Source organism: Typopeltis vanoorti, chromosome 17 (assembly GCF_054136105.1).
Source record: "Typopeltis vanoorti isolate ZY-2024b chromosome 17, IOZ_Tvanoo_1.0, whole genome shotgun sequence".
Lineage (NCBI taxonomy): Eukaryota > Metazoa > Arthropoda > Arachnida > Uropygi > Thelyphonidae > Typopeltis > Typopeltis vanoorti.
The window spans coordinates 76,162,836-76,234,924 of record NC_143565.1 but is presented as its reverse complement, the minus strand read 5'-3'; the positions used below and the strand labels follow the sequence as shown (position 1 = coordinate 76,234,924).

The 72,089-nt window shown below is 35.7% G+C and overlaps 1 protein-coding gene and 1 non-coding gene across 2 annotated transcripts; both read right to left on the bottom strand.

The window, feature by feature from the left end:
• Window positions 1-13,484: 13,484 nt before the first annotated feature.
• LOC150097511 (uncharacterized) lies at window positions 13,485-65,121 on the bottom strand. Its single transcript, XM_090406940.1, has 4 exons — window positions 64,932-65,121; window positions 32,732-32,938; window positions 23,867-26,321; window positions 13,485-14,315 (listed from the first exon to the last, which is right to left on the bottom strand). Exons 1-4 carry the CDS (start codon window positions 65,119-65,121, stop codon window positions 13,538-13,540), a joined length of 3,630 nt encoding a protein of 1,209 aa, XP_090263066.1. The 3' UTR covers window positions 13,485-13,537.
• TRNAN-GUU (transfer RNA asparagine (anticodon GUU)) lies at window positions 34,290-34,363 on the bottom strand. The gene has a single exon. It is a non-coding gene; the product is annotated as a tRNA-Asn (tRNA).
• Window positions 65,122-72,089: the final 6,968 nt, after the last annotated feature.

The window sequence follows — 72,089 nt, the reverse complement described above, 5'->3', positions numbered from 1 at the left end:
CTCAGTGGTAGGGCGAGCCTGTCACTGAGTGGAACCACCACTTAGTAGGACGATCCTTCGGTCACTCGTTGGGAGTGGTGTGGGGGATCGCCTAATTTTTAGAGAGGTGCTTTACTTAAATCGTTCCTGGTCTCTGAGGAGACCCAACCAGTTCGAAACAGCTGTCAGGCCAGTAAAACCTCATCAAAATGGACCAATAAAAGGCGAATATATGGACGCTTGGGTAAGCGATCATGTCTTCTAAGTTGTCCGCGCTAGGGCTACTCGTGAATGCCGGGGAGTATTAACTTGCGTGATTTCTTAAAAGAGAAACACAAGAAATTAGTATAGTTAATGAAAAGTTGTTGACGCTGAACTTAGTGGTGATATCATAAATTAACGAAATAAGTGTAGAATAATTTAAAGAATTAAATGTTTCATCATCCTAATTTTTAGTGAACTCCCAGTCTGTCCTATGAATGCCCTCCTAACACTTCACACATTTTTGTACACTTCTGAATTGTTTTAAGATAGATTTGCATCTTTTAGTGATCCACGCATGGAAGGAAGTTCATTGAGAGTAGTAAGGTGAGTTTGGTAGAGTGTTTATTAAGTATAGCTGCTAATTTTTGTGAGATATTAGCCGCATTGGGAAAAGTGGGGGTACACCTGTAAGAAATTTATGTATATGGATGGAAAAGTCTTTACATTGACAAAATAATAAGTTTAAACATGTTTGTTTGTTTCTACGATATTTTCTGGTCTTTATTTTTAAGGCGTGTATGTTTTCTGTCTTGCGAAGGGCAAATAGTACGATGTATATTCCTTGGAAAAGAAATTCCTAAACATTGAAACAACCCAAGCTATTCCTACTATGAGGATAGTCATGACAGGGAAACTTTCTTTTTGTCTTGCCACTACTGCCGCATCTCAAAAGTTAAATACACTGTGTTGACAAAAATATTTGGACACCTAGTTGTGATAAAAAAATGCGTTTTAATTACATTTCTATTATCGAGTGGGACCACTTTTGGCCTGAATGACAGCAACTACCCTTTGAGGCATGCTTCCGACCAATTTCTGATAAATCGCAACAAAAATATTCTTCCATTCCTCGCTCAAAGCTACCTCTATTGCAAATACTGATGACGGCGCTGTGGTTCTGAGCGAATTCGGTGTTCTAATTCGTCCCAAAGATGTTTGATGGAGTTGAGGTCTTGACTCTGAGCTCAGAGTCCAGACCTCAACTCTGAGACTGCCAGTCCAATACTTCAGTGTTGTTTTGTGGAAGCCAGTCTCCGACACGTAGTGCAGTACAGCATGGAACGTTGTGGTGCTGAAACATGAAGTACTTCCACAAAGCATGAAGTTGTTCAGGATATTCAGGTAGCCATCAGACATCATGGTTTTGGGCACGTTCAGCAATGGACTCTGGTCCATTGGTGGACGTGCCGCCGCTGTGACATGTTGGATGCTCGAACATTCCAAGACAGAACTCAACGATCTCGGTCAGTGAGTATCGGTGGCCTTCCAGGGCGTTTTCCCGTTGTGGTAGCACAATCATCTTTCCATCTGCGAATGACATAAGCAATGGCGGATTTCGGTATACTAAGACGGACAGAAACCACTGATGTGACACCCAACTACCATCCCGCTTTGGTAGAGCGTCAGTATACAAGAAGACCATTACAAAACGCAAGGAACCTTTTATGATTAACTCTGATTTTTTTGTTTGTTTGTTTGTTTGTTTGTTCAAACCTGATAATATTCAAGCGAAACTACTCGCTTACTAAATTCTCGTGCAAAAATGGCAATCTTGCACAGTCTTTACTCAGTGACATTTAAATTTACTCAGTATTATAAAGCCTTGGATAATATTACTGTCTAATATATACTTCTTTAGCCTTTTCCCCATCCCTTGCTGGATATAGACCTTCCGCTTACTTTCGCAAGTTCTATCTGTCTTTAGCTAATGTCCACCATCTCATGTCAAACCTTGTAGATCATCCCTCCATCTTGTCCTTTGGCGACCTTTCCTTCTCAGTATCAACTTAGTGCTTAATTTTGTCCCTATTTTGCTCTGCAGTCTACTAATATTACCAGACCATCTCTACGAGATTTACATGCTTTACAACACTTTACAACACAATATATTCTAATAGTGTCATCTCTCCAATTCTAGTATTTCTTATTCTCTTTGTTATATGGAGCATTCTTCTCTTCAAGACTCTTTGGGCCATATGCAACTTGTTTCCTGTTTTTAGTCGTTGCGCATGTCTCATTTCCATGAGTAAACGCTGAAATAATGCACATATTAAATAGTTTTCTTCTTATTATTATTTTTTTTATTATTTTATTATTTTTTTTATTAACTCGTTAAAATATACATTAGACGATAGGTAACAAGGACTATTTACATATTATAAGTCTATAAGTATATATATTACAGAGAAAGAAAACATTTTCCTTTCGGGTATACAATAGAGAATGCAATAAATGAATTCAAAATTTACAGTTCAGTTTCAGTCTGAGTTATCTTTCAGTTGAAGAGTATTGTCGTCGTCAATCCAGAAGAGTATACCAGTTGGATTCCACTCCTCTATGAATTTCGTGACAGTTCTTGTTTCTTCGAAGTACTCAAGTTCCAATAAATTCCTGCTTTTTAGTTTCCGACGGAGGATATACATGAGGGTTTGTGCAGTTTCAGTGATGGATGGGTGTTGGTTATTTCTTGTCTGTTTTAGGTAGAAGCTGTAGATGACGGCCTTAGCGCAGATGAAGAGGAAATTGCATGTTCTGTGTCTGTTTTCTTCTGTGTGGACTAAATTCCAGTAGTCTTCTTGGCCGTGTGCGTAGTTACAGGTGCTAGAGGCAGTATTCAGGGCATAGGTGATTATCACTTTGTTTGCGGGACAAATTAGATATGTGTGTGTTCCAAGGTACCTGAAACGTCACAGAATAGACACAAATCCGTTTCTCTTAGCTGAAATTTGCAGAGCTTAGAAGGAGTTGGCAAGATGTTATGCCATAGTCTCCACTGTATGTCGGATTCTGGTTTGGCACACTTCAATTTATATGGCAGATCCCACTGAAAACTGAGTGGCATGTGCAGTCTTGTAGATGAGAGAGTTAGGATGAATATAAGAAGGGCGAGGTTGGAGACACTGACACGAGGAAGTGGTATAATTTCTTGTAGTTGGATGGGAGAATTGGAAGCGAGGGTTAAGATTGTACAAGATGAAATATCGGCCCCAAGCAGTTTCTAGAAGGAATACGGATTTCCTGAGGTGTAGCGATATCTGGATAGGCTTTTATAATGGAGGCTTGCAGCTGTTGATATTGCTTTTCAGTTTTTGGGTTCTTCATTGGTAAGCTTGATATAGATAGATAGATAGATAGATAGATAGATAGATAGATAGATAGATATTCTTACAGGCCAATCTAATAGATATTCTTTATGTTGCCGACATTCTGTCTGTGTGTGTGTGTGAATTGATTCTTCTATTTATTTCTTTATCTTTTTTTCCCCCCTGAAACTAACTAATTGACCAAAGTAAATGTAGTCCATAATCTGAATAAAATTATTTGATAATTTTAGTTCGACTTCTTCTGAATTTGTCATCAATATATGCTTAGCATATGATTATTATATGATTATTAGTTTAAGGCGAAACAACTCATCGGGTCATAACAATTAAAACAAGAATATTCAGGATTTTTTTTTGTTCAAATTTTAAAATTTTCAGAAAAGTGGGTTAGTTAAAAAGCCAACATACACATATAACATAGATGGTTGTCTAAATGCACTGACTGTTGGCAGACAGTGCAGATAGTTATTTCCTGAAAATAAATTGGCTGTTCATCACTTTGAGTAATTTTTTAAGTACGAAAAACCAATCATTAATAAAATATATATTAATAAAATAAAATAAAATATATTATATAAAATATAAAATATATTAATAAAAACATATAATAATAATAATAAAAAATTCGAACTCTGAAGCCAACAATATATCGCAAAGTAACTCTCTATAAAGATTTATTATTATTATTATTATTATTATTGTAAACTTCATATTCTAGAACAACATTTTGACAATCATATGTGTAATCTAAGAGCAACAGCTCGTCCAGGTTACAATATGCATAAAATTATAAATAGTTATGTAATGCATTATCATTATATACACATATGTACATCCATATAATACACATATTATATATTTTTATAATATAATAACATAATAAAATCACAAGAGACATGCTAATATGTACAACAAAAGTTGCATAACATTAATTAAAAACAAAATAAAACAAAGTAGTTAAATAGCATTTAATTTTTTTACAGTTTACACCCGAGATAGGATCTTTTTAACAACAATATGCAAAAACCAATCATTTATATTATTACTACAGAGAATACAATGCAAAGTTTTATTTTTAATCCTTGCTCATTTGGAATGCATCAATTGTCATTGCAACGTGATTACATTCCCGATTAAAAAAAAAAAACAATAGCGTGACCTCCCCCATCAGTCATGATTTGCGTTTAGTGACACTTCCGAAAACGTGACTACCTTCTTTGGCAAACCTCATGACCTCTCTCAAGCGCTCTATGGGACTTGAGTAAAGAAACAAGTGGCACACCTCGTTGAATTCAATGCTGTGAATACTAACCAATGGATGAGATTATCGGTTGAGTTACAGGTCATCTTCCACCCACGCCCGGACATCACATATCACGTAACTACACATCACGTAAAAGGATTTACAGATAAAAGATCATAAAAAGTAGATTGTCTTATGGTATGTCTCTTCGAGATGTTTCAATTCAAGCCATGTCTTTGTATTTGAGCTAGAGAACATAAATCATTGGATGTAATTTCTAGATTCCTTTCCGCTGGGTCAATTATGGAATCCTTTCCTTTTATGGAAGCATTTTCCAGAAGATATTCTTGTTAATTTGGATGCTGTGCCTTGTTTAGCAATGTTTGTAGAAAATAGCATTTCAGATTAATATAAGAGAATCCACACAGATCCGATCCAATGAATTTGAACCATAACTTGCGATCAACGTTCTTTAAATGACGCAATTTAAAACTAAATATATGAGTTACGTTCCAAGATACCTGCTCTTCTTTACAGTGGAAACATACACTACGTTGACAAAAGTATTTAGAGACTTTACGTACGTTTTATTACGAGACTACTCTGCGTAAGTCTCGTAATAAAAGTTTGCTAATAAAAGTTGTAGAGGTTTTGCACTTAACTCGACGTCAACATGCCACGTTTGAACTGAATACTATTCTCCATTGTTTTTTGTGTGTGTGTGTGTGTGTGTGTGTGTGTGTGTGTGTGTGTGTGTGTGTGTGTGTGTGTGTGTGTGTGTGTGTGTGTGTGTGTGTGTGTGTGTGTGTGTGTGTGTGAATAAATAATAGTTCCACATTTCTATCGTTTAATTTTTTTATCATTTATACTTTAATTTTCTCTACTGACAGCATGTACGATAATTAAAATTTTATATTTTAGAAAGGATATAATATATAAATTTCTTAACTGCAAGGTTTGTCGAAGAAATAGGGTGTACTGTTGTCCATGTTTTGGCCCACGCTCTTTCTTCTATACATTATTTGCTATCTCTCGCCAACTTCAAATTTTGACCGTTGTTTTGCTGACACAGCATATTTCCTCATCAATGCTGGATACACCAGCATTGGCTAGAAAATCTGAACAGAGAGGAAACCATCCATCGTGACACAGGGAGCGATCAGAGAGAGAGAGAGAGAGAGTAAAATGGCGACTCAGTTCTAAAAGAAAGGAAGCAGATTAAAGTGATGATATCTTTTTTTTTTTTTCATTTAAACTACATGTACTCACTACTTTCAAAAGCAAGTCCTTCCAATTACGCATGCTCCTTTCTTGACTGTATTCATTCCCTTCCAACTTCCACAGATGTCCTCTGGTTCTCTCCCCACTGGCCATAAAATTAACAATTCCATCTATTGATATTCTGTATGACTGTTTCAGAAGTTTGTAGGTCTCTATCATATCACAGCTGTTTTTCTTGTTTTCTAGCGTATGCATCCACAAATTCTGTCTGTCCACATGAGCTACAGTACCTTCCACAGTCTCGGTATGACGTTTTTATACTCATCTTTACTTTCTCCATTATATCTTCATTACCACGGAAACCAGGACACCAGATTTCACATTATAGTCTAGACGAGGTTGAATCAAAGCCTTTTAAAGAGGCAAAATCACTTTCCTACACTTGCAAGCCAATGTTCGTTTTAGCATTGCAACTATCTTCTGAGTTGCATTTGCAATCTTTGCTAGAGGACCTTGAACTTCACCTTCCTATTTACTAAAATTCCAAGATCTGTAGCTTGATCAGTATCTTCTAGCATAATCCCAGCAGTATATCACACTAAAATGCATCCATTTTCATGTTTCACAATTTTATGTTTCACAATAGGCTGGAATTTTACAATTCCAGCCTATTCAAATCATTCTGCAAGTGCTGTATTTCAGTTGCATTCCTGATTGCCTACCTTTCTTTCCATCATCAGCAAACAGCCGTATGCCTCCTGTAAAATCCTTCCCAATGTCATTAACGTAAAGGTGGAATAACAATGAACCAAGGACTGATCCTTGTAGTACACCACTGGTTACTTTAAATCTTGTAGACTCACATCCTTCATATACCACTTTTTGATATGCCACTCAACTCTCCTTTTATCCAAGCTAATAGCTTATAATTTAATCCCATATCCTCCTACCTATGCAACCGCCTTCCATATCTTGTCAAAAGCCTTAGAAAAGTCTAGCAATATCATGGTGTCTTCATTCCACTTTTCTAACTCAACCATAACATTATAAAATGTGAGCAAGTTACTCAAACATGACCTTCCTCTAGTAAACCCATTTTTCATTGCAAAGTGTTGCGAAGTGTAGATTCCTGTCAACCCGTTTCTGTATGCGAGCTCTGAGCAACCTTTCCAAAATCTTCACCACTATCCGAGAGATATTGACAGGTCTATAGTTAATAAAATATCAGTCTTTGCACCACACTTGTGCAATGGGATTATCATATATTTTTTCCGCTTCTGTGAAATCTTCCCTGCGCTGAGACTCAAATTATATAGCCTGGTCAAAGGCATTGCCAGTTCAGCTGGACACTCTTTTTAGCATCCTTGCTGATACTCATCAATCCCTATTGCCGAATTCTTATTCAGTCTGTGCAACAGCGGTAGTACTTCCTTCTCCTCATGCACCCAAGTTTCTCTATCAAACCTAGAGATAGCACTGTGATCAATGTTGCATAGACCTGATGGAGAGCTTTAAGTAAAATTGGCACTCATTAGTTAAATAATCCCTTCTGCATTCACCATAGTCCCAGCTCAAAGTGCAGCCCCGGGAGAACTTTGAACCTTTTTGAACTTTTGCAGTTAATTCTAAAATACAGTCTCGAGAACTCAGTTCCAAATATTGTAATACTACTGCGAATTTTCCTCACAATTGCTGTAAGTGTTGCTAGTTGTGAGAGAAGTTTTTCTAAATAAAAATTGATTAAGAATTACCTACATTACTACGAAATAGATTTCGCCAATATCATCGACGATTTTGCTAACAGAAAGTAAGAAAAATAACATTTTAAAATGTTGGAATTAAAGTTTTACTTTATTTACTTCGTTTTGACTTTTTGTATTATTTTTGGTGTGTATTGAGAGAGGCGGCAAATTCAGGGACCCACCCGGGCGACAAAAGCTCTAGCTATTCCACTGATTCGTCCACCTTCATTCTTTCTTTTACTTACAACATAACGATACTATTCGTTTTGGGTTGTCTTTAGCTTGCGGAGCCGATTTTTTATATTCACACTTAACTTTCCATACAATATTTTCGGGCCTGAGCCTTATAATTTTCATGATTGGTATTATCTTTATCCACATGGTATTTCTTTCATATCATATTTTTCTTAAGAATCTCTTGAATACTAAGATTGCACGTTGATTTCACTCCTTCCTATTTATTTTTCGAACTCTAAGAACACATTCCTATATTAAATAATTGTGCATAAGTGTGTATGAATTAAAGGTGGATCCTTGTTAGATAATGATAGGAAAGGCAGAACTGATGAACTGAAAAGTTAGGTACCTATGATCCAACTATAATCAAACTCAAGAATTAAGCACCCTTTATTTATTTATTTAATTTTTTTCTTGAGCATTTTAAGAAACAAATGGTAAAAGATCTGAAGAAGCTTTTAATGTTAGCAAATGTAGGTTTATTTTTCCAACCTACAGAAAAATTTCATAAGAGCTACGTGCTACATGTATGGTTTATTTCGAAGACGACGCGTTTGATCATTTATGAAGATCTTAAATTCTGCTTATAGCATTCTTCTTCTATGAAAAGGATTGATTGGGTTATCTGACAATTTGTTATCGGATAGTACATCATTGTGTCGAATAAAGAACCAGGGACCGGTTATACTGGCGTCTCACTAATTGCTAGCCCCTCCAACAGCATTGTGTGGGTGGCTCTAAGTGATGAGTTGAGTTAGAAATTGATTACTTCCTGAAAATCGAGTTTATACTTGACGTTTATTTTTCTTTTGAGTGTTATTAAACTCAGAGAGAGAGAGAGAGAGAGAGAGAGTACAGAATCTCTAATTGTGTTAACCACTTCTCGAAAAAGCAATAGTTTATGCTTCTTTCCCACTGTTGTTACATTATGTTTATTTTTCAGAATATACCTCAGAAACAAAATTCCCACTCCAATATTAATAATTCCAATATTAATAATTATTATTATTAATAATTATTAATAATATATCGAGTTGTATTATTATACCTCTACTATAACCAGTAATATACCAGAAAATAATTATTATCTTTTACATCACGTAAAATATCAATAATGAATTCACAAACTGGACATAAATTAATATATATGGTTTTTCTTAGTTTCACAGCAGATTTAAAAAAAAAAAAAAAAGGAATTATTAGCTAATGAACAATACTGGGACTTCACACACAAATAGGAATTGCTTAAACAGGAATGCATTTTGTAAAAGAAGTAAATGTTAAATAAATCTGCAAAAATAATTGGAGATATCTCGATTACTTAATTTGTCTTTAATTTTGAAGTGAATAATAATTAATTTATTTTAAAATTATTAAATAATTTTAAAAGAAGTACACAAACGCCACTTAGCCCGCATTGCAAAAATATGAGATTCGGGCTAACTGACGTTTATATCACAAATGAAAATAACTACTAGATTTAATTACATTTCCCTAAAGGCATTAATTCGAAAAAAATATACACACATAGTGTAAGTATATATGTATATGTTGGATAGACAGCCTGGTTGGGCGAGTGGATAGCGCCCCCACTCTTCATTCAACAGGTTGTGGATCCAAACTCCGCATGGCATGATGAATGTCTTTAGATAGGATATGAATTTTATCCAGCTGTAATACCAACGTTTTGCTTATTTGAGGCCTGAAGTGGTTTGAAAAAAAGTTCAGTATTTAACCTCTAGAGCAAGGTTTCTATATAATATAATAATAAGTTCTTTATATATATATAATAAGTTCATAAAAATCACATAAAAAAGTTGTCACATATTGATCAAAATTAAAGATCCCTGCTTATGGCCTTGTGGAGTGCCATTAAGTGATCAAAATGTTGCGAAACTTTGCAGGAATACATTGTGCGTTATGCGGGAGCGATGTCTCGGAAAAAAAAAGTAGTTCAAAAATTCACCACCAGGGACGTTGTAAACACCAAATGCATAGAATTTGTATATCACCCAACTCGACTGGTGAAAGCAGGGTTTAAAAAGATGGACACGGGAATTTTCTCATCCTAGTTGTTAATACTGTCCACAGTGATGGCACTCGTCTTGTCTCAACGTGCTTTGCTCATGAAGCTGTACTATAAGTCCGACCACAAAAGCGAGAGCTGTCGTTGGCAGACTGCCAAGAAGAGTCCATTCATGTTGAAGGGGAGAAAGAAATAAGGTGATGTACGAATTGGTCACCAACACGCGAAATCACGTGCTTTATACGTAAAATTTTCCAACTATTATACAAGCAAAATAGTTACCACTTTAAAAACTACAATGATCATAAAAGAGAAGTTAATTTTCTGACGTGTAATAATAAACACTCATTCCAAAATACGGATTGATTACCCTATTATCAGAATGGATTCTTCTTCTTTTGAAATGCGCAGAAGTGTCGCCCTTCGACACTTCTGCACATCTGTGGGCGTACTATACCTATTTAGTTTTATGTTTAAGTATAGTACGCCCTCGTATCTGTGGGCGTACTATACCTAAACAATTGCAATGCTGTTGCTGCACTCCGCGTTGCGTCGTTTGTTCCGTCACCTGAAGAAATGTGGAGGAGGTGCACTATCTCCATGTGCTCTGCAACGAATGATTAGTCGTTTTGAATAAACAGGAGCGTTGAGAGTTAGTTAGACTTTGCAGAGGGCGCAAACCAATCAGTTCACAACAAGTGAATAAAGTTGCTACTGTTGTTGTGGAGGCAGGCCATCAGTATCAGCGTTGGTTCTTGCAGTGCACGTGCTGTATCAAGATACATGAGTGTGCTTTACTAAGCGATGCGTAAAGTAAAAATTGTCTAGAAAATTCTAAGGAAGATTCTGTATTTCTCCCTGTGGAGGAAATAAAGCTCACCTGAAATGAGCTATGAATACCCACAAATGCGGGTATGCCCTATACAAAACTCCATAAAATCCAACAAATTCCTTTGCATTCACTCAAAGTTACTGTCTGGTGCGGGTTTACAGCTTCATTTATCATTGGACAATTCTTCCTTGAGGACATTCGCCATTTGGGTACTGTGACCTGTTTAGTTACTATCGATAGGTATCGCGATATGATAAACAATTTTGTTGTGTCACAGCTACAGTAGCATCTCTGCATGGAGTCATAGTCATTTTCATGCAAGATGGTATCCCTTCACACATCAGTCGATTCGTACAGGAAGTTCTTCAAGACATTTCACTGAAGCCATCAGAATCAGGCGCGCGTTTCTCACTGCATGACCGCCTCGTTCACCTGATCTGACTCCCTGTGACTTCTGGCTCTGAGGATTTCTCAAAGGCAGGGTTTATCAGAATCATCTTGATAATTTGCCAGCGCTGAAAGACTGCATAACTCAGCTTTCGCGCAACATCAGGTCTCGATCAGCTGCATTCTGCTGTTGAACACACTGTGCAAAGGATGCAGTTTGTGGCATACCGATAAGGGCAGAACACTGAACAGTATAGCCCGTAAATGCATAATGGAAGTTAATAAAAATGTGTTATTTATGTTTGTGTCGCTTTTCTCCTCCTCTCTCTCTCTCTCTCTCTCTCTCTCTCTCTCTCTCTCTCTCTCTCTCTCTCTCTCTCTCTCTCACACACACACACACACACAGAAAAATTACTTCATCTACATTCAATACATCATACAGAGCGCTGATGGTGAATTTTGGAACTACTCCCCTCAGTTATCTCTTCCGCATGATGAACAGTGTATTCCTGATAAGTTTCACAGCATTTGGATCATTGGGTGGCGCTCCATAATGGCTTAGACAGTGACACTTTAATTTTGATCACCATATAATATAAAAGTATAAACGTTTCTTGCCTGGTTGGCTGAGTGGTTGTCCAACCGACAACCTGCGAATTTCAATCCCGCGGCGAGCATTGATGTTAGTGGTTGTCTTTAGGTGATAGGTGAGTTCATCGTCTGGTGCAAGACTACATTCCTGCTTATTGGGGCATATAGTGGACTTAAAAAAAAAATTCCATGTTTGGTTTCTTGAGTAGGATTTTCGAATTGAGTAAATAGGATATTAAAAACGAATTCTTACGTCGCCTATGGTACTAATGTACTATAGGTTGACGATCATTGTGCTGTTTAGAAAATTTTATTACACTATTCTGTCTATTAGGTGTTCATCATCGATTTACGCATCACTTTTATTTTATAGAAATGCGCTTAAAGACTGAAAATAGCGTATGAATGAAAACGAACTGTATAATTAGAACCTTTACAAAACATAAAGTAAATAAATAAAATAAATAAACATCTCTTTAAAGTTCGATGATGCTAACGTCACTAACTTCCTTTATTAACTGGTCACTTCACAACATTTTTTTAAAATAATAATTGACTTGACAGCTTCCGAAGAAGCCGCTACCTTCAAGGAAGCACATTAATGGCATTTTGATTGTCTTAAAGTGCGTCCAAGATATTACGGACCACATAAAAATGCCCATAAAAGATTACTTTCCGTTGCAAGAGAATACACAAGCTTACTCATACTTATTTATAATTAACCACTTAATAAAGGATAGTTTTAAAAATACAAGTATGCAAGCAACCATTACTTTTTATTGTTAAAGGCAATAGTGAAAACTATATTTAGCGTTACTTTCCTTTCTCTTTCAAAACGTATTGGAAGGTACACATCAGACTTATTTTTAGATACAAATTAGAAATCAGTTTTATCAACGTGTTGATTGCAATTGTGAAACTTTTTATTAAATATTTATTTATTTAACTAAGCGGACGTTGAGTGCGCTAATTATGAAATTATGTTATCATCATGATTTTTCCATATGCAGACGATAGATGGCAGTTTTGCAACAAGTTACAGAAATGCTATCATCTATCGTCTGTGAGTTCTTGACGGTGTAATATGTTTATGTATTTAAAAGAAGTATGATTTAACTTGTGTTTATCATGGAATTATTATCTAAAATCCGTCTCAAATAAACTATCAAATGAAACTTTTTTTAAAGCTTTATAATTCATTTTAATTACTGATGATTTATTTTGTAAAAGAGCCTAAATGAATGAATGGTCAATTGTTTTTCAAAGCTATTTTCTGTGTGATGATTTAAAACGTTCTTACAAGAAACAGAATAAATAAACACAATTATAATTCACTAAGAAAACAGAAAGAGTTTTATTTCATTTTTTCTCTGCCAGCTGCGTGAAGAGAATAAACCTTCACCATTCCATCCCGAACAAATGTTCTTCTGTGACACTATTTTTCTCCTCACACGCACACGCACACACACACCAACCCCATCTTTTTTTTCAAGCAACACAATACAAAACATATATATGGCATCTATTCACAATTGAAAAATATATCGTACAGGTGAAAAAAAAAACATGTTTTTTAGACGCATATTACAGAAGCACTTGGCAAAGAGCTTTATTTACACTGTCTGTTTGTCTGTCTGTCTTTTAAATCTCAATGTACAGAATTTTCATACACAGTGATGGGGTTCTGTCATAGAAGACGTTCTAGAATAACAAATGTTTTTTTAACAGACGGAGTTTAGAACGTTTCCTAAAACAGCACATTCCAGAGATATAGGTTTCACACCTTATGGCAAAACACAAGACTCAGTCCAATCAGTTGGACATCATCTAGGAGATATGTGGAATCCAGGAGAGAACAAGTTGATCTTAAATAAAATTAATGAAGGAAAAGTTTTAAATTAACATTCACGATCAGCCTCTGCTTTCAAATCCAGTACTACCCACCCATGGATATTTGGTCGGACATGGTTGGCAAGTCTTCATGTATCGAACTCCGCCTTGGTACCAGACATTACACACTGTGGGGTTATGACAAGGAGGGGGACGATCGTACTTCCTACGGCACTGCCAAGGTTCAAAATGTTTGACTCTCGACAAAGGAGTGGGATCTCTCAACCATTGTATTAACTGCCAGTTTGTTATGACATAGACGTCGTCTTTACTCAATACTTCATCAAGAAACTTCATAAAACCACGTCGGTGATGTTGGGTATTGAACCATGCGGAATGATAGAAGAGTCCAAACGGTGCTCGATTGGATTTGTAATGTCTGTTGAAATTTTTCATTAACATTTTGGCAACACCTTCATCATCAGGAGGATTGGAACAGGCATCACCCATGGAGCATCTTCCTCCTCGTAAATCTACCCACATCACCATTCCTATTTCCCACAGACCGGGAAATGACTTTGTAGGACATGGAGTGATCATGCATTCATGACTGAGACCGTAGTCTAAAGTATATGGCCAGAAAGGGGGATTGTTTTCAAAGACTGGCATGGAAGAGTCATAGGTAAAGTTGGCTTCAAAAAGCATCTCAAACATTTTGTTGCCGCCAATCTGTAGAAAAGGTGCTCGCATTCCTCTGATGTCTTGGAGTTGGACTCCGCCAACCAGATGAAGAATTTCTCTCTGTCCATTCACTTCTTTCATCCACTGATTTTTCGAGAACTTCTCCCCATAGCTGTGCCTGTAAAGATAAAAGAAACCCAATCTTAATACGCTGTGCATTGTCAACAAATTTTGTGAGAGATTTGTTACATCTCGGTTTATGATTCAAATGGCGCGCGCGCGCGTGCGTGCGTGTAATGTTTGGAGATCATTTCAAAACACAAGAATTGGCTGTCTTTTAAAAATATATCTTGGTTTGTCACTTGGAAGTTTTGGAACTTGTATTTGAAAATTAATTATAAATAAATAATTGTAAGAATTTGCAAACTTAACTGAAGCAGACATATTTAAAATAGTAGTCATTTTCACCTTCCGTAAACAGTTTCAGAATCTTTTTAGCAGATACGTTACAAATAACTTACAGTATTCTAGATTCAACAATTTATCGCCATGAATGTTATTTATAGAAAAAAAAAGGGGGGGGGGAATTTATATGGATACTTTCTGCTTGCAGTATTTTTTCAAGATTACTAGATTATACTACAATACACAAAAAATTATAATTTAAAATTCTGCAATGTTCTCCATTAAAGAACGTGTATAATTCATTAATTTAAGTGGCACACTTGATAAAAAGCATGTTTTTTTTTTAGCAAGACCAAAGAAATGTCCTCTTTTAACATATTGAGAATAAATCTCTCCCTGTCTTACAAGAGAGAGAGAGAGAGAGAGAGAGAGAGAGAGAAACACCTTTTGGAAAAAGAAAAGATCATTTAAAAGAAAACGTTAGTTCCCAGACATTTCCAATGAGAAAGATATAATATAAAACTCCTAAATTGTTTCATATTTGAGGAACTTTTTTCAAATCCATCGTTTTACCATTCACTTGCAAATAGGTCTCTTTGATATTTGAAAACACTGTTCAAAAATAAATAAAAATAAAAATAAAAATAAAATAAAATAAAATAAAATAGAAAAGAAATATATCGCTGTAAATATCTTCTCTTCGTCGACCAAATCTTTCCTGAACACTAAAGAAATAATCCTATGAGGAAATATTGTTGTAAACACTTAATGCTCAGTTGCTTTCTGTCCATAGTGTAGACAGAAACGGCTTAAGCTTTAAGGAAAATTACACCAAATGTTGCCAATCTTATTTTAATTCACCGTTTTAGGCCTATCTATTTCATGTAACTAGCAGCTAAGTCAACACAGATGTGGGTGTCATTATACATTTAAACTTATTGCCACAGATAGTTCTTTGTCTGTAATCTGGTAAACTATTGTGTTAAGAAACAGTAACTGGGTTAAAAGACAATGAATGAAATAAAAGCTTCAGAAATCGGTGAACGAAGGACTCGGAATATTTGAAATACTTGTCAGTGGTTGACAGTGCTCGCGGCTATTACAAAAAATAGATAGAATATTTACAGGATTTATTATTATTATTATTATTATTATTAAAATAATTGATGAATATTTTTGATGAATTTTGGAGAAAAGGCTTCACTACAAACAAAAAATGACAAGCATACATATACAATTTATACAGTTTTTACGCAAATTCCACCTTACAAGTGATATGAAGATGGCAACTAATCATCTGTGTCATCTTACTGAACACGCATGCGTAATGCACCGAATTCTTGAAATGATCCTTGTAAGATATATGATATAATAAATTATATAGCTGCGTATCCCGTACAATAGATAAAATATTAGTGAAAGTTGCAATTAAGACATAGACAATAGATATTATTCGCCATACTAAATTTAGGTAATAAAATATATATTAATAAACGGTTTATGATAAAGATTGATACCGTTGTCATTAGCATTAGTATTAGTAACGACTCAAAAACGAGAACTGGAATATTTCATTTCAATAAACATGCATATTCTGTATCTGTAGTTAGTCTTTCGATATACTGGATGGCCAGTGGAGATATCCACTGATAAGCGTTGGAGACTATTACAACCTTTCAAAGCAGTCCTGTTTTCTTATAGACAGACGCTCAGTCAACGTAATTTGAACGTGTAAACACATCAACGGTTTAGTTTGGCTTACTGTTTCCTCTTTCGAAGCAAGTTTTTTAAACCTTGAAATTCCATGACACTTCTTTTTTCATTCACACCTATTTTCACACCCATTTTCTATAGTTCATGTTCTTTGAAATCCGCTATTTTTGAAGGAGAAGAATAATAAAAAGTCACTTTACAAGGTATTAGTTGCCACCGAATATTGCAATATACAATTCTAAATGGCGAAATAGCCATTTGATTCTATTTTACAGACACCAACCGAAAAACTTGGGACTATCTGCATTAGTGTCATCAATTTTTTAATACAGCTCGTAAATTTCTCTGAAATAACACTGCGTCGTCTTGTGACCGAGATATACACTGCTTAGAAAGAAGTCAACGGACACCATACAGTGAGGAACAAACAGCCATCGTGTCCACCTTAATAAGATGTAGGACCTCCTTTCGCTGCATTGACCGCAGCAATCCATCGGGGCATATTTTTCACAAGCGTGCGATAGCGATTACTGGAAATTTTGGATCATTCTTCCTATAGGCATGTAATGGACTGTTGTGAGGGGGGACGTCCCTTGACCTCACTCGACGCTCCAGTTCATCTCACAGATGTTCAATAGGGTTGATATCAGGACTCTGGAGGCCAGTGAAGTGTGAGCACGTTTTCATGTTCACAACCCACGCAGTTACAGCAGCATCGTTATGACACGGTGCATTGTCCTGCTGAAAGCGACAATGATCAGTTCCGTAGAAACGCCACAAAGTAGGAAGCATTGAATTGTCCAGAATGTTCAGATAACTCTCGGAGTTCAGTGTTCATGGCACCACAGACAAAGGTCCGAGGCCAAACCAGGTAAAAGAGGACCATACTATCACACTGCCACCTCGGAATTTCATAGTTGGCGTTACCCACTCAGACGTTCACCGGGCATCCGCCACACTCAAAATCATGGGATTACATATTGCGGTCCTAACATGGAATCCCATGATTTTTTTTTTTTTTTTTTGTGCAGATTCGTATTACAGTCAATGCCCAGAATTCCGCATTCAACGGGTCGGCCGACGAATAGTGATTTTTACATATTATCCTTCGTAGCACCCTACGGTCACGTTCGGGTGAGTGTGGTGAATCGTTCATTGCGGTTAGCTCTTGCAGTAGACTCCCTGCGCTTCCATCTCAATATGGAATCAATGACTGTTGACCTGGGATGGCCCAATTTATCAACAATTTACCGAACAGATAGGGCTGCAGAATGGCGTCCTATCACGATGCCTCTTTCAAACTCGGACAGTTCCTTTCCACCATTTCGCCTGGACGCAGTTGCATTGAATTGGGAGCATCATATTTGTCCAATTTATACAGGCTACAAACACGTGACTCGTTACATGCTCAATGCACCTCCATCATGGGGATGTTCGTTGACTTTTTCCCAAGCAGTGTATAGGAACAGAAAACTGCCTAATTTTGAAAGCTCATAAAAATCGGATACATTTCTTCAAGAAGAAGTGGAAGTTGGCCTTTGGCCTTGCGAAGAGTCTATTTTTAGAAACTAATTTTTAGGTAAGTGGTTAAGGAGAAAGAAGGAACCTACTGATATATTCTTAAAACAGCTGAAGACTGTTGTGGTCTTTGGAAGAAAATGTCATACAATCTGCTCCAGAGAACAAAAGGTAAACGAAATAATAGAGAAGGACGAGAGGTTGTTCGGTAAGTTGAAATCTGAATTGTATGCAGATGCCGAATAGTAGATCCTCTTTTTTCCTTCTTTCAGGTTTAAAGAAAAGCGGGAAAATTATATTTAATGGTTCGCCAGAATATACCCATGAAATTATCTATGGAAAACGCATAAGGCAGAAACTTAACATATACAAAACACAACGATTGAAGAGTCTAGGCTTGCCAGACGTCCAGTATTTTACGTCGAATTTTGCTGTCCCGTATTGTACTTATAGGGACAGCCTAATGTCCCGTATTTTAATGAAAAGATAAAATTATAAATGTTATGTTAAGCAATTATAATTTTCAATATTCTTTTCGAATAATCCAACTTAAATTGATTTATAAGACATAAAAACTGACAATTGGAGGAAATTAATTGTGTTTACAGTTTACGGCGACGGCATGATGGCGACGGTCCCTTTCATTGGTCGCTTTTTATTTAGTATAAGCATTTTATTTATACTTCTGTACAGATATATTGCATTTGATTCTTTTCAAACAGTTCTTATTTGTACATTGTGCGGTATCGGTACAGTACGTGGATGTTATTTCAATAATTATTAAAAAATAATATCTCGCCTTTTTCGAATGTGCGATATTTGGTTAATGCATAAAATATATAAGTAAAGGTAAATTAATTTTCTTTATTAATTATACAAAGATAAATTAAATTTTGTTTCTTTCCTTAAGCCCTTAACAATGCCAAAACGAAAGTACGTTTTTAGCGAAGATTATTCGAAAGAATAGAATTTTATTGCAAAAGGAAAACATGACGACGAAGTTGAATGCAAAATCTGTAGACGAACGTTTAGTACTGCACATGGGGGTCGATCGGATATTACACAACATATTAACACTCAGAAACACAAATTGAGCTTCGAGTTCCAGTTCCAAAGGTATGGATACTTATTTTGTAAAACCAAATACCAGCAATGAAAGAAAACTTATTGCTGCCGAAATAACTATAGCATTTCATGGTATAAAGCATCATCATTCTTTTAATTTTAATGATTGCAGCAGCAAACTTGTTTCTATAATATTTCCGGACTCACCAAAATTGTCCCGTATTTGGTTTTCCAAAATGTGGCAACTTTAGAATGAGATTAGCTGCATTTGTTCAGATGTGAAGCAGTGTCTTGAGCAAAAAAAAAGAACACTAAATTTTTTGAGGATTGAGGAAGCTATGGATGTAATGTAATCCTGATCTTAAGCGGAGATCAGGTTAAATCTAAGTATTATCAAAAATAAGAGGAACTAAAGTGAGACCTTTTTTTTTTTTTCATCCCGCATACAAGTAAATTGATTAGAGAACAAATAAATACAGACAAAAATAGAATTAGTAAGCGATAGATGGCACAGTGTGTAGATGGTGGTTACCTAGTGCATTGGTTGAGGGTGGATGGTGGATTATGCAGTGTGTAGGTGGCGTAGTGTGCCAGTCCGAGATGACACCTTGGAAACGTCAAGTAAAATAATAATAATAATAACAATAATTATATTTTGTAAATATAAATGAAAATAGTTATCTGTTAAATAGTTAATAAAAAAATTACCTCTCTTCTCATCACTTGGAGGGGAGAGATGATTTCACAACGCCACACTAAATGGCAGACATTAATCATATTTTGTAATGAACAGTTCATAAAGCTGAACGTAATGACATTTGCAGTTTATATCATCAACTGAACTCCTACTCCCACGTAGCTTAAAGAAGCTTTTAATGTTCATAATTTTTAAAGAATCCTTTTTTTTTAATCAAGATGTAAACAAAGTCAGATACGCAGTTTCAGTCGTAGACATGAATAATAATGGAAACTCAAATTAATATTAATTCCCGGTAACAGTTCACCACTAAGGTTATGTCCACTATGTTTTCAAGGTATTCTGGGCGTGTTTAGTGTCACAACAAATTCCAAGTGAAAACAAGTCGACGTGACCTTCAGTAGGAGACGCTCATCTGTACTTAAAATAATAAGAATATGTGTTAGAATTTAGTGACGGATGCAAGATGTCGTACACGAGATTCGAGGCTCATTAAAATAACGGCTTTATACAAAGCGTGACTTGATGGGCCACTTACACAGGGAAGAGAAACACACATAATTAGTGTGTTGAAAGTAGGTAGCGGTTGGTGTGTTTTTCTGAGTACACGCCAAGTGCCTTCCAATTGCTGTACATGTTTGCGATATTCATTTTTTCTATTTCAAATTGATTATTTATTTTTAAAATTGCTAATTGCCTATAAAAAGAATAAATGCATAATATAAAGAACATTAATGGAACATCATTAGTATTTTATTGATGATAATTATTATCTTAAATTAATAATAAATTATATAATAATTAATACGCTTCATAAACATCTATGAAGCTAATACCCGAAACAAAGCGACCTCTAACGTGCGTCTTGAACTGTTTATAATATAAAGTGAATTGATTAATTAGAATTCACTTATCAAGGTAAATAATCTCTTATTTATTTTAAAAAATAGGATTGCATTTTTATGAAGCAAATATCATTATTCATGTAAACGGAATATTTCATTGAAAAATTCTGATTAAAAAAAAAAAAAAAAACGTTTTTGTCATTCATGGCACGTGCTCCAAATTGGGAATTAATACCTGGTGATAATTACACAGCGGTGATAATTAGCTTTTCTTTATAATTGTTCATTACAAAATATGCGACTAATTCATTTAGACGATGTGATTAAGAAAAAAAACTGACTGAATGAAGGATCTGGCTTACAAATGTTAAAGCTTGAGATAGATATACGGGCAGAAATTTGAAAGATAACAAAATTAATAAGGGAAATGTATCGCACGTACACACGTGCCATTTCCCTGATTATCTAAAAGCCTAAATAAATCATCTCGTATCAATATTGATTACATTTGACAGTGCAATTCTCATGCTTGAAGCATGAGAATTGCAGTGTCAAATGTAATCAATTTATGATTCATGGCTGTTACAGGCACAGGGAGATGTCAGGGAGACTTTTTTTTGTTTTATTTATTTTTATTTTTTAATTTAATATATTTTTAAAATTGTATCTTAAAAGAAACATTTCATTTAACGACAGTATGTGTTTATGTGTTTAAGTTTTCCGATTCTCTTTATCAAGATTCCCTACAGTCACCCTAAACCAAGAACTGTTTCAGAATCTTTGATTACTCTTATTACAAGAATTTGGGTAAATAAATTTGACCCACTTATTATTATTTTTAATTTTTTTTTTTAAGTACTGACTTTAGTTTCAATTTATAAACGGTTACTTTTTACTGAAATTAGAGCAAGAACACTAATAAAAATTCTGTTTCATACTTGGCTCACTTTCACATATGATTTGTCTTCTTTTTTTGTTTAATAAATGAATACGGAGTATTACACGCCACAGAACATTCGAAGAAAATCATTTAGTGATCTTCATCTACTCAGAACTAAAGCATAACACGATTGTTAACTTTAATTCATTAGCCGTTTTATTCTGTTCATATATTTTAAATCTAAACGAAAGAAACACTTAAAAATGATGCATTAGTTAATATTGTAAAACCATGTTTTGTTATTTCAGGGTTTCTAGAATTATAGAAATTTAGAAACTCGAATTTTCATTTCAGTTATCGCGGAAATTCATACGGTCAGCTGAAACTCTCCTAAATTTTAAGTGACTCCTAAATTTTTAAATGCTGAATTTGCTTCTAAATTTTAAATGCGTTTAAAATTTAGTGGGTAATGGACTCACAAAAGGACGCATAGATTATACTTTTATTAAGAAGAGGAAAAAACTAGCTCGGTAATCGATATACCGAAAAATAGTAACCCATTTCTGAAAATAAATAACTTGTATTTACTGTGAAGAAATGAAAAGGAAAAAAAAAATCTCGCATATACCTATTTCCGTTACATAAAACCATAAAAATAATAATTAAGCCATTTTAACCCTTTAGTAAGGTATGTGATGACAAAAGAACACGCAGAAACACTCAGAAATGTATTAATCGCGCGCGCGCACACACACACACACACAAAAAAAACGATTTCAAGCCCTATCGACACAATACTATATACTTTTTGACTAGAGAATGGGGATGGTGATAGTCTCAGGCATGTGGAGAATGGCTTACTCTTAAAGGTATTCTTTAGTAATTCTGTGTAAAAGATCATCACTAAACACGAGGCAACCTATCATATTACACACACACACACACATACACACACAGTCATAGACAGTAGCTACAGTAACAAAGCACATACAACTAACTCTTCTCCGCATACCTATCAATATATCTACCCTTATCACTAATTTCAAAAACGCTCAGTCCTTTTTAGGGAAGATGACTTGTTTTTCTTGAATCGTAATAAATGTGGAACAGAATGTAAAATAGCTTTAATTGCTGTCCGTTCGTTTAAATAAACAATAATGAACTCTGTTGGAAGTTTTCTGTATTGAGACCACATTATAATATAAATAGAGTTTAATAAAAAAAAAATAAAAATTAAAACCAGAGAAGTTTCGTGTTATAAGACACATCCATCATCAGGAGTATTGGTATATAAAAGTTTAATTTATTTTAATTTAATTTATAATGCAATGTGGTCTCAATATCGAAAACTTTCCACAGAACTGCTAAACCACAGAAACTTACGTTTGCAATTGAACTCTTTCTGCCCAGAAGGGAAACAGTGCATCTTACAACTTGGTGAAAAAGTTACATTTTTGGCTCAGGTGACATCGTTTCAAAATTCGTTTCTTCTTCTCTTTCGTATGCATAAAGTTGGTCGGCAGAAATGCATACAAACTGAACTGCAGACTCCAGTAGATAAACGTCTAACACCCAACATTCTGCGTAACTTTCAGGAGGATACCGAGATCTGGATGCACTTAGGTCATGTTCTTAGCTAAGAGGGTGTTACTCTCCAGCTGTAAATGCCATAAGATGGGGTTATGAACTAGGACGTTAATCCTTAGTAGTTCTTGTCCTGTTGATATATAGACAGTTTGAATTCTTGGATCTTTGCCAGAGATCAACCACTAGGTCATGGTCAGTTTTCATCCTTCACAATGATCGCCATTTATTTCAAATTGGCAAGCAGATGTTTCCCCATTCAATACACGGAATATATTGATTACATCAACCTTTTATCAGAAACAATGCAGCCACGAATTTTAGGGATATATATAATTAGAAAAGCTATTCGCCAAATAAGAAAAAATATTCATAATAGACAACTGAATGTTTGAAATGTAATAAGATATAAAATTAAATCTTTAAGCTTTGCAAAGGGTTATCTTCTTCAATATCCGTTCGAATAAGTTGTAAAACAGTTACAAAATCATTACAGACATTTAATTTAGCACACTTTAATAAGGAGACAGTTGTAAGCACTGAAATAATTTGGGCTCTTTATATGTTTGTTTGTTTTTTTTAAGAAAGTTCTTAATTATATTTCAATATCTTTAAACGATAATGCGTTGATGTTTTTATAAAAATAAAACTGTTCATAATAGTAACAGTACTTCTGTATACAAACGCGAATGAAATAAAAAAAAACTCACTAGTAGAAACGAACTACCTAGAAGTATACAGTTTATCAAAATATTGAAATAAGTATGGTTGGTTTAAGCTTCTTTTATTAGTGGGTAGGGAAGATATTTGCGTGACAAATGCATATAATGCTAAACTTACCATCTATAAATAATTAATATCTTTACAAATCACCTAAAAATACACAGATTTGAGGTAAAAGTGACTCCAGAAATTCAGTTCAAGAATCAAGAACTTGGGAAAGCAGAATACTGATCTAACTTCTTTATATCAATGGTATTTTTTGGAATTACGTTTTATAATGTTAGTAAACAAATACTTACGTAATTGAATGAGAAGCCATTTCGTGTCCTTGAGAATATAACGTTTGTACTTGTCCATAATCAGTCCATTCATGGGAGACATAGAAAGTACCAAGAATAGGGCAGCCATTAGGATTTTTTCTACCAGTATGGAAAAGTTCATTGTAGAGATCAAAGTTCAAATCATTAACGGCATCATCAAAAGTGAGTAGAAGAACTTGTGGGATTTCTTTAGCATCTAATCCTAAGGGAACTTCTGTACCACCACAGCGACAATCAGGAAGTTTACATTTCTTTACATCGCATCTTGTCGCTGGGGAAAGAGGTTGAGGTGTGGGATACTGAGATAAAGGTCTTGAAGGAAGGGTAGCAGGAGTAGTAGCCACATAGTTGGGTTGTCTACCAGAAGAAGTTGAAGGATTTTGTTGTTGCTGGGGTTTTCTAGTACGTGTTCTCACAGATGGCGCAGCTGTCGTGGTAGTGGTAGTAGTCGCAACGGGAACGAATACAGGAGGTTGAGTTGTGGGTTTACGTTGCCTTGGAGTTCCTCTACTTCTAGTTATTTGAGGTGATTGCTTTGTTGTGGTTTCGTAATCATCCCCAAAGTAATCGGGATAACGACGAGGGGCGTCATAGTTTCTGAGCGTCTTTCGTAGATTAGAGTCAAATGATCGTGGAGATTCAGTGGAAACAGTATCTTTCGGTTGGATACCTGGATCTCGTTGAACACTGCTTTTAGGATCAGTTTTAGGCGCGAACACTTGACGAGGAACTTGATAAGATTGGCTATTCACTCCATACTGAGTATCTGATACACTTGATCTTCCACCGACTTGTCTCTCTGTATTATTATTATTATTATTATTATTATTATTATTATTATTACGCTGCCTAACACCGTAAGTCCCTCCATGAGGAGCGAATGATTGATCATTTAGCTGCCTATCGTGTGAATCAACAGAACTTGGATATTGAGAATTTGAAACGGGGCGAGAGGGAATGGTATCGGGATCTTCGTAATTTCCATTGTTGTTGTGCGAAACTGATACACTATCACGGCGATCCTCATTTCCTTGAAGGGTAGATACTGAATCTTTGTAATTATCATTGTTTTGATTGATTATTCTCCATTCCTTAAATTCGTTTGTTGGGCTATTTCTCGAGGAATGAACATTGGCTGGATCTTTATTATTTGGGATATTTTCTTTTCCTTGCCTTTCTTCCTCCAGCTCAGATGAATAATAGGACACAAGATCATCAGGTTCCTTAGTTTTGTTTAAATTAGGTGAAACCTCAGGACTATTCCCTAAAAATACATCCAAGTCTTTGTGGTTCCCGTTATTATTCGTAATGAAGACTACATCTGGGTCATTATATTTACCATTATTGTTACTGACGACCACAATATCTGAAGGATTGGAATTTCTGCTGCCTACAGGAAGTATCCTGTCATTTGGATCTCTATGAGTTGGTGGTTTTTGGAAATCTACAGATCTACTATGATCCTGATTGGATTGCGTTCTATCACGTCGAGTATTCCCAGGAAGATCTAAAAGAATTGTTTCTTCTTTCTGATTTCTTTGACCATGTCTTCGAGGAGTAATGATCTCAAATTGGCCATACTCCCTAGTGTTATCAGTATCAGGATAGAGTGATGGTGCTACAGTAGGTTCTGGCTTATCTTCGATGTTGAAGTGGAGCGTATCGGGATCTTTTCCATGACCATTATTCGAATGCAACGAAACCACAGCTGAATCTTTGGAATTACCACCGATCTTACCAGGATTTATTTTTGCTATGTCACCTCCTGTATTTCCAGAAATACCTAATGGCACAGAAACATCTTCACCAGCAAACTCGTCCGTGTTATCATTATCGTTATCTTCATTTTTGTCAATGTTGCTACCGTAGATAGGCTTAATAAAAATCAGATCTCCTACTCCAGGTAGACGTGGAATGTTATATATAGTATCAGGGCCGTCGTCAATGTGAATGCCTCCAGAAGCATCAACGAAGGAACGGGATGCCTCTTCAAACTGTGGTTGGTCAGGATCGATGTTACCAATGTCAGTAGATAGACTTCCTTCTTCATACAGAAGACGGTCGTCGGAAGAATTCCTGTACTGCCTATCAGTATTTTTAAATTCATATTCTGAAGGTGGACTAGATGTTAATAACACACTAAATGGTTTTGCTGTTGTTGATGTAGTTGAAGTGCTGGTGGTAGTTATTTCCCTTGTGCTTACTGTTGTTGTGCTTGTACTTGAAGAGCTCCGATGACGATAATGTCGCGGTGTGGTACTTTTTCTCTTAAAGTCTTGGGAATCTTCAGCATTTACTACGGATAATGGTGATGATCCTTTAGGATTGGATGTTGGAGGACGTCTTGCTCGAGTAGTAGCAGATGTACGAGTGGAACTAAATTCTTCATCTCCAACAATCTGTGGTTGAACAGGTTCTTCGTTTATTTTCACTTCTGAAATATAAAAAGGATTGTTTGATTTTCAACCAAACTTTAATTAATTTTTTTTAAAAAAAGTAAAATTAAAATCTTTACAATTTGCTTTTTCTGGAAAAAAATGCAACAAAAATTGAACATCTAATTCTCTTTTACTACGACATTGCAAATCTGGATGCATTGTCGATCATATCCTCCCCCCCCCCTCATCGACTATGAAGAAAATTTGAGATGAATAAGCTATATCACTAACTGCACTCATTCTTTCCAACAAGAAGTGTCATTATTATATAAAAAAAAGTACATTTCTTAATGAACGCAAAAAAAAATTTAAAAAAAAAATTAAATGATTCAATGCTTATTATTCCGTTTCAAGAGGAGCGGGGTATCAATACCTGGAAACATAAAAACATCATTAATGTTGATGTAAATAAACGAGAAGTAAAAAACAATCTTCTACGAAATAACAACTAGCTGATTATGCGTGGAAAATGTTGCTAGGTAAAATTGGATAGAGACAGCTAAGGTCTTCAGACACAACTTATGTTTTAACTGGTGCGTTTCTAGGGTAGTTCAATTGAGAGGAATAAAAGCCCAAGGGAATGGAAAAAATATCCAAATACGTTTATATTTTTCTGGAATAGTAGGGCGAATGACAAACCACGCGGCACAACAAGGTATAAAGGTAGGGATGTACTAAATGAGTGTACCTTTGTTAACATTAGTGGATATTATTATATTTATTATTATTATTAGACACCTCCAGGAGTCCGAGGACTCATCAAGGGAGGGTACCTGGTATACAACTCCGTCTCGACCATTCAATCACCAACTGACCGCAACTACACCAACTCCATTTACCTCCAACTACCACCAGCACTGGTATTTCCACAGACAATCACAAGCATCCATGCCCATGGCGAGATTCGAACCCGCAGCCTTTTGGCTGGAGAGCGGATACGTTATCCACTCGGCCAACCAGGCCGGCATATTGAGCATGATTTAGGGTAAAATGACTACGGTCAATGTATTGTTGTGTGTGTGTGTTGTTCCATCGAATCGTATTCAACTCCTGGTGATTCTATGAACATACTCTCTCCGTTCAGATCTGTCCCTGGCCATATCTTTCAGAATTTCCAGGCGCAATCGAGTTATTTCTTAACTCCACCCACCCATCTAATTCTTGGTCTTCCTCTTCTCCTGCTTCCATCAACTTTAGATGGAAGCAGGAGAAGAGGAAGAGAACTGTTATTTGCTCACATAATATGTCCAAAGTATGACAGTTTTTGATTAATGATCACAGCTTCGAGGAAGCAATCCGGCTTCATTCTATCACTGATTTATCGGCTTGCTTTGCAGTCCATGGTACTCGTATTCTTATTAAGCGTGTCCAAACCCATAATTCAAATGCATCTATCTTCCGTCTTTCACTCTTTCTCAGTGATGTATTACATGTGCTGTTTTCATATTAGTAGTCAATGAGTTCATATGATTAGAGCTCATGCTGAAGGACAGGAGAATGATGCATATATGATTGTGTTTGTCTCTTGTTCCTTTCTACAGTTGGGGATTCTTTAATTGGAGTTCAGGAATTCAAAGCCTCCTTAGTTTCAGAGATTTGTGGCAGAGCATAACTTATGACATCCACAGCGGAGGAGGAACTCATCTGTCTGGTCTGTTTGGAACTTCTTCGGTTACTACGTAAAGACTGATCTATATAACCGCTGATCTTATGCCAGAAATGTTTATCCAGTTTTCATAAGTTCGCTATTGGTATGTGACACCAAGAAAGAAAATTTGATGCATGTTTAAAAATAAACGAACTTTAAAAAAAAAAAAAAAAAAAAAAATCGGTAGCCTGGGATCTCTACCCTTAGTCCTCACCGATCGTTTTTATGGCTACCGATGATTTTTGGCGAATTCTTAACCAGAGTATACTGCAGACAACCACAGTTATCGCTTCCTAAAACCGGATGTATTATTGTCTGATAATAGTGTTAGTTCTATGGTCGATTTTTTCAGGTGCTTTATTTCTTAATTCTCTTTCTCTGTGTCTGTCTGTCTAACTCCATTCTGACTCATGCTTATATTGTTGGATTTCATTGGTGAGAGTTCGGAAAAGTTAATTATGAAATTCACTGTTAACGATACACTGAAAAGATCGTACCAATCTAGTTTTAAACAGTGCAATTTTCTAGTTATGACAGGATATTGCTGGTTGGACTACCACAATATTCCTTGCAATTAACTTGAGAGAAAAGACTTCGGGGAATCACTTGCGTTTTAAGGAAAAAAAAATACTTCGGACCCCTTACCAATGAATTCCGATATCTTTATTATGGAATTATATGTTTCAAGATATTCTGATCCCTCGGATACAGAGAATTTTTTGCTTGAATCCTAGTGAATTAAGATCGTCTTTTGCGCCATTTCTTAGCTAGCCATACAATCAATAAAAAACAATCACGAATTTATCAAATACCAGAATTATTTCGATAGCAGTGCGTTGCGAGCCTGGAAACGTGAAACAATTCCTCAAATACACTGTTTTGACAGGTGATAGCTTTTAAAAGTGCTATTTACTTTAGATCTTTCACACTAGATCCACTGTATTACGCTCATGTGGATGAGTGGTATAATTTCCATTCAGTTAATGCCCATTGCTAAGTAAACATCGTGTAGAGGTTTTACCCAATACAAGCATTACCAAGTCACGCAATAATCATGGCATTGCTACTAAACCTATCGCTATGTTCCAGATTTCATGCTGTTCACGTCAAATAGTATTTGTACTACATATTTGCTAAACACTTTATAAAAGTGTTTTCTTCTGTACTTTTTACAGTTTCATTTACCTTTTAATACATATTTATGAAGGAATTATTGAGTTCGTTAAAATTTCAAGCTAATCCATAAAATAATTTTTAATTGAAATACGAACATTTTCTTCGACTGATTTAATTTATCAGATACATTAATTTGAGGAAAGAAATTAAGAGGAAAAACTAAAGGGATAGTACGTTTTTTATATCTTTTAATTAAAGCAAGTATTTGTTTTCGGCGAACGTGACGCCATGGCTTCGTGAAATCTACAGATAAAAATTATGATCATGTGTGACGTAGCCTTGTGTTTCTATAACAACTAGAAATTACGTCTATCTGATGAATTGCGTCAGTATATTCGAAGTAGATAAGTAGAATGTCATAGTACGTTGATAAAATTCGTATTATTACTTTCAAAATCAATTCTAGAAATAAGTAATAGTCTTCTTATTACTTATAAGTAATAATAAGTAATTATATATAAAAGCATTTTTACTTTATATATATGATAAAAACGAAAACGAAAATGCATGTTATTGACATTCATTGTTTTTAATACGGGCAGAGAAAACAATATAATGTGTGCAAAGTGCAAACGTTTCTAGAAATGGTAAAACAAACATTGTGTCTTATGCAACAAGTATTTCAACTACACTACCATTCAGGAAAAGTGTAGCCAATATTCTGAAATCTCCTTCTCCTCGCACCGTTATGATAGTGTAATAAAAGTATTGATTTTTTTTGTGTAGCTCAAAAAGATGAAAAGTATAGCACGTTCATGGCAGGTTTACTAAGTATACCTTCATTTATGCAATTCTGTAGTCTCAGTACATTTACATACGAACAAAGGTTATACTAAATGCTAGTTCTGCATTTAAAGGGACGCAAGAATAGTGTTTTCCTTAATGGCAAAGAAATATTGGGAAACTAAGTATTTCAGTGTATGCTGTCCTTCTAATTCGACTCGGTCAAGATACAATGCTCACAGTTTTATATAGATAGATAGATAGATAGATAGATAGATAGATAGATAGATAGATAGATAGATAGATAGATAGATAGATAGATAGATATAGATATAATTAAAAGCGATCATCCATATATTATTTATTTTTCTTTTATGAGAAAGCTAACAATGAACGAGGAGGTCAGGCAAACAGCTTAAATTGAATAAATATTATATTCTTGAAAATTGAAGCTTGTATCACGTTTATTTTAAGGAATCATGATTAATAAAACTTTCTGATATACAATGGAGAAAATTAACGCCAACTTCTGCCTTCCTTAGAAGTCTTTGATCTGAAGTCTTTCCACCACAGCAACTTCACAAGATATTTTCTTATACCACCCAAAATTAGAAGTCGTATGAAAAAGGACTCCAGAAGAGTAAAACGTGGTTGGGACCTCCTTCTACCCTAAAAAAGAACATAACCATTAGTACAAAATATTCTTACAAAGAAGAAAATTTGAGATCTCCTTCGAAGTGGATATATGCTTTCTCTACTTCTTCAAGCTCTGTATGAAACGGTCTGGAGGAATTAAGGATATCGCTCTTGATATCTCCAAACTTCTTCCAATTCACAAATGAGGTGCCCTAATGTTATTATGAGAGAACCTTTATTGTATGGTATTTCACCACTTAACAAAAGGATGGTAGAATTTTGCCCTTTCCTTCTACGCACCAATGACCAAATTGGATTCTTTTGTATTAGCATCAAACTAAGACTATGAAATGAGGAGATAACATATATTAATCAGGTGTATTGACTGGCCAGAGAGTTAGAACTGTGACAGAAAGAAAGATCTCAATTTACGAGACCTGCTATCTCCGTCTGAAAGCAGAATTAGCTCTTTCTGTTCTTTAAAGGGATTTGGACCAGCTGTTTTTGATTAAATAAAGGGTGTTATTCTTCTAGCTATCACCGTGCACTCTTTCAGAAAATTTCTCAGGTAAAAAGCAGCAAGATATAAAGAATATTAATAATAAATTCTTTAAATTTCGATCTACACCATTATCTCCAATAAAAAAAAAAAATGGACCCACTTCACTTTCTTGAAATCTCATTTCGAATTTCACTCTATTTTGTAATCTTAAAAAAATCCTCTCCCCGATGATATTTTTTAATAACATTCAGATCTCCAAAGAATAAGAGAGTAGAGAACCTTGAGACAACAGTTTCCAGATTCCCTTGGCATAAATATATCTAAAGCATTTTCAGCACTCTCTTTCCTTATTGCCGCAACTTTTTATCGGAACACATGTTTACCTTTTACGAACACTAGATCCTATTTGATACTATCCTACCTTTGAAAAGGTTCATTAAAATCATTTCGAAAAGCCCAAATTGTATTCAAAAGAACATTTAATAAGAAAAAAATTAATTATTTTTCTTATTAATTGTTTCACTGCCTGTCAGGAGTTCACTTTTCAGTGCTTTTCTCATTATGTGCTTTTAAATCTTTTAAGAATTTTTAGTCGTTTTTAAAAGGCTTTCCAGGTTAAAAAATTACAAATATTAACTTTTTACATATAATACCTAAATTATTAAATAGTAACATGGAAAGTATATTATACTTTATTAATATATATGTTATAATATTATATTATAACATGTATATTAATTCTGTACTAATATGCAGAATACAAAGTACATACAGTATTTGCAAAGCTACAAATTACTTGTGAAACAAATAGATATCTCGAGCAGAAGATGTTTTTCGTTTATAATTTTATTTATATTCATCTGCTTAAACCATACGGTTGAAGTACGAAATTTCGCGTATGTGCTTGAGCTTGCGCATTAGAGAAATCAATTATTACGTCAGTAGTCTTAGTCAGTGTTTTCCACTGTATACTCGAATAAAACTAGTGTTTCATTTAATTTGTCAAAATGCTAGTTTTTAAGAGTTAGTTGAAAATTTTGGTTATCACGAAAAGGGAAACAAACATAATGAAATCTAACTTTTTTTTTCCTTTTTTTTTGTGAACTGATAACCAGGAAATTTCATAATCAAGATAATCATAGCTTTCTCAGGCATATATGTATTTCTGTTTATTTTATCAACAGTGTTTATTTTATAGAATTCTCATTGGTGGAAGAATTGACTGTAGTCTTTAGACAAGTCACCCTTTACACATTTCCATTTCTTACTAAATATAGCGAATGAAGAAGACTCGACACTTTCTATTTAAGGAAATATTATCTAACAGAAAGTTCTCGATATGAGGAAATCTGATTTCATACAGAGATATACGAACAACGTCTGAATTTTTAAGTAAAGTTACAAGTGGACCACGCCCAACCACTTCGTTTCCGAGGTAATAACGTGTACGGAACTAGTTGTTTGTTGTTGCATTATATAGGTCTTTAAAAATTAACACCCTAATGATTTTTTTTTAAATCCAAAAAGGATACCTCTATTTACGTCTACTTTCTCTTCCTATCCTTTCCCTGTTTTGTAGTTTCCGTCATCCTTGTTTACATAAAACAATTAATAACAAAAATCTTAACTTTCAAGGTAACTTAGGTTTAAGTTACCTTGAAAGATTGCTTTTTAAGTTTTAAAATTTTAAGTTTTTAAGTTTTAAGATTGCTAGTTCTTACCTGTTGAACATACTACATTCCTTGGCCAGTCACAAGTCTGTAACTCCGCACTGAAGAATAGTCCTCCCGTACATTTCTCATGTATGGAATCTCCAAACACGCACAGGAAGTATTTTGAACAGTCCTCTATGTCCGGATAGTATCCGAACTGTTCCGGACATTTGAAGTTGTCTGCAGTGTTTGCATGTGTATGAAGAATGCATATTCCTGAAATAAGAGTTACATAAGATATGTTAGCTCGTTCCCAAATAAACTAAACTAAACTAAACTAAACTAAACTAAACTACTACTACTACTGATAATAATAATAATACACCTATATAATACTTATTTAACAGTCAATTTGCGTAATGGCAAATGGTAAGAGTTTACTTTCATCATGACAGTCTCCGGCTATAACAAATGTGAAGCCCAATTGGAATAATTTTGGCTGGGCTCTAATTTAAGATATTAGGTTATTAAACAATATTAAAAATTAAATAATTTATTTATAAATAATTTACAAGAAAGACACTAATTATAGAAACATTTTTCTTGCTTTTCCTTTTTTCAACCAAATCTCCCAAAATTTTATCAAATTTTAAACTTCTTGCTTCGGGGCTCGATTGGACCCAATCTGCCCAATAGGTTTAAGGTCAGCTTTAATCCTGGAAAATAAATATGAATAGTGGACTGCTGTGGCGGCTCGTGGCTTGAAATCGTGCGGGTGCTGCAACTTTCGAAATATATATGCACACTGTAAGTACAGTGTACAAGTGCTACGTGTTTGGTAAAATACCAAAATTATAGTAAAAATTAAAAAAAAAAGTAAACATGAAAAAATATTGTTTATTATCGATAAAATTATACAGTTTGGTATAATTCAAAATTACTTAAGAATAAAAGATATTCTTCTTGTTTTGTTTCATGAAAAAATGTTTATTATCGATAAAATTATAAAGTTTAGTATAATTTAAAATTACCCCAATAATGTTCTAAAATAAAAACTATAACAAACGTTATGTCTTTAATTGTAATGTCCAAATATTTAAAGAGACGGAGCAAACATAATAAGCAACTACGAATACTCTACTACTGGCGCGAACTGCATATAAACAACAGTGGAACTGCGCGACGGACAGTGCCGTTACGCTAATAGCCCGCATCTCACTATGACGTGCATATGCTTGCGCGCGTAGCAATATGACACTGTGGTAAACACAATGCGGCTAGCGTCCCTTTGCCCTCCTAAGTGCTATAAGATGGATTTTTATTATTTTTTATACAAAATAATAGAATTATATAGGATTGTTGATGATAAAATGAAATATTACAAGCAAATATAAATAAATTAATGAATATATTTACATATCGAAAAAAATTGGGTGTGCTGCAGTTCCGCAGTGCCTTGCACGAGCCATCCCTGGTGGACTGTATGCTTCGCAAATCATGCCAATGTCTTTCAGAAATTAAAAAAAAAAAAAAGTCACTTAGATGGGTTTTTTTTTTTTTATCCCACCAAGCAACAGATTTAAAACGACATTGAATCCATGATAGAGAGAGAGAGAAGAAAAGAAAACGCCCCCGGGTGGGCTTGAACCACCAACCTTTCGGTTAACAGCCGAACGCGCTAACCGATTGCGCCACGGAGGCACTTACCGCAAACATTTATCACTAAGAACTATTCCATATTATTATGTTAACACGATTTATTATATTTACCATGAAATTTATGTGCGACACTTGACAGCAAGATAGGAGTGTAAAATTTGGACCGTTTAATAGACTCTCTAAAAATTATAAAATTAATTGGGAAAATTAAACTTGTTACCTCGATTTTACGATCGAAAAAATAATATGAAATAATTTTAACTAAATTGGCATAATTTATTAATTACGTTATCTTCTTTAATTTATAACTGATTGTATTCAAATGTAAACTAATTAAAAATTCATAACTAATTTGATCTACTGAGAAAATATTGTCTATTTAACAGGAAAAGATCCTCAACTCCGAGCCCTATTCCATTTCCATAATATTGTTCAGTGTCAAAAGTAATTCTTTAGTGAAATACATTGAAATGTACACTTGCGCCCTCTAGCTACTGCTCAATAATTTGCAGAAATTACTCTTGAATAATTAATGCTGGTCACATGGGTCGCACAGTCTACATTTAAATCTGAAGGTTTTCTTTCTTTTTCCCAGTACACTTAATTTATGCGTGTATTAATTTTTAACTGACTTGACGAAAGTATTTATAATAACTCACATATAATATCATGAGCATCGTACTTGCCTCGCTGGAATAAATTTCGCTTTCCTGTCATAGTATGTTAGGAACTTTCCACAAATTTCCTGATGACACCATTTAACTCAAATTCATTGTATAACCGTTATAAATGTTCCTCACATCCTAGAAAATTTACAGTAATTTTAGTTTACTCAGAAGTCACAATGTTAACTTGTCCATTTTGGAATAATTATTAAAAATTAAAAGATTAAAATCTAAAACACAGTTAGAATTTTTGTTTATTTTATATAAGCCATTTGGAAGAGCAGTTTATAGCAACGAACTCGATAACAAGTAAAGGACTTTTCAACCGAAGTTCAGTTAGCTAGTCCCATACAGGGATATCGTTTTGTTTTCTATAAAACACACACAAGCAAACCGACATTGGCTGATAAACTTTCTCTCTGGTAAGCCGTAAACAGTAGCAACCAAAATCCTGAAGAACAGCAAAGTTTAGTTACTATTAACTGGTTTAGAACTGATGATTAAATAACTTTCAAAAATAGCTCTGCTGTAGGCACACCTTTATTGAAATAAAGGTGTGCCTACAGACTAATTCATCCGGCTTTCCCATTACACTATCTGTATAAATTAGAACTTACATGCTTTATGACTATTAGAGAATGAATGTTAACCCTAATTCAGTTGACATGTTCGGGAAACGAATAAGTTAGCACGCTGCATTAAATTTATGTAGAACAACATAAGGAAAAGAAAATAGAACTGAAATAACTATTTGCAAGCTATTTTTTAATGCAAATCTTTTAATTTCTTGTTCCTGAAATGAACAATTTTACCCTTAGGCTTAATGTTTAACATTAGTTTTTCCTACATGCAAACGATTTTAAATTTGCTTTTATTACACCAGGAAAAGATAAATGTTAAACGTTCAAAACCGAGAAGAAAAAGTAGCGGACATGAAACAGAATATTTCCGATTATATGTAGATCATTACATCCCCTTTTTTGTATCAACTTTTTATAATGCCAGGTAGTACTTACTCATGTGAAATGAGCTAAGATATGTTATTTCAAGTAATGAACTGGATTAATTTGTTTAATCTAATAAATAGGAACTAGACATGCGTGCCACGCCCCAATCCTTACTGACATAAATCAAGCTCGCCTTTAGAAAATTATAAAAAAGAAATGATCCGCCTATTAAGGCTGTTTCCGGGTTTTATAAATTTTAGAACACTAACTTATAGCAACTTTTTACGCTAAGACATACCAGAGGGGAAAAAAATGGGAATCTAATCAAGAGGTCCCTATTTTATTTATAAAGTTTAGAAAAGCATATGACAGCATTCATAGGGAAGGCCTTTGGGGAGGAGTATTAAATAAACTCAGTATATCATAAGATAATAAGTTACTGATAGCTTATTATCTTATACAAATTTCGACCTTTATGGCATTGAAACTTCGAAACATCTTTCGAGAAACCCTAAGAGATAACAAGCCAAACAGTAATAGAAAGAGTAATAGTGGTAATAGTAGGCAGATATCATCTATGTAGATGATATCTGTCTAGTTGGAGAAAATGCTGAAGACATCAGAATACCATTCAGAAAATTTTCTGCTTAAAAATTACGATTACAAACTGAATATTTACAAGTATGTAGAAACAATAATCAGAGGGAAAATAAACACTTTACCATCGATAATATGAAATTAAGAATGGCACTTTCTTCAAATACATTGATTACTTGGTATAATTAAACTAGTACAGGAATACAAGCTAGAATACATGTCTCCAATAGATCTTATCCGTCGCTGAATCATTTATTATCTTCCAAAATTCTATCAAGTGGAGTTAAAATAGAAATATACAAGGCAATCATTAGACCGATTGTTTTATATGGAGTAAAAATCGGGAGTATAACAGATCAAGATGCAAGAACGTGGCAGATTTTTGAAAATAAAATCAAATAGAAAAATCTCTGGACCTTTAAGATCCTTAAGTTGTAAGAAATGACGCAACAGATGAATGGAGAAAAAAGACATCATCAAGAATTATATGAACTCAACAGATTTTCACTTCTATCCCTGATGAAATCAGAACTTGCAGATTGAGATGGGGTGGATACGTAAAAGGAATTGGTGAGAAGGGAATGGCAAAACAATCATTCAAGATGCGGTCTGATTGAAAGCGATTACAGGAAGACCGTGGTATCATTTTGAGGATAACATCCAAAAAAGACAGCTGAGATGGTAATACTGAACTGAATTGGAGAAGGAGCTCAAGACAGAAAAGAGTGGAAGAAGTTGATACTTGCAGCAAAAAATCGTAGAGATTCAGGAAACTAAATAAGAACAGCAACTGATACTTGCGGTTTATTATATACAGATGATGATGATGATAATAATTAATGTTCAAATATATAAATTAGAACATAAAATGGTTATAATAAAATTCAAGAGTGGATAGTTTCCTAGTTGGAATTAAGTGGGGATAAGTAAGGCTTGAAGCAAGTGTATTATGTTCTTTAATTCCGTGCGTTCCTCGGCTGGTTTGTCAGTATCGCATGAGGAAAACTCCAATGTTCTGAAAGAAAAACTATTCTATGCTACCTCCGCATGAGATTGATTATTTGCAGTTGCTACACAGTACTAAGGTATGTTGATTGCAGCTACTATATATGTTAAATGATCGTGAAAATATCTTCAAAGAGATGTAAAGTATTGAAATATCTTATTATTTTTTTTTTCTGTCATCGGAGCTGGTGATTCCATTTTTAGATGCATCTTGAAAATTCCTCTTTGGATGAAGCCAAATTTAATAAAAATATGTATGGATCGTTAATGAAGTTTTGCTTAATGTTTTCCGGGTAAAATTAAGCAAAACGATCCGAAATGATCGAAATTTATGGATGATATTTAAAGAAATGGGATATTTAAAATTTTACTAGAATTTGTCGAGGGATCTTAGTTTTGGTTTTCTTTGATCATTTTTAGTAACAAAATTAAACAAAACGATGCAAAATTATATGTTATGAATGACGTCACTATGCATGAATACTATTACGAAGCATACATCTTTTTACGATTGTCTCCAATCATTAGCATACTTGGTCAGTCTACATTCATTAAGAAAAATAGCTTTCTTAGGTTCTCATCACTATGTTTTCTCTTCTTTTCAATAACTTTTAGATCGTTATTTCAATGATGCTTTCTCCTCTCATTGGAGAATATTTCTATTCTCCAATGAGAGGTAGAGTGACCTTATTATAAAGGCTTTGATAAAATACTTCACAAATTTCGACCTTTATCAAAGCCTTTATAATAGGTCAAAGAAACTTATGAATTGTAGTTAATCTCGGTATGTTTCTAGTGAAATTTAAATATTCATATAAAATTATATGATAACTTAAATAATTTTTTAAAATTAAAAAAAAAATTGAAAAATTTCTTGAAAATTAAAAATATTTCATATAAGATTAACAATGGTAATAAAAATATGGAAGAAGATTAATCGACCGTGAGATGCGGTGATTAATAATACCCTTGGAGGGTAATGGATGGCAATGCTGTAGCCAATGAAGTTCTAATTGAGGGTAGGGTATTGCTGTTATCCTCCTGCCATGATCAGAGCTTTAATAGTTCAATAACACCTTATCCCTACACTGTCCTCTACAGATAACGGGGAAGATGAAAAGCGTTTTTGCTTCGCCCCTTTAAGCCAGTCCTTATAAGGACTATAAGGATTTCTGTAGGCCGAGCATTGGAGTGAGATATATATAATCCCTTGGAGAGTAATGGATGGCAATGCTGTAGCCAATGAAGTTCTAACTGAGGCTCGGCTATTGCTGTTACCCTCCTGCCATGATCAGAGCTTTAATAGCTCAATAACGCCTTATCCCTTCACTGTCCTCTACAGATAACGGGGAATATTACCCTCCTGCCATGATGAGAGCTTTAATAGTTCAATAACACATTATCCCTACACTGTCCTCTACAAATAACGGCGAATAAGCATTCTTGCTTCGCCCCTTTAAGCCAGTCCTTATAAGGACTATAAGGATTTCTGTAGCGCTGTAGGCAATGAAGTTCTAACTGAGGCCCAGCTATTGCTGTTACCCTCCTGCCATGATCAGAGCTTTAATAGCTCAATAATACCCTATCCTTACACTGTCCTCTACAGATAACGGGGAAGATGAAAAGCATTCTTGCTTCGCCCCTTTAAGCCAGTCCTTATAAGGATTTCTGTTCTGACCTCCGAATAGGTATTGAGAGACTGGCATGATGGTTGTTGTTGCGAAGAATGTTTTTGATTTCAGTGGTGATTAGTGAGTTTTAGATTTTGTGATTCTTGTTTGATAGCGGAGTACAAGGTAAGACTTTACTTTTGATGCAATTTTCCGGCCCTTGCCCGTTCTCTTCGCCATTATATATATTTCCCAGGTAAGCATATTTGAATACTTTTAAACATGAACAGTTTAAGTCCCGGCGACTTTGTCCAATCTCTGGATAAGAAGCTGGCGCTCGACCTCCTCAAAAAACTGTTCAAGAAATTTGAGGTAGAGCGGCCAGGGTTTCTAAACCTATATTCAGCGACAGATGACTCCACAGAAGGGGACAACTCAACACCAGCGGGAGAAGGGAAGATAAACCTAATAATCACTGCTCCCACACCAAAAAACCATACAGAAACCCATGCTCGAAAAAAAGCGTACAACAGCGGAGACTCAGGTAAACGAGGGGGTGGAAGAAGATGCCCCCAATACTGACCTCCCCACACCCAACAATGAAAAAGTCCCGCCAATTGTACTACGGGAAAAAGAACGGTGGATGGCCCTCAGGCTTATTATGCAAAACCGCGAAATTGCCTATTCATGGGCAAAAAACGTAGATGACAGAAGTAAATCCAGCCTGCCACAGTAGGCGACTACAGACACCTCACAAAAACCATGGATGAGTTAGATATTAAATATCATACTTGCTCACTGAAGTCAGAGAAAACCTAAAAGTTGTACTCAGGGGAGTAACAGAAAACATTTGCACAGATGAAACAATTGAAGACTTCCGCCTCCACGATCTCCCACCTGTCAAGGTCAGCAGAATGTTACGGGCCGACAAGAGTCCAATGCCCCTAGTACTTGTAGAGATACCTAACACACACAAGAACATATACAACATAACAACGATCTGTGGTCTGAAAATCACAACTGAACCACTAAGGAAAAGAGCCTCGTCGGGCCAGTGCCACAGATGTCAGATGTACGGACACGCACAGAGACTCTGCAGAGCAGACTACAAATGCCCCAAATATAGACAAAATCAACCCACAGCAACCTGCTCAAAACCCAGGACCTCACCAGCCAAATGCGCGAACTGCGGGGCCACCACCCGCCAAACTACAGAGGCTGCAGTCACTACCCTAATAACAAAACAGACAACGAAAGGAAACAGATATCTCAACCCTGCCCACAGGCACCAGAGTCGACGGCTCCCCAGTTGCCTGACACCCAACAAAAGACAACAAAACACCAGCTCTCACAAATGGAAAATACCAACAGTCTGGAAAGCCACAGTCAAAACAGGACATACGTCGAAGTAGTGACAGCAGTCATCACACCCTCATTGGCAAACATGCTTCAAGACTTCAGTAAATCAAACCCTTCACCAAACTCCATAAAAAGATTTCTAAAAGAAACTCACCATCTTATCAATGCTTGTTAATGAACAAAACTAGATTAATGCAAGACTCACTACAGATCGCCGCTTGGAACGCCAATGGCCTAAAAAACAAGACACTGGAGATTCAAGAATTCTCTCACAGATACAACCCTGGCATCATCCTAATTAATGAAACTCATCTAAGACCTGCAGACAATCCAAAACTGAGAGGCTACACACTGTATAGAAATGACCAACTGGACTACAGAGGAGTTGGTACAGCCATATTTATCAGGAACTGCATCAGGCAATGGAATACTCAACCCTGCAGCCTCCAACCTAACTCACCGGTGTCGAAGTCTACACAAACTCAACTGGAAGACTTAAAATCTAAGCCGCCTACAACTCCCCCGCTAAGACCCTGCTATTTTCTGACTTGGATGCTGTTCTGGGCATAAATGAATCCATCATCGTCGCTGGGGACAAACTCCAAACATCCCTCCTGGAACAGCAGAACCACAAATAAAAATGGCCGTGTCCTCTTCAGCTACACAGGATTAAACAATGCTGTCGTAACAGGACCCACCGAACCAACCCACCACAGCCCAACTGGCACAGCCGACATCCTAGACATCGCCATCCTAGACATCGCCATCCACAACATCAAATACCAGTTCAGCATTCAAGCACTGAACGAATTATCATCAGATCACAACCCAATCCTACTTCACTTTGGGAACAAAGACCAGTCACCTCACCCACCCCCCAAACCTCCATTGTCTGGGAGAAACTTAGGAAAGTGCTACCAGAACACATTGGTCCGGTTCCCCATATAAAAGACAAGGAAGAAATAGACATGGCAATAAAGAACCTCACGAATCAAATCAATAAAGTCATAACAGCAGCCACAGTATCCACGATTACCCACAAACAAAACCGTCTCCCGGAAGAAATCATGGACTTAATAAGGGACAAAAAAACAGACAAAGAAAAAACAACACATGTGCTCCCCAGGACCAAACAGCCCTCAACAGACTGAACAAATCTGTCCGAGCTCTCCAGAACCACAGGAATCAACAAGCTCACCTCCATTTCCACAGCAGATCATTCCATATGGAAATTCCGAAACAACCTCAGGAACAAGTGCAAATCCCTCCCCCCTCTCTCCAAGCAAAACAGCACCTTGCATACACAGATGCTGACAAAGCTGAAGCCATAGCAAGAAACCTATAGAAACAATGCAGTCCTGCATATGAGAACCTAAACATCAGCCATGTATACAAGATCCATCGTAAAGTCAGGTTCACAGTAAATCGTCCTGATGATAATCCAAGCCCTATAATACCTACCGAAATAATCGGCATCATCAACCACCTCAAGACCAAAAAAAGCCCCAGGTCCCGATGGCATCACTAACAACGTCATCAAGGCAATACCACGCAAAGTCATAGCATATCTGACAAGCATCATAAAATCCATCCTCAAATGGCAGCATTTCCCCCAGTCATGGAAAATAGCTGACATCATCCCAATTCACAAACCAGGCAAACATCCACACCTACCTGAAAATTACCGTCCCATCAGCCTGCTATCCAACTTAGGAAAAATAGCACAGAAAATCATCCTCAGACTCCAAGATCATGTCAACCAACTAAATATCATTCCACAAGAACAATTTGGCTTCCATCAAAATCACAGCACCACCCAACAGATCCATAGACTGGTAGAATACATCACCACAGGATTTAATTGGAATCAACACACAGGAGCCGTCTTCCTAGACATCTCAAAGGCCTTCGATAAGATCTGACACCAAGGCCTCCTCTACAAACTTATCATCACAAACATTCCACTAAACATGATACACCTGATTAAATCATACCTCTCAAACAGGAGAATGCAAGTCAAAATCAATGAAACAGTCTCAACCCAACAGAAAATCCTCGCTGGAGTTCCTCAAGGATTCCTGGAGTTCACTGCTATCCCCGATCCTGTTCAACATGGCAGACATCCCTCAAAATCCTCTGACATCCACCATCACCCTTCATGCAGATGACACAGCTATACTAGCCAGATCCCGCCAACCACATCTTGTAACCAAAAAACTACAAGGCACTATCCTGAATCTAGAAAAATGGTTTATAGAGTGGCGACTACAATTAAACCCCCAGAAAAGCACAACGATCATCCCCAGAGAAGACATCACCCTGTTCAACTTTAAAATTCTCTGGAAAACTGAAACAAAATACCTTGGAATACTTCTCAACAAACGATTGTGCTTCAACAGCCACATCAAGAGCACATGCACCAAAGCTTCAAAGTTATCGCCCAGCTATACCCTTTGATCAACAGACACAGCAAACTAAACTCAAGATGATACCAACAGTCTGGAAAGCCACCGTCGAAGCAGGACATACGTCGAAGTAGTGACAGCAGTCATCACAGCCTCATTGGCAAACATGCTTCAAGACTTCAGTAAATCAAACCCTTCTTCACCAAACTCCATAAAAAGATTTCTAAAAGAAACTCTACTCTACAAGAGTAATCCGTCCCACAATTATATACGCCTCCCCAGCCTGGAGCCATACCTCCAAGACAAACATCCTCAAGCTACAAAGACTACAGAACAAGTGCCTGCGAATGATACTGGACGCCCGGTAGTTCATAAGGAACGCCCAGATCCACCGGGACATAAATATCCCTTACATCTCTCCACTACTATGCTCCCTAGCAGAAAAATTCTTTATGAAGACATCTACGCATCCAAACCAACTAATACAGCAAGCCGGAAATTATGACGGTAATGACCGCTGGAAACATAAAAGACCGAAAGTCATCCTAACACTCAATGACGTGTAACTATAGTGGGGAGCTAAAATAGTTCACAAATCTCTCCCATCACTGCTCCCGAAACAGAAAACAGGGAATATGAAAAGCGTCAAGCTTCACCCTCTGCGCCACATATGTCCTGCATCCTGCGGATTTCTGTTCTGTTCATATTTCAAGCGTTAACATTCTTAGTGTTGTTGATCTATTTCAAAGCGATTAGAGCGAAAGGAGGAAGTTATGAGGATTAAAGCATGTAAAGTCTCGACCTAAAACGATTATTATTATTATTATTATTATTGAACGGCTGCACGGTGGTATCGCTGCTCCCGTTTTTTATAGTTTTAAAGTGGTTCTAACTCCTGTTTTTAATTTAAAAGTGTCATAAAGTAATTATTAAATTCTACTTGTCACGCTGAAGATAGTGATATATAATTCGCTGAACTCGGCCAAGTGGAATCCAAATTTTGAGTGGGCTGAAAATTGAACAGAGTTCACCGTGTCACCAACGAACAAAAAACAAAGGATGTCGCCATCTTTACAGCAGCTGAAGGGAATAAAGGTGAGTCATGAAGTACAACAAGTGCCTGAAGGATTTATCATCCGATGGAAATCATATAACCTGCAGGAAATGACTTAGGAATCTTCACTTTACATGTTCCAGAATTTCAGAAACAACATGGCAACGCAAATCCAATGCCAAATGAGAGGAATAGAAGTGCCTAAACTGCAGAGAGAACAAAGAAACGCCGCCACCCACTGCTCAACCGATTACACCAGAGGCAGAATTGGACGATGAACTGAACAGACAAAAAAATACAGTGAGTCTTATAATTTGAATTCCGTAAATTTATTACTAGAAAAAGGTTTAATGAATATAAAAGCCAGCTTAGTAGATCTTGTCCAAGAACTCTTTGATAAACAGCACGAACAAATAAGAAAAAAAATGGAATATGAAGAGTTTGTTAAATATAATAATTCAACAGTCGAAGAAGTCTTATAAACGATAAAAGACATTGAAATCAGCATTACGTACACAAATTGATGAAAGACACATCTAAACTCCGTCATAAAACTACAATACGAACTTTTAATCAACAACAACATAAAGAAGATCTTGTCTTCCAAAAAAGAAACTGCATCCACAGAAAATCTCAGAGACGTAGTTTTAAAGTTAGGCCATGCAATTGACATCCCCCTACAGCATAATGATATTCAGACCATAAATGGGATTACCAGGAAGAACAAAAACACAAGGCTTGCCACCACTCGCACCAGTCATAGTTCGTCTGACAACCAAGTCCACAAAAGGCAATCTCATAAAAGTCAGCAGGCTGAAAAAACCAGTTGCCAAGAACTTAAAACGCATCGCAAGACAATACACCAATCTTTCTATCTGAGTATTCAACACCATTCAATCAGAATCTGTTGTACCAAGCAAGAAAAGCAAAAACAGAAAAAAATCATCAATTTTTGTGGATCAGAGACGGCAAGGTATTCTTTAGAAAGTCACAAAGTTCAAAGTCGATACAAATAAAAAGCTCGGAAGACAGATATGCTGCCAGAGTGAAACAAAAGACTCCAAATTAGTTCAAAGAATACCTCAACATAAGAAAAATGAATGTGAACCATTAGACAGATGTAATTACACCAGAATACATTAGCAATTTTACTTTTGACTCGCTTGATGCATGGTAACAACACACAGTACAATCGAGAGGTCTCTCAATCTTGCATATTAACATCAGAAGCATCCGAAAACATTGGTTATTGTTACAGGCTTATCTGGGGAATTACACCGTGTTATTGATATATTGGTCCTAACAGAAGTATCCATAACTAATGATGAAGCGGCTGCTTTCCAAATTCCAGGCTTCCAAAAACATAGATCATGCCGCCAAACAAAAAGAGGGGGTGGAATATTAATATTTATCGAACATAAATTAATAGCAAAAGAAACTGCCTATCAATTTGAGCATGCTGAAACCCTTTGCCTCGAAATCACTAATACGACAAATAGACAGCATCCCATAATACTAAATACTATTTACAGGCCACCAAAGTTAAACATGATAAAATTCTAGCACGAACTCAATTGCTGGCTTTCATGCCAAGAAATATGCTCAACCGAATACCTAATAATAATCGGCGACATAAATTTAAATATTACAAACGAAAACCAGAACAACACGGTACAATATCTAGACATGCTATCCATGTATAACCTAATACCAACAATAACGTCATGTACTAGAGAAGAAATATTCGGAAATACTATCACTGCTTCCTGCCTAGATCATATAAACATCCGAGTACCACCAAACTGTTACACTGCATCAGTCATTAAGTGCAAAGTAGCAGATCATTACTTCACGGCTCTAAACCTGCACACTAAGACAATATCCATGCAATGCTCCACATATGAAAAGCAACACAAACTTATGCTCACTTACTTATAGACGAAGAAATAGTCAACCACGAAATAAGAAAAACCGATATGTTATGCAGATATCTTATACAACAACATTAAACTCACACTGGAGGAAATATATAAGAAAGCTGCAAAGAAAGTCAGAATTCTTTCAAGAACAACCCAAAAATCCTTCGATAACACAAAACTTAATCCTAGAAATACACAGAAAGGACGCTTTATGGAAAGAATTAAAGCGATATCCAAATAACGCAGCTTTAAAAACCGAATATAAGATAACAAGGAATCGTCTTACATATTTACGTGTTATAAACGTAAATATGTAAGGCGATTATAAACACGCCTTACGTGTTTATAATTCTTAATTTAATGTCACAAGTGTCTCTCAAGAATAGAAACCTGGCATCTGATCAACGAGATGCTAGATTATGTTCCCATTACCACCACCACCTCTGAAACCATAAAACACAGCTTCATGAAAGACGCAAAATCTATCCAACAAGTAGCAAATGACTTTAACCAATACTTGGCAGACTCCATCCAAGAACTGCACAAAAATATTCCCCCCATCACAAAACGTGATCCTCCACTTGGACCACAATCAAAACAGACATTATGGTTCCCAACCATAAAAGAAGCAGAACTTCTCTCTGTAATACATCAAATCAAACCAAACAAAGGTCCAGGAATTGATAGTATAAGAGCTAAGGATATCAAGCAACACGCAACTAGCTTAGGCCCTATCCTACTAAAATTAATAAATAAAATATTTAAAACAGGACAGATACTAAGTATGCTAAATACTGCCATAATCACACCCGTGTACAAAAATGGAAAAAGAAATTTAATCAGCAATTACAAATCCCTAGCAACATTACCAATTATCAATCAAATTATTGAGCGGATCGTACTAAGGAAACTCACAGCATATACAGAGAACTTTCATATTATCCCTAAAACACAATACGGTTTTCAAAAAAATAAGGGAACGACATCTCTCTTGGAAGACTTTACAGACGTAATTAATCCCGCCTTAGACAAAAACAAAATTGCAATGCTAGTATTTATTGATCTAACTAAAGCATTTGATACACTCACACATCAAACTTTATTAGAAAAGCTGAGACATGCTGGAACAGATGGGCCTCTGCACAAGTGGTTTACAAAGTACCTTCAAAATAGAAAGCATATCACACGTAGCGGGTCAAACCGAAGTAGAGAGCTACCAGTAACCTGTGGAGTGCCACAGGGAGCTGTACTCTCCCCAACTCTATTCAACATTTATATGCACGATATTAATCAGCTACCTCTCAAAGGTAAGACCTTCCAATATACAGATGATACAGCTATAATATCCATCCGTAATAAGGCAAGCATAACCCAAACAAATATGCAACATGACATAAATCTGATCATAGACTGACTTACTAAAAACTCCATACACCTAAACTCAGATAAGACAAAATTAATGATATTCAGAAATCCACTGACTCGACCAGTAGATAACAAACATAACCACCCAACATCCACTCTCCAACATAAAAAACACACAGAACAGCGAAACCACTACAATCACTCAGGTTCAAGCAATATGATACCTTGGAATTTACTTCGATGCAGATATGAACTGGAATAGTCACATAAACCATCTACACAACAAACTCCGAACAATAAGTAGCAAACTCTACAGGTTAAAAGACATAGTTCCCACACGCCTAAAACACTAATATGCAAAGCACTATGCCAAAATATGCTAAGATACGCTATAACAACATATGCTTTCTGTGCACCCTACAAAGTTAGCGATGCATCAAGACATTTCAAGTTATTGTGGGTGTGTGCATGCGTGCGTGAATTTATCAATCAACGGCTGTAGTGGCAATCAAACCTATTAAACATCAGCGTACTTCCCAAAACAACAAACAAATCAATAAATAATAACTAGCTGGTATCATCTTCAGATAAGCTTAGCAAATAAGTTTCGAGGATGAAAGCTGAAAAATTACATCTCATCCAAATCAATAAAAAAGGGCGGGGGAAATCCATATTTTTACCAATTATCGAGATTTATCGATATTTTACCAATTATCGAACTTGTCGCAGTAAAAAAAAAAAAAAAGATCCTAGCTACGAATTTGCCATAGGTACCAAATACCTAGCTATGCTACTGTCAACAGTAATAGGAAAAGTGTTGAATAGATTAAACTTCTGGAGTGAAATTCTTATAAAAAATTAATATATCTTGAACGCCTCCTGTAGAGACGAACACTTCCCTTTAAATCATGCTAATTATGAAAGAATTTTATCAGCCTTTTTCATTTCAAGAGAAGCCAAGTCGTTGATATTGATTACACGGCAGTGAAGGATTTTTTATCAGTAAAAAAGTCCACTTGCTTTCGATTCTACAACAACAACTTGTAACCTTACATTCAAAACATACACAACTGTCTTTTGTTATGTTCCAGAAACTCTTTTTTTTTTTTTTTGTTTCATTTCGAAAAAAAAAAAAAAAAAGGCAAATCAGAGAGAAGAATACACGCAATTAACAGATACACATACCGGCCACTGAATTAGAAACTTTTATTTAATACCGCACTGGACTCCCTTTAATGGATCTACCAAAACACAGATCCTCTTCAATTCCTTTTGCATTGTTGGGTGAGATTATGGGTCGGGAACAGCCTTCATTAAATGCTTCGGTCAATTCCGTACAAGCCTTCTCAGACAACGGTAATCTTGTTTCCTGACGGACTGTCTTAGGACCTCAGTTACATCTCTTAGACACGTGTGGGTAATTTTTTCCACTATTAAACACCGGATATCTCACCTTTTTGAGAACCCAGTCAGCTCTGCTATTTTCAAAATCGTCGCCTCCAGCCAGACGACTACAATGGTCCCAAATTTCAATTCTTTGTGAGTGTAATTTTAAGAAACAATTTAAGGACTTTGGAAGAGGATGGAAATGAGAGAGAGACTCAAACTTAGAGTAATTACTTAAAATTATTTTTTTCTGTGGGCGCAAAATTTATACGAAATTTTATCACTTAATTTAATCCTCGAATTGATTTCTCCAAAAATCCGCAAAAGAAAGAATGTCTCCCGATAAAGGAGAGTATATGGAACAGATGTTCTTTGACGTCATCGTTTTCTGTAGAAATTGACCTCATTATGTAGTAGGATGCATGAACTCTTGCTCATTCCCTACATTATTACTCTGGAAATTCAGCTTCAGATAATTGATGAAGACACATGACCTAATTACCGATGCCATAGAAATGCTTCTCTGGTTAAAAGGAAAACATGCTTGGTGCGCTGCTTTTACTGTTGGAATTGAAGTTCACTTAAGTATTGGCAAATGATGGAACACGCACCAAATTACTAACACCTGCTTCAATTACGTATATTCTCAACAAGACATTCTCAACGTCGATAGTCAAAAAGAATGGAATGAACACCAATAACTCGACAATGAAGACCTGGGAAAACCAGCAATACGATGGGAAAACGAGAAAAATAAAATATTTAATCATTTATATTTTTCTTTAAGATGATTCATCATTTCACATCATTGATATTGGTATAGTTTTTCAAGGAAAAAATAATATACTATTAGTTTTTTGTATTAGACCGCTCATTGGTTGGAACTGGGAAGAGACACGTCACACATAGGAGCAATTACAACCGTGATAGATCACCTAATGCAGTGCCTAGTTTTTAATGGTTGTTTGTTCAACAGTTATCTTCTGTAGATAGTTTTCATTGTGACCAATATGAGAATAGCTGGGAAGTTTGCTTTGCAACATATTTCAGTTAACTCAGAATATTGTGGAACATCATTAATGTTTTACTAGATTTTGGTTGCTTAATACTTTGTTCTAAGGTTATAATAATCTAATACATGTTGGAGAGTAGTGTATGTAAAAGACAAAAAAGTTAATCTTTATTTATAAAATTGAAATAAGTTTTTATGCACGAATTGTAATAGCAAACAACTATTATTGTTCTATCAGAATAAACGTCACTATCATAGTTTAATTATATATGAAATAAAAAAGTATTCTACATATTTTATGTTTGTGAAACAGTTAACGGATGTTAAATTAGTTATCAGAAACGCATAAAAGTGTATGCGTCAACTTTATTTATTTATTTTAATTAGTTTCGTTTTTTTTTTCAATTTGTTTGCATTCTTGTTTGTATATAGACAGATCTCTACTTTTTCCACCCCGACCAGTGTGCAGAATATGGTCTTATTTATCCCTAAATCAAACATTGGGATTTCAGCCATTATTAGAAACATGCGTTCCTCACAATGCTTTCCTGCTTTATACTTTATGATTAAACTAAGAGGCCTGCTGACCCTCCGTATGATTTCGCGTAGATTGGAATTTTTACGATGCTTTTTCTTTCCTGCTGATTCGATATTCGTTCTTCAGTCATATTTTCGATCCGATGAGGCTTTCCTAAATGTAAACCTTGTTAGGCCGATTTGCTTACGGAAACGGCGTTGACGCTTTCTATTTAACTTCTTATTTTTAAAGCGATTGTTGGCTAACAATAAGATTTTTCTTATTGCTAACACTGAGCAAGAGGAGAGGGCGGATCCCTATGGACTCATTGCGAATTTTGACATGTCAAGGTTAAAGCATTAGTCGATCAATCGCATTGGCTTTTCCCACGAACTCAGTCCAGACATAACGAAGGGCCACGCTTCACAGACTCTTAACTGTTTCTCAGACTTAGCAGAACTTGTTTTGTTTTTAGATGAAGAGAAACAAGGACTCAGATATGTTGTTGAACGAACAGGAAAGTTTTAACAAATACAACAACAACAAAACATAGGAGGAACTTTTCCACTGAAACCTGTCTAATGAAAGAAAAACTTCTTGGAAAATGAAATTTATATACAAAACAAAGAAATATCCTACTACAGGTCAAGACTATGTGCATACTAGTAGTCAGTTTCTTTCTTTCTCTCTCTTTTTTTTTTGCTTTGATAAGATATATATACGTAACATGAAATACAATTTCGAAGACGCTTTTTAATATTGAGCAGGATGTGGGGAAGATAAAGTCACTATCTTTCCTTAGAGAAACTGCATTTTTTCGTACACTTTCAAGCACATGATATTGCGGTGGTTAACCAAACAATAGATGTTCGACTAGCATGGCGACGAGTTTAAAAAAATTACATATGGAATAAGGAGGTAAATTTTAGTAACAAAGCAGATCCATATCGCAGGTCCGTTATTATAAAATATATTCATAAAAAAAGAACTCCAAGTTAAAACATAAAAATTACCAATCCCCCCACCCCTCAAAGTCCTTTGTTTTACTTCTCTAAGCTTATTATTGCCAAATTGTATAATTACAATGTGTACATTGCTGAAAAAAATTAAAATAATATGCACGTTACTGCAATTTTTCGAAGTTTTAGTGGAACTTTCATTGACATAAGTACTTTTAGACGGTTTTTTTTTTTTTAACGTAGGGTCCTTTATTTTTAACCCAAAGATTTTCTTTTGAAGATACTTTTAGTATACGTTACATCTGAATTCTTGGACCTGATATCACTTTTATTATCGTTATTATTTCTTGTATTGTTCTCTTAGGCACTTCTTAACCTCAAAACCTCAATGGGCTTAAATATATTCTGTTATTAAACATATAAAAACCAAGTTATAAACGTGCAAGGCTTTCCCTGTTTCCTTCGTTCACTAAATTATCTTCGAGCCTTCTATACAATTGAAAGTGATGTCAAAGTTAAAAATATTTACTAGAATTTGTTATTTGAGAAACATTACATTTCTAAACAATGATGACATTTGAAATCTACGATTTATGGAAAGGTCTTGGAATAAATTAATATAAATATACAAAAAACAATGCTGTATACATTTTAAGGAACCTCTTGCCTTTAAGAACTTTTGACCTCAATAGTACTAAGTGAAAGGGATAAGAAAATGGAAAACTGTTTGCCGGAGGATAAGCACTCATGGGAAAGTTGTCTCATCGTACCGGTTCATTATCTACGTGAGGGACAATGTCCTGCAATGAAAATATTCCAGGCAGGCTATCCCATCCTTAACTGTGTCACTTCTCAATGAGGTAATGTAGGGCAGAAACAGACCCCCCCTTCCTTTATAAACTATAATTTTCTATAGTGAGAAGTAATATTTAACGTATCCGTTAAGAATCTGTATAAACATTTCCTCAAAAAACCTGAACAGATACGGGAAATGATGAGTACGGGTGCATCCTTGCAAGATTGATCGTTGTTCCGGCTTACCAGCTAGATTCCATTCCAACTGAACAATAGATTTAAAACCTGTATAGCCACAACCAAACATTCATTTTATATCTCTCCTTTGACAAATAAACTACCTGTAGATTTAATCTTGATATTTTATCATCCACAAACAAAGGAACATCTTCATATACTGTAGATTAAAACTTTTGATTAATCTTGAATGTTGTTCCATCAGTACTTCCTGCTTAGGCAGATCCACCTACTCATACTCTTCGATATATTAATAAATCATTTTTACCACGACTGTAATTAAAAAAGCGAAGAAAGTATTCCATTGTTAGTGACCTTCGAATGTCCACATATGGTTTGGTGCTACTGAGTTGACGGAAGGAGAACCTAGAAATTGTATAGGATTCCTTTGATAAACGGCGCTAATGGATTTTTCTACAATTTGCTGTTAATGAACGACTGACTTCATGTCAACAGACGAATAATCAACCTCTTTTAACCGGTTAGACAGGTGTAAGTACTACGTATAATTAATTCCAAAAATATTCGGAATCCATTTTTGCTCTTTTGTTTAAGTGTTTCGTTTATATGTTTCATATTGTTTCAAGGATGTAGTGGAGAATTTTATATTCACTCACAAATTATCCAGGTGTAATAGAGTCAGTCTCAGTATGTTTTCCATGTTGTCTAATTGATAAGTTGGCTTCCCATTTTTATATTTCATGAGAATTACAAAAGTGTTTTTTTTTCTTCCTCTGAAAGATTGATTGTATTGAACATGATGGGATTTTCTATAAAAGGTGAGGTTTCAATCATCAAAGCGCATCTACAGTAGGAGACCAATATAACGTCAAAAATATAACACAAGAGGCAATGGAAATTTTGAATAATTACTTTATAAGCAGTTCCTTAACTCTTACAGCTTCTTTTCAATTAAATCTATTATCTTTCAACTAGAGACGTTTAAAAGGTAATCTATCAAATCCTCTAATGCAGTTTCTTCAATCAGTATCAATTTTTCCAATAGTATTACGATTAAACTAGATTAAACTATGAGTCGAATCATTATTGTCTCTTTGTACATGCCTAATACAAACTATGCTGTTTTGGTGGATAAGGTTATACTTCCATCGTATTAAGGCGTAGTTGAAAACCAAAAGAGAGCGCTAGTATCGTGAACAACAAAATATATCCAGATACTATAATGAAAAGTGATTTATTGAAAAAAAGAGAATATTGGAAAAATCTGACTATCCAAATATTTCCTAGAAAAATCTGACAGAATGTGATCAATATCGGAGAATAGAAGTTTATAAGTGGATGTTAAATAACGCAGCCCACCTTGTTGACAAATCATGTGTGTAATTATATGAAGCAAAGTTTAAAAATGGCTGCTATATATAAACAGCTCTGTTTATTGGGCCAATGTCGAACGCCTCTTAACATACTGAACTGTGGAAGTGAGCCAAATGGTATAGCGTGGGTTGTCATTAGCTCTCTCATCTTTTTTTTTTTTTTTTTAAATAGCTTTTTTCTTTATTTAGGTGACAGTTTCTAATTCTGAAATCTTCAGCGGCCTTATCAACTTCTGAATTAGTATTCTCAGACTGTAGACCTAAACGACCATGGGTTTTTTCATGTAGGGTGTGGCGAGAGATAAACTCTATTTCATGAAAATAATATTAGTATTGCTAACATACACCACTATTTCATAGCGAAGTGAACCGATACGTTTTTTTTTGGGGGGGGGGGAGCGTGCTGTAGAATCTATACGCTAATGTTTATTTGTTTCTGATGAGATAATGAGTGATGTCTCTACAAAGCAAGTACAATTTGTACTTGCTTTGTAGAGACAATCCTTTTAATCCTTTGTAGAGACAAAGGATTAAAACAATTTTTTTTCTTTTTTAATTTTCTTGTTTTTAAGTATATTGACATTATCATGATTGTTATTACACAAATACAGTATTAACATAAAAATGTATGTACAGTATATGCTAGCAGTATTAATATAACATCTCCAATAGGGTTGAAAGATTATGTGTCTGCTAAGATAGAGATACGATGCAGGTGTTATTGTTTTTTAACAGTATATGCTTGGTGTCTGTCTTCACATGAAACGAAGTTGTTTTCAGAATGAGCGTGCAAACTCTGGGTGTCTCTTTACACCATGAAGTGGTTAAATTTAGCTCAATGACAACAAGGACTATGAAAAAGGAAAAAAAAAAGAATACTCAAGGAGCAACAGGATTAGGTTAGTATTTTTACTGTCGATTCCACTTTTATCTCTCTTTTTAAAGCAGAACTGAATAATCCAATTATGATGGTTAGCATCGTGTGGCAATGTTGGAGTGAATAAAAAGGCTAACATAATACAAAATAACTCTCATTTGTATTAGTACAGCAGTTCAGGAGGAAATACAAAAGAAACTGCGAAATGTACTTGAAGATATTAACCTAACAATCTCCCCTCCACCACCATCACACACAGACAGGTTCAAACTTTTGATTTGGAAAGTTATCTAGGACTCAAAGAACATTCATTACTTTCCAACTCAAAAATTAGTTAGCTGGTTCATACAAAGGCGACAGGGTTTTTCCTCACAGGAAACTAAACTCAGATTTTTACTTCTTCAAAACAGACGAAACGTCATAGAATGTACGACTTGACTTGACAGACACAGCAGATTATGGGAACATCATCACCGCCCTGTCATACCGAAGCTTAGATTTATAAGAAGCCAAGCTGCTTGGACGTAAAAGAAAATGGGATGGGATGCTTTGAAAACCTTTTTCATAACAGAGAAAAATATTAAAATAATTAAATCTTCTTGCATCTGCTAGGCATTTGTTAAAAATAGATTTACTTGTACATTGTAATATTATGAAAAAAGGTTTTCAAAGAATCAAATTGATCTTCGACCAATTCTTAACTATGATCGCCTTTACTCTTCCTAAAATGAGCAAGATATTTGAGTAAGATGGCGTAGCCGATATTCAAAATCCAGAAATAGAACATCTCTTACTTAGAAGCTGCTTCTCGGTGATGCGTAAGAACAGATTGATAAACATGATATGTTAAAATATTCAAAACAGCTACATACTTCCTACTGCGAATTCATTTTTCCTCAACTTTTGTTTTAAATCACCGTTGCCGAGAGAAGGAGTCTAACACTTTATAATCCAGCCATTCTGAGTTCATTGACCATTCTTGATCTTACATTAATTCCATGTGTTTCAAACCACGAACAAAGGTCAAGTGATCTTGTTATGGTTGAGAATGATTGAAGTGGAACATCCATCCATCAAAATCTCTACATTATTCGAAGAATTTCTATAGATCTCTTATTTTCAACGAAAAGCAGAAAACCTAAAATGTACATTTTGGTTTTCACGCAAAGATTCAATATTGGCGAATTTAAAAGAAGAGAGTAGACAGCGATTCTAAGATAAGTTCCTATATTATACTTTTTTCACCAATTTAAATTTATTAAAAAAAATCTTTAACACACTTATCTAAGGATGCAAAACTCGAGGGATTAATGACGTAGCTTTTAATCTCTAGTTATGTCACAATAGGATTCTAGAAAGTATGTTTTTCACACGATTCACACTATCGTTCTTAACTAAATAACCAAATCCAAAAACCAACAGAAATTTGAACAAAAAATGTTTCGGCTATCAGAATATAGGTAAGTATTTCGTATCAACATAGTAGCAAGATCGATAAATAGATAAATAAACAGAGAGAGAGAGAGAGAGAGAATAACGCTGCATTGCATGCACAATAAGTCATTTTTCACGCAAGAATGACTATGTTGAACTTTCATTTCCGAAGATTTTTTCCTTTTTTTTCCCTATTATCGAAGTAAAGTCAGATTTACTTCCTTGTCACGTGCTGTTTTAATCTATTATGTTCTACCCGCATCTTTCACTTAATAAGCTGATGTAATCTGTTACTTTAGGTAGTTAATGTATGTAGTTAGGTGGCTTACTTCTCAAATGCGGTGTTAGTTTTATCAGGGTTCACGACCTTCGTAACTTGATAAAGAAGATAATGACACGAGTTTTAACCATTCCGTTTAGAAGTGACATGTGTTTAAAGTTTGATAGCATCTCCTTACTAGTTACGTGTGAGGATTTCGCTAGGTCGGAAGCTTATTGTTGGATGTCCTATTTTTATGATTTTGTTTTCTCAATTTTATGAAACCATTCGTTTTATCTGAGCCGCATGTCAAATATAACAACATTTGCAACTTGGACAAAACCGGAGATGTTACACTAGTATTTGATTTTAAAATAATTTAATATATAATTTTTATTTATTCTTATTTTAACGAAACTTTCTAGCTCAATCGGACGTGATGAAGCCCTTTATTTGGAAAGATCCGAGTTCAAATCTCGTCTGAGATTCGAGGTGACTGTTTGTCCTCCTGCCCAATACGCAAACCCTAGAGAAATCCCACAGTGATAATACTATGAGGAGTAACATTAATCACCTTTTCATGATATAAATTAGGTTTATGTAAAGCCGTAACGTGGCTGTGGTATTACACCGAACTTGCAGAATATTAGATGAGAGCTTTAATATTTTACCAGAAGTGTTGAGTCGCACTTTTTGCACATAACTCTCGTGGCAGTTTATTTGCTACTTAAAAACAAACCCAAATAAACTACGCCTAATTATCAATTACGGCAGGTATAACTAATACTGGTGTATGTCTCATCTACCATATACAGTATGATATATATTGAGTAGTGAGAATATTGGAATCATCTCCATACTAAATGGAATCCATCATTAACACTTGACTAGCGACACACAGTAAGGTATAAATAGTGATGGATTCCCTCTGTGAGAGTGTCTGTGCAGTATATGTGATAATAGGCAGGGGAGCAATATAGAAAGAGAAATGAGAGTGGTAGCTAGAGGAAGGGAGTAAGTATAACTGCCACTCTGAGAAGATGGACACGCGTAAAAGTATATTGGGTATGCCATGAGATGTGATGAACAGAAAACATAAAGATAACCTCAAACATATCGACGGAAACAGTTAATTAATTCGAGAGGCAGACTAAGAATCCACTAAATCGTAAAGTCCAGTAGAGTGCTATAATTAGTCAAATAATCATGCGTGCAAACTAAAGATTACATTGGACTGAACGCCATGCATCTAACATTGTCCATAATTGAGTATAACAACAGCCAACAAAACAAACAGATACGGCCAAGATGGGCGAAGGAAAATCAGCATTGGACACCAGAGGAGCGGCGCGGCAGAGAGAGAGAGAGAGAGAGAGAGAGAGAGTAGTGAGAGAGAAAGAGAGATTCATAGGGACAGAAGGACAAGAGTATTGCGACAAAATATACAGTCATGGTAGGTTCTGGTATGTGGTGGAACGGGATATTCTTGACAAGGAACTGCCGACAGCAAATCTGATGGAAGTGTAGGAACTCATTATGTTCGCTTGTGAAAGAATACCTGTGAATGTTTTTGAAACCTTGTAGAGTCGAATTCGTCGGCTGTCGAGGTGGTTCTGAAGGCTCACGGTTTCCTAACATACATTTGGATGGGTATGACTAATAAACTGGCATCCAGTGTATATTGAATCCGTGTCATACGAAGATATCAGTATTTCCCCTTAGAGAAACTCAGGATTTTACTCTTTGCAAAACATGCAAACCCACCACATGAACTAACGCAGACCTCATAAGTTGATTCGGCATAATTCCAAACAATCTGGATGTATATTGAATCCAATTTGCCTTTGATTGAAAGATGATGAAAAAACAATCTCCTCCCAAACATACGATGTTGAGGAGCTGTTCAAAACAGCTGTCACTGCCTCTGCACTCTCATGCTGTGGCAGAAAGCGGCTCGGCGTGGCGAAGGGCAGTGAGAAAAGGACACCTTGGTGGAACCAAGAGGTCCAAAATGCTGTCCGGGCAAAAAAAAGGAGGGCTACCTAACATGGCTTAGGGTCAGGTCACCTGAGATGCGTTTCTAGTACACGGAGGCGCGAAAAGCTGCTGCTGAGGTAGTAAAGACAGCAAAGCAGAAGGTTTGAGAATCCTTTGGAGAAAGATTAGACTCATCCTATGCAAATGCAAACAAAGTATTCTGGCAGACCATTCGTCGCTTTCGAGGGAGAAAATCGTGCACAGAAAGGGCAATTAAGCCCTCTGATGGCGCACTTTTAACAACCGAGAAGGATGTCTTCCACAGATGGAGGGAATACTTTCAGAGCCCTTCTCAACCCAGGTGGCACAGCAGCTGTGGACATCCAAGAGGTGCAGATCGGGGCAATGACTAGTCTCACAGCAGAAGAGGTCCATTTAGCAATAAAATCGCTAAAATCGGGCAAGGCTGCTGGCGATGATGAAATTCGCCCCGAAATGCTAAAAGCCTTAAATCGAGACGGTGTTCTCTGGCTGACTCGAGTGTGTCAGGCTGCTTGGATATCTGGGCGAGCACCAAAGCAATGGCAGACAGGCATAATAATACCAGTCTTCAAGAAGGGAGACTAGAGAGATTGCAGCAACTATCGTGGCATCTCTGTGTTCAGCCTGCCTGTGATAGTATATGCTAGGTGCCTGGAAAGAAGGTGCAGGAGCATAGTTAAGTCAAAGCTCCAGGAAGAACAATGTGACTTTGGTCCTGGTAGAAGCACAACTCACCAAATCTTCACTTTAAGAAATCTTGGGAATATACCAAGAATGTCTACACATGTTTTGTGGACTTGGAGAAGGCATATGACTGGGTTCCTCGGATAAGCTTTGGCATGTAGTACAGGAGTATGGAACGAGTGGCCAACTATTAGCCGCCATCAAGTCCCAGTATGAATGGCCGGAGTTTTGTGTAAGGGTAAACAGCACAAATCTCAACCTTTCACAGTCTCCGTTGGTCTCTGCCAAGGGTTTGTTCTGTCACCCCTCCTTTTCATAATATTTATGGATTGGATTGATAGGCACATCCGAGGCAGTGAGTGTGTCAGAATTGGAAGATTAGCATTGGACAACTGCTTTTTGCAGATAACCTAGTTCTGCTTAGCTCTTCCACAGATGACCTCCAACAGACCGTGGATAGGTTTGTAGATGTTTGTGCAGAAGCCGGGATGACGATCAGTGTGGTCAAAACGGAAACATTTGTGGTCTCAAGACCACTCAAGATCCCAGTGTACTCTACATGTGAGTGGAGGTCCACTGAGGCAGGTGGAGAAGTTTAAATACCTTGGATCCACATTCACGAGTGATGGAAAGTGGGACGTAAAGCTAGATACTCGAATTGGCTCAGAAAGCGCAATATTACGGGAGCTTGGCCGTTCGGTAGTATTGAAGCGGGAGTTAAGCCAGAAGGCAAAGCTGGCTTAACAATACAGTCTATGTCCCCCATCCTCACCTATGGTCATGAGAGCTGGGCAATGACCGAAAGAATGCGGACACGAATCCAAGCGGCTAAAATGAGGTTCCTGCGAGGGGTTGCGGGAATGACAAGACTCGACGGAGTCAGAAGCTCTGCAATTCGGGCAACCCTCAATATCAACCGTTGCTTCTCCGTGTTGAGATATCACAGTTACGATGGTACGGGCACCTGGTCAGAATGCCACAAGAGAGGCTTCCCCAGCAGGCTCTCTTTGCCAAGCCAGAGGGTGGGAGGCCACGTGGAAGGCTAAGGACTCGCTGGATATATTATATCCAGAACCTTGGGTGGACACGTATTGGAGTCCCACCAGAACACCTGAGCTTGGTAGCCGAGGATCGTGACCATTGGAAGTTTCTCTTCCAATGGTCACGAGCCAAAGGAAAAGTGGGCTTTGAACATGGATGGATGAAATAAAGTTATTAGCTGAATTTATATCAATTATTATGTATTTAATGAGTATACAAAATTCGAGAATAGTATGTAGTTTTACTGAAGATTACGTTTCAAATTTTATTTTAAGAACGTTTTCAAAAAAAAAAAAAATTGAAGTTGCAGTTCTTGGACTATTACAGAACTGACTTTTAATACGCGATAAGCTTTTATTTTATTTTATTATTTTTTTAAAGCTCAGTTTGAATGTTATTCGTTCTCTGTTTCAAATTGTTCTATTTCTGTAAAGTCTATTCTTTTAATCTACAATAATTATGTATGACATTATTTATAATATCTTTCACAATTCTGTATTCTTTTGCAAGTCACAGTGTGTAAATATGCAATAAAGAGATTATTTATTTGAAAATACATATTATTTTTAACTACCTTTAACTTTTCCAGATATAGTTATCTTTTTATAATTATCTATCAACCGTGTATCTGTATTTCGGCGTAATTCTGTATCTATGCATTATCAAGTCCATAAATACAATAATCGAAAATAGACTACTGAGCCATTGCACGGATTTTGTTTCAATGGCAAACATGAGACTGAGATAACGCATTGTTAAAAAAAAAAGGCTGAATACGCTAGACTGCCAGTGTTTTAGACTGCAATTTTAAAAATGTACGTGGGTCGCATGGTAAAATTTTTCGGGCCACATGTTTTCTGCTTTAAACTATCTTGGCATTAATTCAAATCAACACAAGCCCCCCCCACACACACATACACACTCAATACACATACATACACAAGTTCGCCCTTTCAGTGAAAAAGCACAGGAGCAAAATAAGATTGTAAAAGAACAATTAATGGGCCCTTTGGGCAGTGGCTCATTTATAACCTTGCCAAATATAGGCCTACAATGCAAAATTACGAAAGGATCCACATATCAAAGTGTATTTTTTAAATATTGTCTGTTTTAAAAGTTAACAGCAGAATATTTTAATATGCATTATTAAAATTCTTATTAATTTTAATTCTAATAAATTTTAATTTTAATAAATAATAAATGGGAATTTATTATTTATTAAAATTAATAAATTTTAATAAATGAAAATAAAAAATTATGTTAATGAAAATAAAAATGAAAATAAAAATTATTATTAAAATTTTTAATGGCATTTAAAAAGTACACACACACACACACACTTCTGAAGTATTGTTTTGATGTGTAAGAACTTTTGGCATACTAAATGGCGACATGTTATTTGGCGACGTTCAAGCAATGATCTTCTGGCATCAGTTTGCCACACGACCATCCTTACAATGAAATAACACTTTATAAGGTTAACACTTGCGAACCATATCAGCCAATAATACAAGCCATGCAATTAATTAATTTACTAGCAATTAACGAATAGTGAAGTAAAAATAATACAGTTTAATAACGATTTGCTTTCTACGAGAGGAAATATGCACTGATTACTGCGCCACCTGGTATGCAAGAACTTACTGTTGCTAAAGCAAAATTACGCCATATCCGTTTCAACTGAACGAGATCATTGTTTTGTTATATGTATATTTATTATATACAGTACACGGAAAGAGAGACAGAGAGAGAGAGAGAAGTTATCGTTGTAATGCTCAGTTTAAAACGAGAATCGGATAAAAATGCAGGTTTATATAATAGAGCGAAGTGTCTAAGTTACTCCAAGATAGATGATCCTTCGATTAATGTTCTCGATGTGTGAGACTGTTAGTTCTGTAGAAACCTTACTGAATCGATACAGATGAGAACCGACTGAATATTCTGTAACCTGCTACTACTATTTTTCACCTTAATATGATTTCTTCCTGGATTCCTTTAACTGATGTTTTCTATCAATAAAAACAGAACTTCGGAGCTACTCAAGGAGTTTGTTGGCTGGTCGCAGAACTCGAACCTTTATGACCATTTGAAAAAAAAAAAAAAAAAAACTCGTTTTAATTCAAATTCATGAATGTTGAAGCTACTGTGCTTGTGATGTTCCGTTTTTTAGAAGAAAAAAATTATGCTGCTTCTTCATTAGCAGACATAGCAAAGTTTGCTAAAAATACACTTTAGATCTTCGTCTAAAATTGGGTGGCATTTAAGAAAATGAGAAACTATTCAGCTATCTGTGTATGCCTCGCATCTGCATCTCCATATGTCATGATGGCTGATCGCAATTGTCCTAGACTGAATTTTGTGGTTAACTGCTAACAAAGGCAACCGCATATGATATTTGACAATATCTCCTAAAGGTGGCAGCTTGACTCAGTCGTAATTTGAAGACGAAAGTTCTTCATAATCCTGTGTAGGTCGCGAAAAACGTTTATAAGGGCATTTATCAAGTGAAGATGTGCCGTCTCATAGAATTGTGCAAGGTTTCCACTTCGGAAATTAAGTTTTTTTGGAAAATTAAGGAAATTGAACAAAAACATCCAGTAGTCTATAGCTTATCTTCCTGATATTTGCTTCGGTTCTAATTCGGGAGTACGTGCTCGTTTGCCTATCATTTTATTCTATCATATAATAAGCAGAAAAAAAAAAGCTTGGGTTGGTTTACTTGGAATTATTTCCAAAGCGTCAAAGGGCATCAGGTTATGTTTATCAGTAGCTTGTATTATTGAGTTTATTTGTTTGTTCGTTTTTGTGGTGGGAAAAGCCAAGTTTCTGGGCGGGGAAAGAAAAGGATCTTGCCACCCGTTCGTCTTAGACTGGTATAATTCAACTTCGACCGAAATGGCCTAGAAAGAGTTCCTGTAAGAAGGAAAATAAAAAAAATAAAAAAAAAAAGAAAGAAAGAACCTATAAAGCGAATCAAAACTGTGCATCATGTAAGTAAACAGAAGTTCACAAACGAAACAGAGTGGATAGGAAAAATCGTCATTAATACTCCTACATTTAACACAATTTTAAATAGAGTTTATGATCCCTTTTTTTAACTATTCAAGGAAGTGAGTTATTTATTTATTTTTGTAACAGACTAAATTAGAGTAAGTTGATGGATATAGAGCTTCCAGTAGCGTGAATTGGAAAAGAATGAAAAAAAAAAAAAAAAACTTGTTGACAATGGATTTGAAGTCGCGAACAATTTAATTTTAAAAGAAAGATTGTAGGATTTTGTTCCGAAGAACTGAAGTTTTTAAATAATACTATAAAATATACGTATTTCAGTATTTTCTCGAAACTCAGAGTGAAAATTTTCTCGTTGTTGTGATACAGTGCTGTTCAGCAAAGTGATAAGCAGCTTATTATATCATTGATATTTATCACTCATATCCAAGATGCCAATCTCTTATCCACCCTTACTCCCTGTGATCCAAATTTTTGAACCAATCGTAGCACTATGTAAATTGATTGATTACTGGTGTATTATTATGCTGAAACTGTCGTGTATTATGGTTTTTCAGTTGTTTCCAGGCATGTCATAGTCATTGTAAAGCAATACAACGAAACAAGTTTCGTTGCATGCGAAAAAAAAAAGGGGGGGGATAAGATTTACCGAAAAGCATCTTTTGATATGCGTTTCGTTTCGTCTAATCCGTAGCATCTATGGTATTTGTTTTATTTCTCTCTCTCTCTCTCTCTCTCTCTCTCTCTCTCTCTCATGTACTCATATATTCTAGAATAATCAATTGTATCGAAATTTTTGTGATATTGCATGTTTCTTCATTGGAATTACTTTAGTAGCAAAATTAAGCAAACCAATACCAAATGATATCTTACAAACGGCAAAAGACAAATCGTTCCAAGTATATACAAACCAAAAAAGACTGCGATTCAACTGTGATAATGAACCATGCCATTATAGAATAATGCTGTTGAGAAAGACATCTTTTTCTGATTATTTAGATTATTTCGATGCTTATTATGATCCTTTCACTCATTTTCACACTTCTTTCAATTGTGAGAATATATATTTTTCATATTAGACCTAACCTCAAACCTCTATAAACCTGTAGCACATTTAGCACCACCAGCTATTCTGAGAACCCTACTCTAGAGATCCAACCTAGTATTTTTTTTCCTTAAATCACTTCAGGCTTCCAGTAAGAGATTTCGCACTGGAAAAAACTATTGGAAAATATGGGGAGAAAAAAAAAGAAACCAAAAAATTCATATTGTTGTTGTTGTTTTTTCTTTTTAAAGATATAGGCATAGATTTATTATAGTCTGTATTATAGCATTCAGTCTACGTGGTAAGTTTTGCACGTATTTCTGACATATTTCACAGGAAATTAAATCCATTCTTCAAGCTGAACTGCTTGAAGAATGGATTTAATTCTTCAAGCAGTTGAGATTATAAGCCCTACTATAGATATTTTGTGGGGAATTGTTTCTATCATGCATTTGCGTGCATTTTACTTCAAACCGAACATGATACATACTATTTTTTTTTTTTTCTTCAAGTGCGCTTCGACTGGAGAATTTTAATACTTTAAAAAAAGGTATCTTAGTATCGTCCTGGGTTTTCTAGCATTGAAATTGAGAAATCAGAAAGAGAAAAAAACATCATCCAACATTTAAGAAGCTGATTACTAAAAATACATATCAGGGTATTTAATTTTTAACGTATAATGCACAGTAGTATCATCACCAAAATGGAATGATTTGTATTCCGTAAAACATCATGGATGTTTCATTATCTTCATCCGCTTGTTATTTTTATTATGTTTTGTGTCATAACTTCAGCAGTAGCAAATGTACAGTCGTGAGCAAAAGATTGGTGTCTCCCGCGCAGAGTGAAACGTACCCAAATCGAACGCAGACGGTAAATAGGAAGACATCGGGCTTCCCAACAGCGTATTGCAATCGATGAATGGGTAAATGTAGCAATCTTAGCGACTTTGATCATGGACGTATTATATACGCAGGAGAGATGGGTCATTCTATCGCCCAAGTTTTAAGAATCCTAGAGTTCTCGAGGACAACCTTATCAAAGGTCTACAGCGAGTATATCATCAACGGACTTACCAGCCAGCGACCAGCGAGCAACTGGTAGCCGATTACACGTCATTGATGATTGGGATGACGTAGACTGTCCAAGCTCGTACAGAACAACCGCAGGGCAACGGCAGCACAAATCACATCCAGTTTCAATGGCGGAGATCCAAGCAGCGTCAGCGAGTAAACGGTATGGCGTTCCTCCAGTACCCTCCGGCATCTGGTGGAGTCATTGCCCTGCGGTTGGTCTGTACGAGCTTGGACAGTCTACGTCTATCCCGATCACCAATAAAACGTGGATGAAATCTGTAACAGTTTGAATTACATCTGTTTTTATAAATTCTCGGAATCAAAAGCTAAAGCAGGGAACCAATCAAATCACACAGCGACTGCCATAATTCTTGTTACATTTACTAAACAGAACTTTTACTTACAGTGTAGTACCAGCAGAATTGTGCATTTGTAGTATGTTGGCTTATAAGTAGAAAGAATTTTCTTATTTATTTTGATGGTTCAAGGTACACAACAATCATTAAAAAACAACGAAATTTAAACGGTCCTAAACTTGGAAAAAAAATAGAATGTGGTTAGTCAACTGTTACAAGAACAATCATAAATAAAAGTAAGAAAATTGGTGATGAAGACTGTGGTGGTAGGCGATCAAAATGTAGTTCTATCCGTGACAGTTGGAAACTCTTACAATTATCATTAGGAAATTGGAAAAATGCAACAGAACTATTAATCTGATACCGTAGACAGGAAAGAAAAGACTTATCTGGAAGCAGACATCGACCGTCAGTCAACAGAATTGTTATTAGCAAAGCGTCTTCATTTGTGATTGCACTTACACAGGAAATGCAACACCAACAATACAGTATTGTCTGTATTTTTGGATCAACAGAACGGTTCGTCTTGCTTGTTAAATTGTCAGTTGGCTTCTGACTAGACGCCGCTGACATCAGCAATGCATCGATACTGTTTAAAATGCAAACCATCTCCTTGTAATAAATCACTGCAAGAGACACTCCACATTAGTACATTCACTTTGAAATGACTTCTGCAGTGCAATAAATTCTTCCCACATTAGCCGAAGTACTGAACTCCCAAGCTATTTGTTATCCACTTTTTGTCATCTTTAATCAGGAGAAAGAAAGAAAAAATTAGTTTTAACTAGTTTTATACTTGAAAAACCAGCTTTTAGTCAAGGACATAAACGAGTATTTTCAAATTATACGGAATAACATTTGTTTATAATAGTTAAAATAGCTCATTAAATCGTCTATTTTGAATCTCATAATCTCGTTTGCATATTTTCATTGTTTATCTAATGGACGTTATTTTCATAAATATCTTCATAAAAGAGTCTTCACAGAAAAGCTAATCATTACTTAAAACATAATGACTTTCTACTCAGACTTTTTTTATTATTATTTCAAAACAGATTTAACGTAGATAATGTAGTTAACGTAGACATAATGTACTAGTCTCGTATCTTTAATTAACTCAGTTGTCATTTCACCAAATCAAACTTACCTATTTACGCTTTTATTCACATTGGATTAACTCTTAAAGTCTTGGCCATCATTTTTTTTTCTTTAGCATATTATATGATTATGAACATTTTAAAATATAATTATTTTAAAATGATCATAATCATTTTAAAATAATTGTTTATTTTTGTGTCTCAAAATGTCACGCACAGTGACATTTATTGGGAAATGTATGTTGTATAAGAAGGATAATGAATGATTGCCCATGTTCGGTGATGAAGGAATTTTTGAAAAAGTTGGCTGTACGTGAACAACAAATTGTCAAGAATCAAGCGAATTTTCAAGTGTATCAAAAGTGGGTCATATAAACGTTGCAACACTTCGCAAATATGATTTGGCTTTGACTGTGTGATCAATGTTAGAAAATCGTCTAGACTGATGTTGTCAGGTGCATCATTGACGGCCCGTCCATGTTTGCCTACTTACATTACCAGCTTAAGAGTTCGAAGTAATATTTCTCCATTATAATCCCGAAGCCATATCTCATTGTGCTAAAATCTCACTGTGCTCTGACGTCATCACAGTACCCTAAAGTACTTGGGAATAACCCTCGACAGGTCTCTGACATTTAAAAAACACCTCATGAACACATCGGCTAAAATCAAGACCTGCAACAATATAATTCAGAAACTGACCGGTCTTGGGAAGCCTCTGCGACGACGCTTAGATGCTCAGCTCTCGACCTTGTATTTTCCACCGCCGATTAACATGTGGATTAACAGCGCACACACACCCACCTGGTTGACAAACAGATCAATAACACCATGCGCCTTATTTCAGGGACAGTTAAGAGCACCCCCACAGAATGGCTCCCTATTTAAAGCCGTATTCCTCCCCCACCATTGAGAAGAGCCAACGCCTTATACAGGAAGTATAGAAAGATGCAGGAAAACCCCTATCTTTCAGTGCATAGAGATGTTTCAAATCTAATAAATAGGTTGAAATCGAGATATCCTCCTGTTAGTACTGCTATAAGGCTGTTGGAGGATAATTTTGACATCAATCAAGAGTGGAGACGCCAATGGGAGTCATTTGCAGGTCCAGACTTGCAGAACCTTCCATGCATAGAAGAACAACCACCTGGATATGACCTTCCACGCAAAACTTGGGTTACCCTAAACCAGCTAAGGACTAACCACGGTCGACGTGCAGACTTTTTTTTTACGTGTCAGAATATTCGTTCCCCACAATGTGACTGTGATAGTGAGAAGCAGACCATTCGTCATATTCGTCAAGAATGTCCACTGAGAGCCTACGAAGGAGAGGAACAAGATTTCCTGGTTCCAATATCTGCGACCTTCGACTGGATTAATCTTAGATATAAACTTGTAACATCTGACTGACAGAAGCATCTTAAATTTTCGTATTTGTAATTTTTACTGATGCTGTTTGTATATTTAATGTGTTTGTGTTATATACATATATTTAGAGATGTCGAGTTTAGACACACACACACACATGCACATTCCAAATCAATTCAGTGGATACAAAGAGTGATATTAGTGTTCTAAAATTTACATAGTTATTTTAATAATATTTAAATTCGAGAGTAATTTCTAGAATAGCGTAGCTCTTATCGTAATGATACTTTGCTTTATATTTTTATCACTTTTTCGAAAATAATTTCGAAATCAAATCTCCCTACCATTTGAATTGTATTGCGTCAAACATTACTGATTTAATTTAAAATTATCGCATTTTTTGTTTTGTATTTACGGTATTCTGTGTTTCTTTTATTTATTTTTTTTTATACTTTAAGATTTCATAATCAGCTATTCTCAAGAATGCAAAGAAAATTGGACTTCTGTACAAGTTGGTGTTATCAAGTGTTATACTTTCAGAAAAGTAACGACAAGAAATTCGAAATCTGTTAAGGGTGTCGCTTGGTGTCATGCGTGACTTCGAACACCAGGGTAGAACAGTTATACTCGCAGTGTCTATCTGTGACTTTGTTTCAAGAGCATTTCACCATATTTTGTAGCTCTGAAATGACTTTGTAGAATGATTTCATTTTTGTATTTAGATTGCATAGTAGCGACATGGAAAACAAAACACAAACGTAATATATAGTTAAAATGTACCAACTTTCACTTATTTAGTTGATAATTTTCGTAACACCCGTAGCAGGGTGTAGCAGGATCCGTTCTGTAGCAGGATCCGAACACAGTTCAGATCCTGCTACAGAATTTATTTTCCAGACATTTAGGAAGGATTGAAACAGTCCAGACGTATACATCTGCCTTCTTTCACTTATTATAATGAGAATAAATTCAAGCTATGAAATAGATACAGAGTCACGAGATTGGCATTGCACTATTTAGCTGCTATGCAGTATCATTTGTCTATAGAAGTGGAGAAGAAAAACTTAATTTGTATATGTATAAAGCAGAACAAAATTATTAAAACAAAACAAAGCAAAAAATATCTTAGTACTTGTTATAAATTGATACCACAAAGATGTTATAGATGTTTTCAGTGAAAAAAAAATGCATACTTAGAGAACATTTCTGCTCTGCTCAGAAAAACTACTCAGATCAGTAAGACTAGAGCTACACGACTAAGACTGAAAGTAGTGGCATGTTGAACAGAAAATTCCAGTGATAGATGACCCCGATATGGTCTAGTCTTGCGCATGCACAGCAAGGAACAAACAAAGAACTATAATTGTATACGTTATTGAATCGCAGTAGTGCTTAATTCTAGTATTGAGTACTATTATGATTTAATGATAATGTTATATAATACTCTGAATACCTTGAAAATAATCAAGCAACTTTATCAGGTTCCTCTATGACGAGAGGAACCTGATAAAGGAACAAGAGGAACCATTTTTTCAATCAAATGGCGAGTTAGTCGATCTCATATGGAGAACCCCCCCCCCCACACACACACCTGAAAACTCGGGGCTTTCGTTTCTCAAAAACAGGCAAAAAGGCCATAAGAACACACGCAATATACAGACACAGGATACTACGGAAATAAAGGTGAAACAACTTAATCCATCGGATCTGGTTTCGAACGCCTGCACGGTAAAGTGCGGGTCCACACGTAAGCATAAATCAGGAAGGAAGGAAGGAAATAACGAAGAATACAATTCTGAACAGAGTGCTGATTGTGATGCTATTTGCAATCTTGTAAAACTAAGTGGAAGATTAAGCTATTATAGACGGTTTGAAGAAGAATTAAGCCAATCACATAAATATTTTCTGGAATTCTAAGAAATACGAAAAAAAAAGAAGAAGAAGAAAATGAGACAAACAACAATATCTTCAATAGCCAGAAAAAATTTTTGCCTACTGGGACATTTAAAAAAATCCAGTATGATAAAATCGTAAAACAGTAGCTTCATTCCTCTCCCCTCCCAAATACAGTTCTGATTTGCTACCACAATAATCGTAGAAACACATCTACCTTCTTTAATCAGCTAGCTATCTCTACTTAACTCTGCTCCTGTTTAAATAAGGGCGCGGAACATCAGCAGAAATTGAGTTTGTACGCGGTTAGGAAAGGGTTGAGAGTTAGATTTTTTATCTCACAGAGCAGGAACAGTTTGCCTTGAAGTGGCGAGTGCATCAAGTGAGAATGAGTTTAAGAGACGCTGAGACAGGTGTTGTCGGTGACATATGGACTTCCTGGAGGTTTAATAATGATAATAATAATAACACCGTGGGCGTTTGAGTGTTAAACGAAACCGTGCCCAAGAGATCAAACATGGAACTTTTTGTAAGCAACTTTAAACCTCTGACAAGCAGGCTGGTCGTCTCGTCGTCTCATCGTGCGTGTGTGTGTGTGTAAACAATACTTACGAATTATCAAAGAAAGAGCCATATGGCTTAATTCCAGCAATGTAAAAAGGAATAGGAGATATTAAAGATTCAATCTTATTTCAAAGCCGACTATATATATGTAGAAACTATATATCAGGCCTGCACAACTTGATTGTCTTTGAGGGCCAAACCCAACTTGGACCACCTGACCAAGGGCCAGATCACTTCGGACCTAGAATCTTAAACTAGTCCACTGCAGCTAAACTTAAGTAAATTTGTTAGCTGGTCTACAGTAAATACTAATTAATATGCATATTCCAATTTTTTAGAGCGTTACAATTAAAATTATAATCAAAATTATTTACAAACAGATATAGCTGCAAAATTTCTCAATAAACACAAAGTTTACTAATAATTTCACTGAGAATATCGCACTTATTCTCAGTGAAATATCAGTGAAAGAAATACAATGTGACACATTGTATTTCTTTGTTGACACTATTTTATTAAAATTTGGTGCCATGTTTGAAGTGGCCGTTCTTAATATGGCCTCTAAATTGATATCACTTAAAGATGAACGCTGCTTGGTTTTGTTCAAGTTCATGACCGAAAATGTTTGTTCACAAGTATATGTGCTCCCAAACATTCAAAATATCTGGTAGGCAGTATCCAACAAACTTTTAAATTTATCCTGATCCAGAATAGAATAAAACTCTTGTAAAGTACTCTCTCTATGCTTTACCCGATAGTTTTCAGAACACTGGAGATCAATAACTTCCATCTGGAGTTCGACATAGATTTCCTGCTTCGACAGAAAATGTATCCTCAATCACTTTTATGCGGGCTTCGTCTTCATTACTCAATGGCATTCTTTTCTGAAACTCCTCACTTAGAAGTGATATGTGCTTCTGATATTTAACACCCACCAAAACACGGATCAAAATAAATAGCATTGCGGGCCGCACACGGCCACAGGGTCGTATGTTGTGCAGGCCTGCTATATATGAACATAGCTTAGTTTGCACTACTTAAAAGACACCGGTTGCTATGAAGCGTATCTCTTTGATAGTTACTTTCACTCACAGACCGAGAGTCCAATTATGAAAAATACTCCTTGAAAAAAGGATTGCTTTTGTAATCCTTTAATTTGGTAATGAGGGTTCTTTCCTTCGTACGACTTCTGCCTGATTTCTAATGAGAATTAACACGTTCGAAACAGCTGCCAGGCCAGTGAAACCTTTATCAAAAGCACTAATAAAAGACAAATTTACGCTGGGCAGCACCAGTGTGTTTTAAGTAGTGCAAACTAAGGCAACTCCGATGCCGGGGATTGTATTTTCATAAGCTCTCTGGTCAAATTTTAAAATATTTCAAAGCTTCTAAATATATCCAACTTTGAAATAAAGTTGGATTTTTAATATCCCATATTTCTATTTAGGATTACTTATGTTTCGAAAATATTTACATTTTTGTCAGATCATGTTGTTGTTAGAAAGCGTAATTTAGAAAACAACATTTAATTTCCAAATATTATCGCTACTTCCATTAAGTATCTTCGTTAGTCAAATATATTGCAGATGGCCTAAAGCGTTTTTTTATTTATTTTTATTATTTATAATATTCCATGAGGAAGACCGGTGGACGAGACAGGAAGTGCAAAGCTCCGTGTGTGTATGTGTGTGGCTACTGCCTTATAAGCACCATTTTCGCCGCTTACTATATCGACTAATGAAAGCGAGCCGTTGTTTTCACCCCTTTCGAATCGGTACTTACTATGATCGGTCGTTGTTTCTCGAAACCGGAATAATTATTTCCGGGTGCAGTCGGAATTCTAACCGTGCTCATCGCCTCTCTGTTCGAAAAGCGCGGAA

Bases quoted from the DNA above. Each gene is read 5' to 3' on its own strand.
- LOC150097511 (XM_090406940.1), bottom strand. From the start codon at position 65,121: ATGCCGGAGGGTACTGGAGGAACGCCATACCGTTTACTCGCTGACGCT. The intron at 32,939-64,931 runs GTAAGTCCGTTG...CTCTTATTTCAG, and splicing joins TGCTCGCTGGTCGCTGGCTG to GAATATGCATTCTTCATACA. The intron at 26,322-32,731 runs GTAAGAACTAGC...TTTATATTTCAG, and splicing joins GAATGTAGTATGTTCAACAG to AAGTGAAAATAAACGAAGAA.